At 54.2% G+C, this 55,694-nt stretch overlaps 2 protein-coding genes across 2 annotated transcripts; both read left to right on the forward strand.

Annotated features, from left to right (window-relative positions):
• Positions 1 to 12,515: 12,515 nt before the first annotated feature.
• PGF (placental growth factor) lies at positions 12,516 to 25,510 on the forward strand. Its single transcript, XM_054566999.1, has 7 exons — positions 12,516 to 12,900; positions 14,114 to 14,156; positions 18,411 to 18,607; positions 19,418 to 19,494; positions 21,510 to 21,539; positions 21,641 to 21,703; positions 25,149 to 25,510. The coding sequence occupies exons 1-7, from the start codon at positions 12,826 to 12,828 to the stop codon at positions 25,174 to 25,176; spliced, it is 513 nt and encodes a 170-aa protein (XP_054422974.1). The 5' UTR covers positions 12,516 to 12,825; the 3' UTR covers positions 25,177 to 25,510.
• Positions 25,511 to 40,672: 15,162 nt separating this feature from the next.
• On the forward strand, positions 40,673 to 54,374 carry RPS6KL1 (ribosomal protein S6 kinase like 1). The gene is made up of 10 exons (XM_054567000.1): positions 40,673 to 40,960; positions 42,163 to 42,287; positions 43,220 to 43,312; positions 49,145 to 49,192; positions 49,570 to 49,702; positions 50,477 to 51,085; positions 51,527 to 51,667; positions 51,787 to 51,869; positions 53,263 to 53,358; positions 53,653 to 54,374. The coding sequence occupies exons 1-10, from the start codon at positions 40,696 to 40,698 to the stop codon at positions 53,761 to 53,763; spliced, it is 1,704 nt and encodes a 567-aa protein (XP_054422975.1). The 5' UTR covers positions 40,673 to 40,695; the 3' UTR covers positions 53,764 to 54,374.
• The last annotated feature ends 1,320 nt before the right edge of the window (positions 54,375 to 55,694 follow it).

The raw sequence follows: 55,694 nt of genomic DNA on the forward strand, positions 1-55,694 counted from the left end.
CCCCCCACCGGCCCCCCACTGCCCTGTGCTGTGTCCTCCACCCATTCAGCCCCCCTCCGGGGGCCACTTTTCTGCAACCCATGGGAAGTGGGTACCCCATTTGTTTGCCACATTTCATACAAATTCTGTCTTTGCCCCCTTAGCCTACCAGAGACGAGAGGTGAAGAAACCCACAGCTAGGGCATCAAAGAGCAGGACAGACGGAGCACACAGCATTGAGACCATCCCTAGAGACCTGGTGGGGGGAAGCAGACACGAAAGAAAATGACGAGAAAGAGACACAGAGACACAGGACAGGAGACTCCCACTGAGCAGGACCGCAGAAGGGACAGCTAAGAAGCTCCTGCGGGGACAGTGGCCAGCACTGAGAGATCTCATGAGGGCAGTGGGCTGGCCTCTTCTACTTTCTCCACTGTCACTCTCAGGCAGGCCTGGGGCTCTGGAAGGGCCGCCTGCTGGGCGGTGGGCGTGGGGGGAGGGGGAGCGAAGGCTGTGAGCTTCGGAGTCAGACTCCACCCCTCACAGGCTGTGTGACCCGAGCATGTCTTCATCTTCCTGTGACTCAGTTTCCTCAGCGAAAATGGGTCTACTGCTGTACCCACTCTTCTTGGGACTTGAATCAGTTAACATTTGCACAGTGTTCAGCAGAGTTCCTGGAACCTCGTGAGCAATCCCTGGGCGAGACTATCATTACTCTGATTTTTGAGCTTTGATTTCCTTGTTTGTCAGAGGGAGATAATCGTCCCTACATCCCAGTGGCTGCGGGGAGTAAGCGGCACATTCAGTAGATGTCAAAGCAGAGTCTCACTCCAAGTTTGCCTGCCCCTGGGGCCAGAACCCATGCCCTGTCCCAGCCCCACACCTCACCCTGCTGCTGGCCAAGGCCCCGGGGCAGGCCTCGTGCCCAGTCAGGCAACAGGTGGCAGGGCCGGCAAAGCGCAGGTGCAGCCGTGCAGGGGATGTGGGGTGGTCTCACTGTTTCCTCCCCAGGCACGGCTTCCCCCAGCTGCTGGCTGGCCAGGCTGTGCCTGAGAGGAAGGCTGGGTGGAGGGAGGCAGCAAACACAGCCACGTGCAGCCTTGCAGCCGGGGCTGAGTAAGCACCGCTTCCTGCTGCCACCGTCAGCAGCCTCAGCAACAGTGACCAGTGGGTGGCTCACAATGTTTGCTGGGGCTGGAGCTCTGGAACTGGGCAGGGTCACTTCCCTGAATTGTCCTCGCCATCAGCTCCCCCCAGCACACCTGGCCGGCCTGCCTGGTTGGGGGGCCCCCCCGCCAGGCCTGAGAACACCATCCTGGGTGGTCGCCAGCACCCAGCCCCCACCAGGCCAGGAGGCAGGGGCTTGGCGGGGCACTTGCTTCAGTGTCTGGACACAGCATGAGGCTGGGGCCCGTAAGAAAAACAGGCCGAGTCTGAGTTGGACCCAAGCCAACAGCGCCCTCAGGCAGGCGGCAGCCCGCGTGTCCAGGCTGTGCTGGGCTCTAACACCGGAGCCGGGCTTGGGCCGCCCACTCAGCAGCCCTCACTGGCAACACCTCTGTCTCGATGGGCTTGGGGTAGAAAAGATCCCAGTAGACATACAACCAGAAGAAAGGCAAATGGCCAGTGCTAATACCGAGAAATGTGCAACTCGATTGCGTAGTGGCCAAGGAAATGTACCGAGAGCCACCCCTGAGATGTGATTTTCATAACTCTAACAGCAACGATGTTACACATGGGAACACCAAGGAAGGCCTGGGTGCGGGGCCTCAGCAACTCTCGGGCATTTCAGGGCGGAGTGGAAGCAGAAGCAGCCTCTCTGGATGGCAACCTGACAATGACATCAGAAGCCCCTGGCCCAGGAATTGTACTTACAGAAACTGAAGGGGCAAGAGCAACAAATCTGTATAAAGGTGCTCATTGCAGCCTTGTTAATAATGGGGAAAACATTAGATATAACCTAAATGTCCAATGATAGGAGGATTTGAGAAGAAACAGTTAGCCACTCAGTGTTAAGTATTCCCTGGAAGTACAGCCATTAAGAATGGTGCCAAACAGCAACACTCTCAAATGCTAAGGTGCATAAGAATTACCTGGGGGTCTTGTTAAAGTGAAGGTTTTGATTCAGTAAGTCTAGTGAGACCTGAAATTCTGAATGGTCTAACAAGCTCCCGGGTGAGGTGGATGCTACCAGTCCCCAGACCACAATTTCAGCAGCAAGGCTGTAGTTTTCCCTACTGATAGGAAAAGGCATTATTGCCCTAGCTGCTGTGGCTCAGTGGACTGAGCGCCAGCCTGTGAATTGAAAGGTCATCGGTTTGATTCCCAGGCAGAGCACATGCCTGGGTTTGGGGCCAGGTCCCCAGTTGAGGGTGTGCAAGAGGCAACTAACTGATGTTTCTCTTACACATCAATTGTTTCTCTCCCACTCTTTCTCTCTTCCTTCCCCTCTCTCTGAAAATAAGTAAATAATTTTTTTTAAAAAGATGTTACCAAAATATGATTAAATGAAGAAAAACATGCTACAAAACAATAGGATGTCATTTTTATACAAAAAAGATATACACGCATAGAAAAGCAAGTAGAAGGACATACAACAAAATATTAACAGGTTTTTTTCCCTAGGAAATAAAATGGGTGATATGTAAAATTTTTTATTTTTCAATTACACTTTACATTCAATACTATTTTGTATTAGTTTCAGGTGTCCAGCATAGTGGTTAGACAATCAGATACTTTACAAAGTGTTGCCCTTGATATTTCCAGTACCTACCTGGCACCGTACATAGTCATTACAATATTATTGATTATATTTGTTATGCCTTACTTTACATCCCTGTGACTGTTTTCTAACTACCGAAATCGGGTGCTTTTTAATCTTACTTTTAATGTTAATTTGTATTTTCTACACTAGATGGGTATTGTTTAGTCACAACAAGGAGGCTGGGTTCATCTCGCTGGGCCACAGCCCAGCCATAAGAAGCGGGTCTCACTGGAAGGGCACGTGTTGCTGAGACCAGTTCTGAAATGTGGGCCCCTTGGCACAAGAGCCAGCCCTGAGCAGAAAGGCCTGGCCACAAGGGCCTGGCAACAGCGTTCTTTGGACCCGGACCCTGAAGAGGCTGCAAAATGGAAGAGGACCCTCCAGGCAGTGGGCTAGCAAATGAGCTGTCCACAGGAGGCAGGCACAGGCCAGAAACTGGGCCCTTGAACCTGAAGGCAGACATCTCAGACTCTGGACAGTGACCCATTCCCGTTCCCTTGGTGTTTGTGTCTTTGTCCTTCTTTCCCCTGAGCATCCACTGGGACCAGCAGGGTGGGAGCATGGGAATGAGGAAGAGAGAGACCCCCAAAGGAAGGTGCATCTGGTTCCAAGGCCAGAGCCTGGGCTCCCAGGTGGCTCCTCCAGAAGCTCTTCTTCCAGGACCAACCTCCAAGCGTCTGGGCTTACATGGATGGGAGACAGGTTTCCTGTACGAAGTGGATGCTCCATTCTCCTACATGAGGATGTGGGGTCTCTAGAGAGGACCAGCAAGCATTCGCTCAGTATTTTATGGAGTAACCAGCCCAACGAGCTTGGGTAGGCCCTTCGACCTTCTTCGCCTGAGCTCTCTCAGCCGTAATAGAGGGGAGTTACCTGGGGATCTTGTGGGCAGTCAGTGAAGATTCTGGGGGAAATTATAGGCTCCTCAAAGAAAGAAATGGAAGTGATTCAGGATACATGATGTCATCCAGAGTATTTGATTCATAATTTGGGAGAATTGGACTTTCCCAAAGCTTTCCTGACAAAAACTTAAGAAGAGCTGAAAGGTTAGAGAGTGAAACTGCAGATGTCAGTTTCCAGACCCAACTGCATTGCACCTCCAATCCCACCCCAGCCCCTATATGCAGAGGAGAGGCAAGTCCTGCCCCTGGGCATCTCCTGGACCATAGCCTTGAGGCCCCTGTTCCCCGAATGAGGAGAGCTGGAGGCAGAGTAGGATCTTCGGAGAAGCAGCCAAGTGTCCTTTGACTCATAGGAGAGCCTGAGGCCCAAGGGGCCAGCTGGAGGTCTGCTGTCTGTCTGCCGAAGACTCCACTAGACTTTCTGTCTCCTCCACCCCTGGGAATCCAACCACAAGAGGAGCTAATCTGGCTCCCCTCTGCACCCCTCGCCCCCAGCCCAGCTTCCTTCCTGTGCTCTCTAGGGGAAGATGAGAGCTGGGAAGGGAGGGGTGCGGCTGGGGAGGCCGGTCCAGCTCGGCTGGGCCACTACATCTGTATCCTTAACAGTGGCCTCTTCGGGCTGGCTTCAAGCTGAGAGGGGATGGGAGAGCCTCAATTCTCCCCCGGAAACAGTGATATGGCTCAATCCCTACGATAAGCCATGGAAGAATGGAGCCCTTTTTAAAATGAATGAATGAATGAATGAATGAATGAATGAACAAATAAAACTCTTATAGAACTGTGGAACTCCTTTTCTCACTTTTACAAGGTAAAATATGGAACAGCCCATATGTTAACAGTAAACTCCAAAATAGCAGTGACTTACACAAGTTAGAAGCTGATATCCTCCACACATAAAATAATTCTGGATGAAGACAGGCCAGGGCTGGTTTGGCAATCCTGTAAACTTTTCAGCGATCTGGTTTCCTTACAACTCATCCTCATGGTCCAAGATGACTGCAAGAGCTCCTACTGTCATATTGGAGTTCCAGGCAAAAGCTTGGCAGAGAGAGAAGTCAAACATGCTCTTCCCTTTAAGGAGATTTCCCAGAAGTCTCTACTTATACCCAGAATTCTAAAAAACCCTAAGGGGCAAGACTGGCCAAAACTTAGTCATAGGCCATAGCCAGCTCCAAAGAAGGTTGAAAATGAACTCTTTTATCTGGGTGACATTGGGTCCAATTCCATCTCCTCCTCCAGCCACTGTCCTGGTTAGGGCACTCTCAGCTCTACAGTAACAACAGATCTGGTCTTGCTGACTCTAGGCCAAACCCTCCAGCTGCCCTGGGTTGTTTCTCCAAAATGCACATCTGGCCATGTTACTCCCCTGCCCAAGAACTTGCAATGGCTCCCCGGAGCCCTTGGAATAAACTGTGAACTCGCAGCATGGTCTTCAAAGCACCGCAGCCCGACCTTCCAGCTTCATCTCCAGGCACAGCCCCTTCCCCCACCCTGCATACCGGCCAGCCCTTCCAGAACACTCAATGGCCCTCAAAGAGTCCGTACCTCACCGAACCACTCCCCTTGACTACAATGCTCTTTCTGCCCTTCAATTCCTGATAGACTTTAATTCATCCTGTGAGACGCTGCACAAGCCTTACCGTCCCCATGTGAAGCCTTTCGTGCCCCTTCTGTGGATGTCCTTGGAAGTCTCTGGAATGCTCTGTCCTTCCCACACCTGAAGGCTCTCGAGAGCATAGGCCATCTAAGGAGGAGGGCCACTCACCTGCCTGCGATCAGGAGCCTGCAGTAGAGGCTCTGAAGGGCTTTGTTCTGCACAGACTGAGTATCGTATTAGCTAAGGTAACAGTAAGCCTTGCCCATGGGACTAGAAGCTTCTCAAGGGCAGTCATCATCTTGGTGTCGCCAGCAGTGAGCCCAGGGGCTGGCACCGAGCGAAGGACCCACAGCAGATGCAGCTCTTTCCTCTCCTTAGCTCTGAGTCCTGCCAATTCATCAGGCTTGGCCGCCTCCCCCTGAAGGACAGGAGAGCTTGGCCGCGAGCTAACACTCCAAGGGATGACATTAAAACGGACCAGATACAGGCCCTCACAGGGATCCTCACCCAGATTCACGCTGTTTCAGTTTTGAGATGTTTAGTCTGCACTGTCTCCACTGACCTTTCAACCCATAACAGAGACGACACCATTCCTGACGAGAAGAGAAGCCCCTCGCCACCCCTGCAATCTGGAGGAGCACCTTCGCGCCACTGCCAGCTCTGCGACCCCGAGTGGGGGCCATTGGCCCAGGCTGGCTGCCTCCCCACACTCGGCAGCCTCTGGGCACAGTGTGCTGAGGGGGATGGGGGGACGAATCTTTTGGTTACTGCATCCTCCACCGGCCCACCAGTCCCCCTCCAGGTGCTCAGGGAGCTCCTTCAGGGGCTGCCCAGAGAGCAAAGAGTAGAAGACATTTGTCACACTGGCACCTTGAAGACCTGGCCGGGGCGTTAAGGACTTCTTCTCCAGGAAGCCTCATGCCCTGGTTCTAGGGCCCATCTCCTTTCCCCTTCCACAGAATTTTCCCACTCTTGGGGGGGTGTATTCTCTGGGGAAAGAGATGGTCAGGATTCCCAGGCCAGGGAGATCCAACATTTATTTTGATCACACACACACACACAACACACTCCAGCATCTTCCCCACCTTCTGTGCTCCTGTAGTGATCTGCGCCTTGACTGTGTTTCTTCAGATGCTAATTCATAGTTGACTGTGACTGTCTCTGAACTGGAGCATTTCTGTCTCCTTGTGTGACTGGGACTGGCACAGAGACGGGGCCCCGTGGATGCAGGTACCCTATTCTCTCCCACTGTCTTTCCATGTGCCCACTCTATGGAGAAAGAGGTCTCCAAGGTTGGCTCCGCCCCTCGGAGGGCAGAGGAATAACCTAGAAGCCTTGCCTCCTCTGGGCCGGCTTTCCTGCCTCCCGCGGTGGCCACAGTCGTGGTGACCACGGCAGGATCCGCTTGAAGCTTGGGAGGAGTAATGGAGCCCCCTCTTTCCCTTCTCCCAGGAAGTGATCATAAGAGCTGGAGTTATTAAGCTTTTACAGTGGACCAGGCACTGTGCTATGAGATCAGTTTCTGCTTCCTTATTTAATCCACACCAACAATTGCAAAAGCTGAAAAGACTTGCCCAAGGTCACGCAGTTATAAAAGGCAGCTCGTAACCCCTCCCCGACAGGGCCTCCCTGCACAGCCTCCATTTGTCCTTGTCCACCCCTCTCCCTTCTGCTGCTTGCTGGCTGAGGGAACTTGCACGTGTCACTTCATGTCTCTGAACCTCCGTTTCCTCACCTGAAACGTGAGGCCGCGATACTTCCCTTGAAGGAGGTGGGGAGATTCCCGTGTATCATGTGTGCCAAACACCGAGCCAAGCACATAGGAAGTGAACCATGGGCAGGAGCTACCACCGCCATCATCCCTCAGGCCTCCCCCGCAGAGCGGGGGAGAAGGGTGACCTGCCACCCCCAACCACCCAGCTGTCACAGAGGAGGCACAGCCCCAAGCTGAGCTGTCGGCAGGCTCTCCAGTTCTCAGAAAGCTCCGTTCCACATCACAGGCGATTAGTTACAAATAGCTTCCTCTCCTCGTGTATCACTTACACAACAAAGAGAAAGGGGCGATTGTTCCCAAGAAGGAAGGTCTCCCCTGCCCCTCTCACCAGGGCAGCGGGAGAGACGCAATGGAGGGGATGGTCTGGGAGGAGAAGCGGGGCATAGTTACAGGAAATGAGGACGGGGAGGGCCCCGCAGCTGGGAAAGGACCCGCTGAGTGTCCACACCCAGAGGGCAGCCCTGAGCTGGGAGGGCCAGGAGGGAAGGCGGTTACGGCCCCAGGCTCGTGAGCCTGATTCCTCGACAGCAGTGTGCCAAGTAGCCCCGAGCTGGGGAGGGCTGGTAGTGAGAGCACAGCTGGTGTCCAGCCTCTGGATTCCTCTAGAGGTTTGGACACCACTGGAATCTGAACAAATGTCCTCCCTCAAAGCAGCCACTGCTAGCCGCCCTCAGCCCCTCTGGTTTCAGTACAGCCGAGGCCGGAGAATGGAAGAGCCTGGAAGGAAGCTCAGTATCAGGGAGGCTGCTGGACATGAGGCACTAGCTGCGGCCCCAGAGCCTCCCTTCGCCCTTGAAGGTCCTTGACTTTGCTGTCAGCACTAAGCTAGATCCCTCCATTAAAGCAAAGGGACAAGAATGCACAGAGCACCCCTTTGTCATTCCTCTTAGCACAGCTGAGACCAGCTGGCATTTTCACAAAGGGATTTACTAAATACTAAGGGAGAACAAAAGGGAAATAAGGACAGAAAATACAAAAAAACGCAGCCCAGGCTGCCAAGTTCCCAAAGGCCTGAGACAAGGCTGCAGCGCCTTGCCTGGCTTCCCTTGTTCGTAGCCCTCATGGTGGGCACCATCTTGTTTCCTGCCCCTGGGAACAGCTTCGTCACCCATGGCCTCAGCTCTTATCTCCCTTCCAACTCGACCACACCCCAGGCCTCCCGTCGGGTTCCGGTCTCCAGCCCAAGGCAGGAGCCTTGTCCCCTGGGGACTGGCAGGGCTGTGGTGACCAGCCCAGGGCATGATTACACAGTAACAGGAGGCTGTCTTCCCACACTCCTGCTCCACCAGAGAGGCCCACCCAAGCTGTCCTGAGCATGGGGCCTGGAAGGCCTGCTTCTGAAGGTAGAAGGACATTCGGGTGAGGACCAGGAAGACTTGGGACAGTTTTCCTGTGGGGAGAGGAGCAAGGGCTCTGAGGATTAGCCCAACTCAACAAACACTAATGAAACCCCTACTGTGTGCCAGGCACACTGCACAAGGTGCTGGGGGTCCCAGGCTGAACCAGTGTCTGTCCTCTCAGAGCTTACAGTCCATGGGAAGATACACAAGCAGCTGGTAGTGGGCCTGGTGCCATGATGAAGAGGTAGTTCGAGGTGCTGTGGGAACCTGCACGAGGAGCGCCTCACCCAGGGTGGCGGGCAGGTGGTCCCTGGGGCGTGCCTGGAGGGAGGGCATGGAGACAGGAGAGGAGCTCAGGGTGCAGCTCTGTGGGGCCCAGGAAGCAGAAGGCAGAGGAGACCCACCAAGCACCGTCTCACCGGTGACCGTGGGTGTAGCAGGTGGCATGTCCATGTAGCAGCATGTCCAGCCTGTAGAGTAGGGAGGCCCTCCACCCTCTCTGTCCACTGCTGCTCTCCCCGCCAGCCTGGTCCGGGGCTCAGGGACGGGGTCAAAGAGAATGGGCGAATGCAGGGCCACCTGAGACACAGCCCTAGCACCAGATGTCAAATTGTCATCAAGAGAGAAGGCAAAGTCATAGTTAGGAAATAGTTCAGAGGTTCCAGACATGAAGAGGCTAGGCCAAAATGGGAAAATGAGTCAAAATCAAAATGCAGGAAACAGGGATGGATTCAGGCACGTGCTTCAGGTTGAGACCATGACTAATGCAAGGTGTGGGGAGCCCTGTGTTCCAGGGCAGCCTCGGGAGGCTGGGACTGGCCTGGCGGCCTAGTGAGCGGGACCAGAACTCATGGCTGCTCAGGATGACAACAGTCATGGACCAGGTTTTTTCTACAGCCTAGACCCTCGTGTTTACCTGCATTTGCTCCTTGCGACATGGTCAGCTCCATGCTTGGGCTGAGGGCTTCTCCCTCCCTCCTGTCAACCTTTCGGAGTTTGTCAGACACCCAGTCTGTTCCAGCAAGGGGAGGACCCAGAACAGTTTTAAGTCATTGGCCCTTCTTTCACGGGATTTGCAATCTGGATGGTTGAGAGAGCTTACACTTACTGGAAGGGGCTTTGGAAAAAGACTAGGTTGATACCCACCTCTGTCTGTCCTTAGGAACTAAGTGACTATGGGCAAATTACTTATCCTCCCTGGGCCTCCATTTTTCCCATCTTCAAAATGGGAATAAGGAAAACCTACCTCATAGGTTTGCTGTGAGAATTCGAGGAGCTGAAGTGTGTAAAGCACCAGGCACACTGCTTCACACATAGTAAACATTCAATAAATATTAGTTCTCTCCCCAAAACAACAACAAATTGTGATGATAAACAGTTAAATGTTGAGTTGTGAACACTGACCTGGCAGTGGGTCTGCTTAGCACCTGAATCTACGCAGAAGCTTCCATGACCACTGAGGACTGATCGCCTGGATGGTTGTGGAGAGAATTTGTGTGTGGGAGGAGGTGTGTGTGTGCGCGCGCTCACATACACGTGCAAATCGCCCCATCGTCTTGCTTCTCTGCAGTTGGCAGAAGCAAGAGATTTTTTATTTTCTGTTTCATTCCATGATGACAAATACTCTTCTCTGTAACTACAGGGTTCTTATATCTCTAATATGAATCAACAGTTTATTAGAAATCATGCCTCACAACTACCATTTCCTGTGCCCCAGGCGCATTAACAGTCCTCCCCTATGAGGTAAATGCTTATTCTCCTCACTTCAGGTGGAGGCAGCGGGGGGGCCCTGAGACGTGGAGGAAGCCTTTTGAAGTTCCAGGCCTGGTAAGGACTGAAGGCCCACTTCAGGGGGCGGAGCCACCAGCACACTTACCCTCGACTGAAGGTGAGCAAGAGGAAGCGTCTATCGAACCAATTTACATTCGGGGGGTCTTATTGGTTTTTAAGATCTACCCTGCCTAATTCATTTCAAAACCCAGGAAGCCATGTTTAGAAGGGTATGGTTTCCAGTTTAGTGACAAAAACAGTGAAGCGTACGTGCAGGGATGGCAGACACCGCCCAGACACTGAGCCTACTCCAGAATGTAGAAGAAAGAGCTGCAGCACCCCTAGCCACCTGTACCCCGACCTCCCACGAACATAAACTTCGAGGGAACTCCATACTACATGCCCAGCAACTTGGGCAGTGCCTGGAGCACAGTAGGGCTGAGGCAATACATACATGTTGATTGAAAACATGAATGCATCAATATAAGCACACAATATATACAGCCTTATACACACACAGTTATAGGCAAATATGCCCTATAAGTAAGTGTTCCAAACACTCAGTTATAGACAAGCATATACAACAAATACCTCAATATATACATTCATGCATACATGATACATGCCATGCCCCCGTTCACAAACCCAAATCCAGAATGAAGACATGCATGAACACACGTATGTATGCAGATGGTATGGGCCAACACATATGATCCAGATATGCATAGACATGCATTTACTCACCTCCATACATACTCATAGTGATTCCCAGACACCTCCCACCATGACCCTAAGCCCAGGAAGGAGTCTGTCTACCCCACGAGCCCTGGAGTGTGGGAGCTTGACAGTAAGTTCCTTATAGCCCCCCGCTTCGCTGACTGGTAACTGGCCCCTGGCTCCCGGACCTCTGGCCTTGGGGTTGGCCAGGCAGGGAGGCAGCATCGCCAGCAGCCCCTCGTGGGTGGGCAGGCAGGCAGCGACACAGAGGTCACTGGGGTGAGAGCTGGGGCTGCCCTGGCTTCCCTGCTTCTGGCTGGAATGTGCACTGCAGGGGCTGCCTCCCAGGTCTCCCTCCTCTCCCACAGCCTCCCACCAGCCCCAGGCCTAGGCCAACCCATGACCCCAAATCCTGCCAGGCTCTTGCGGTCAGGGAGCCGTGCACCGCGGGCGGCAGCGGCGGGGAATGCTTGAGGGCCATGGGAGGGCACACACAAATGCAGACAGAGATGTGCAATCTCACACAGAAGTTGATGCAAACATTCACACACAGAGCAAGACACAGGATGACATGCAAGTTCACAATCCTAGTGAAATGCACGTTCAGACACACTTCCAAACACACCTAGACACAGCGGACACATATACACACATACTCACACAAACAGCCAGAGATACTGAGAGATCAGAGCCACACGTGAGTGACATTTGCACATGCAGTAGACACAGGCAGACACCGAGACGACACAGAAACTCACAGCACAGGTGTGTCTTGACAGTCACACTCAAATGCCCACACAAACACACAAAAACGCTGTCGGCAGATCTGTGCTGAGTTGGAGCATTTCTTCCTCACCCTGGGACCGGGAGGAAATGTTGCACTAGGCCGCTCTCCAATTTGCATGTGGTGGGCTCACAGGCAGGGCCTGAGAAAACTGCTTCCCACAAGAGGAATGGGCTGACCTGCTGTCTGAGCGCTTGGCTAGGAGGAGGGTGGAGGGGCAGAGGGCCAGTTCTGGAGTCAGGTGGCTGGGGTTTTGTCTCTATCAGTTACACACACACACACTTTTTCGAGTGTGTAGGTGCATACAACATATCCTGCAGGGGCACTCTTGGAACCTCAGTTTCTTCATCCTTAAAATAGGGTTAATAATCCTTTCACCTCTGAGGATTGCGGGGATGGCAATAAGGTGGCTCTGTGAAGGGCCAGACCAAATTGCCGCCCTCCTAGTGGTCTGGGGCCGCAGTTTCTGCAGAGGCCGCTGAAGTCTGGAGCCTTGTTGGCACACGTCGGGCAGCTGGATTCCCTCCCACCCCAGGTAGCCAGCCTAGAAGCGTGGAAGCGGAGCTGTGAGCCCCATTCCCCTGGTGGCACTGGGTCCTAGAGCCCCAGACACCAGGCTGCGGGATGGTCTCCGGCGGAGCGCGAGGGTTACGCGGCCTGAACGCCCCGTCCACGCACCGCGGGACGAGCGCACTCGGATTCGCGCTCAGCCCCTCGGCGCCCGCGCCTCCTTCGCCGCCAGCCAGACCCGGCTCAGCTCGGCAGCTCCCTGGACGCCTCGTCGCGGTGGGCGGGACGGGCCTGGAGCCCCGCCCCATTCGCGGCCCTTGAAACCCAGTCGCCGACTAGCTCCAGTCCCAGAAGGGAGCTCCTGTCTGAGCAGGAAGCTGCATCTTCAGTGGCCAGCCGGGAGGAGACCTGCGGTCGCGCCGAGAGCCCGACGGACCTTCCCCGGGGGCGCGCCTGCCGCGCACTGCCTCGCCCCGCCGGGCGCTTCGCATCAGGTTTCCCAGCCACAGACTTACCTAAGGGCTCCTGAATTTCCAGGGCTTCCAGAGGATGCTCGAGCCACCAGAGGGGACCTCGGGGCAGTAGTAGGGGGACATCCAGCTCCCCGCTCAGCGCCTCTCCTCCTGTGCCAGGGGCTCCCCCAGGGGGATGAGCAGGGTGATTTTCCTAGCTTGGGACATTTGAGAAGATGCTTGCCATGAGGCTGCTGACTTGCTTCCTGCAGCTCCTGGCTGGGCTGGCGCTGCCTGCTGTGCCCTCCCAGGTAAGACCCCCCACATCCCCGCCTGGCTCCCCTGGTATTCCCATCCCCCACACTCAAAGCAGAGGGCCCTGATATCACAGGCCCACTTCCGGAAGCGGCACCTCCAAGGATGTCCATACATTTCCCAGGAGTCAGGCTGGACGACACTGTCTGGGAAGAGACCTCAGGCTGGGCTGTCCCAGACTTTAGCTCTGGGGTCTGTCTTGGTGGGGGCAGGGAAGCCACAGAAAAGGGAGGGAGGTTTCCTGTCTGGCCCCTGGAGCCACAGTGGCTTTGCTAAAAGCATCTCTCCACTAATCCCAGGCCAGTCCCTGGCCTTGTGCTCAGGGTCGAGGCCTGTGACTAGGCAGGCGCCCCCAGGACCTCTGACCTGGTCTGGCGGAGGGGCAGCTGGCAGAAGAGGCCGTTGGTGGGGAGGCTGGGTCCTGCCCCTGTCAGGGCCCCCGGCTGAACCCAGTGCTCCCAGCGGGCTGGGGACAAGACGAGACGTGCTGCTGTTGCCGCCCTTCCGTGGTGGGCAGCCGGAGGCCTCCAGTGCGGGGCCTGGGGAAGTGATCAGGGCCCTTTTCCCAGGAGCGGGGGGAGTCTGGCCAGGGGCCAGCCTGGGCAGTGCAATCCTGACAAAGCCAAGGAGCTGCCTTTCCACTATGCGGTCCCACTGCCCTGGGAGTCCCCGCCCCAGCTCAGGAGTGGGTGGGCTAGACAGACCCTTGAGGCAGAAGATCCCCACCAGCAGCCACCTGCTTGCCTGCTGCAGGGCTGGCCAGAGGTGTAATGTTACCCCCAGCACCAGCTCATGGCGCCACCCGCTCCAGCCCCTCCGCTCCCACCAGCTGATCACTGCTCCCAGGCTCTGGCACCCAGCCAAAGGAGGCTGCACAGGACCCAGCAGGGCTGGCCTGGAGGCTGGGTAGGCGGAAGACCCCAAAGGATTGCAAGATCTTTGGGACCCAGAAAGCAAAATGTCTCCAAAAACCTCCAGACTCCCACCCTTTCCAAATGAGGAAACTGAGGCCAGAGGGAGGGCTGAGACTCACTCAGGGTCCAGTTAGGTTTTAGTTGGACCTGGAAAGAGTGCTGAGACAGGGAAGAGAGTGGGTGCGGTGGGTGCGGAGAGGTATAGAGGGGCCTCTATGTTCTTGCCAATAAGCTCAGCCCCAGAGCAGAGAGGCCCGCGGTGGTCCCCCTCACCTCTGCGCTCTTCTGTCCACAGCAGTCGGCCTTGCCTGCTAGAGACAACTCATCAGAGACGGAAGGTAAGCAAGCCGGGTTGGTGTGTCTGCTCACCGAGTCCCCTCCTGCCACACCTCTTCCGAGAATGGGAAGGGACTGGCATGAAGGGCGGGTGCAGGATGGTGTTAAGTTGGGGAGAGTCCGCAAGCTGGCTGATGCCCTGGCTGGCAAAGTTGTCAGGGCTTGAGAAATCCCCCCCGCTCTGGTGACCCAGAGGCCTAGAGAGGTGTATTTCCAGGTGCCCTGGTCACCCAGAGAGCAGGGCTGGGCCAGTGTATCCAGGGTTGGTCTAGCTGGTTCAGAGCCCCTTCCCAGCATGACGTCAGGGGGCAGATGAGGTCTTGGAGGGCAGTGTGGGCAGTGAGTGCCAGGGGCTTGATTGGTGGTCTGGGAGCTTGGTGCAGTGGGCACGCAATCAAGAGAATCAGGAGGGAAGAAAGGACCTTCCCAGCAGCCAGCGCTTCCTAGCAGCCAGGCCTTTCCATTGATTACAAACAGACAGAACATGAGTCGTGCCCTCCCTGGCCTCTCCTCTCCCCACCCTGGGTTGCATCAAGAGGGAATCTTCAAAGGGCTAGATGGCTGCCAAAGAGACATACATGTGGAAAGGAGGATGCTCATGCCAGGCCCCCTGCCTCGCTCCTCCCTTTCGGCTTCTCCGAGACGTGCAGTGGGGCCACACACCATTTCTGAGGCCTCCCACGGCGCTGCGGAAGAGGGAGCATGTAGAGACATGCACACGCACATACGTGATAGCCAGTGCGAGCTGGGAACACCCTCTCTCCTGGGTCTGGCCAGGCTGTCATGCCTGAATCCCAGGCTCTTTAAGTGCTGACAAGATGTGGGAGGTGGCAGCCCTTGACTTGGTTGATAACTCTCCCCGTCCCCTTGCTGTGCCCCCTGGGACTGGCACAATATTATGCTCTCTGAGATCTGGGGAGGGACCCATCACCATCTCCACCCCCTGTCCTTTTTGGTGCTTTTAGTATATTTCAGGAAACAGCTACCGAAAAAGTGTGAGCCTCAGTTTCTTCATCTGTAAATGAGAACAGTAGACTACATGATATCTAAGGGTTTGTTTTTTTTTTTTTTCTAAGAGTGTAGGATTATCTGACCCCGTGGAGGGGACACAGGAGTTTATATCTTCCAAGAACCAGGGTGAGGAGGCTGGGAAGTGTCAGTTCATCAGGGCAGCCAACCTGTCATCCGATCATTAGGGGAGCCTGTATCGTGGTCAGGGGAAGTCCCATGAGTTTTGGACCCCAGTTACCAGCACCTGAAAATACCATCCCCTCCTGCTAACACTGGCCAAGAGACAGTGCGGTCCGTGCGTTGCAGCCGTGGGTTACTCTCATGCTAGCAGTGCTGGGCATTTACTATAATTCTGCATTGATCACAGGCCGTGAACAAGGAAGGCATTTGTATTCTCTAGATTTTCTAGGTGAAGAACCCAAGGCTCACAGAGGCCCTCGGAGTTGCGTAAAGCCTTGGACACTCCTCAGTATCCACGGCTCACAGCTGAGCAGGCATGAGCAGAGTGTCCCTTGCGGCAGGCTGGCTGCATGCCCCACCAGTGACTATGGAGAGGACACCTGCTGGGCTTGGGCTGGTGGCCAGCCGTTCTGCCCAGCCCCGCGGCCTCCCGGCAACCTCCCCAGGAGCTCGCTCTCGGGATTAAACATTTCCCTTCTTGGGTCTCCTTCGTCCTGGGTGGTAGGCAGCGGGAGCCAGATAGGAGGCTTGCCCACAGGGCCATCGAGAGCTGAGACCCCGCTCATGCCCTGGGAGCCGCCTTCGCGCACGGCCTGACCCTGGCCTGGCACTTGACTGGGCCGCAGCCTCCATTCCTCTCACCCCCGCTGCAGCCTCAGGAGCAGGTCTGGGGCCAGAGGAAGTACTTTCAGAAGGAGCTGAGCAGAGCTCTTTCCTGAGGGCCTCAGCCCACATCTGGGAGTGGTCACCGCTTGCTCAACTGACCCCTTACCCACCCAGCCGGCGCCTTTTGTTCCTCCCACACACCCAGGCAGCTGCCTCCAGGGATGAATCGCCCTTTTTCCCCGGTGGCTGCCAGGTAAACCAGGCCCAGCTCATCTTCTTCTCAGCCTTTCCCCAGCACGGCTTGGCCATGTGGCGGACTTCGGGGCCCTGCAGGCGGGGCCCTGTTGTTGCAGTCTGTGTGGTGGGGAGTGGGGGTGAGGAAAGGAAATCCCTTCTTTTGCCGCCAAGGCTCAGCTGGCTCTGCTTAACCTGGCTGTGGCCCCAACAGCCCAGCTGGATGGGAGTCTGTTTGCAGACTGGTAGGGGGCTGGGGTACCCCCTTCTCAGCTGCTGTCCCCCTCCCTAATGGCTGGTCCCAGGAGAGGATTCTGAGCCTTCTATAGCACTTTGTCAGCTGGCTATCCTCTGCTTTTATTTATGTTTTCCAAGGTGGAGATTAAATGTTCAGAGTTACATAGTGCTCGTGAAGATTTTAGACTAAACACACATTCACAGAGTTACGATAGGGAGGTGCCCCACTGACCCTCTACAGGCTGTTTGCCTGCGGCTTCCAGGCTGCTTACAGGGAGAGGGACTTACTTCCCACTTAAGGGTTCAAGGAAAGTGTCCCAGTAGCCTGGAGAGGTAAGATCGGAGGAGGCGTCATCCCTGGGCCCAGCCCTAGGGTCCCCTCAGCAGACAAAGCAGAATGGAGCAGCAGACACCCAGATAAGCGTGGTTTATTGCCGCTCTGGCCTCCTCGGCCAGCTCTACATGGACACGCTGCCTCTTGGGTATTTTCCGCCAGCTTGCAGCCTTTCCTTGGGGCCTCTGCTAGGGCTGAAGTTTATTTTTCCTCCGCGATTACCCTGAGACTCATGTCCTCATAGGCCCAGTGGAATGGACTTCGGCCCCTTCTGCCTCCTAGAAAGGGCTGTGGAAGGAGGTGAGGGGCTGCCGGGTGAACTGCTGCGCTAGGGCAGAGACCTCAGGGCCCCCAGGTGACCCAGCTACTACGTCCTCTCTCACCAGCTGAGGACAACCACCGTGTGTAAAGCAGGACGACCCAGGGACAGAGATGTTGCTCTGCCCGCAGTCTCAAGGCTGGGCTGGGCTGTGAAGGCTGGAATCACAGACCGCCTGTCAGAGCTGGGAGAGACCTTAGCAACCGTCCATTCCCAATCTGCTTCTTTTCCCCAGCCAAGGAAGCTGATAGGCCCAGAAAGGTTGAGTGACCTCCCCAAGGTCACACAGCTGGTATGGGGCCAGGAATAGAAGCCAGGTCTCCTAGTTCTGGCTACTCACTCCCTGTGACCCTCTTGGGACCAGGCCCCAGGTCTTCCCCTGAAGGAGCAGCATCTTTAAGGGATTCCAGATAGGCCCCCAAAAGCCCTTGCACATGCCCAACAGGACATCATGGGGGTCGGGGATGTCCCTGATAATCTTCAGTGAACTGTCATCCAATCAATCAGTAATTATTTAGCCTGCGTTTACTGGGTGCTTGGGTCCCTGTCCTCAGTTGTAAAGGAGACAAGGACCTCCAGTGACTGAGATAAGGCAAGTGGGTGGGGCCTAATTATGCTCAAAGGAGGAACATCTGTTCACCCTAGAAAAGTTGGGGAAGGCTTTGAAAAGAGGAGGCAGGGAGGTGGGCTTGGAGGAACGGCGGCAGGCTTTACTGGCTTAGAAATGAGCACAGCGCAATGGTGGGAATCACGGTGCCGCGGCCCAGTTTGGTCCGGGGGCCGGTCCCGGTACAGTGAGGAGTGGGGCCAGGCCGTTGCTGGCTGCAGTCTTGGCTGCCCGCAGAGGAGGCGATCCGGAGTGGGGCAGGAAATAAGGACTGGGGCGGAGGCTAACCCCCACTGTGGGGCTCTGCAAGGCAATCTCGCAGAACTCAACTGTTTTCTACAAATTCCCCAAGATGGAGGAAGCCCCAGGTCAGGCCTGAGAAAGACCCAGCAGGCCTGGGGAGTGGCCGGGGCACGCTCCTCGGAGCCTCGAGGGCGCCAAGGCAGGCGTGGCAGCCGGAGCCGAGAGCATTGAGAGCACTGCGGAGAGCTCAGGCCACGGGAACCCCGTTCCACCGGGATTTCTGTCCAGCAGATGAGCTAAGGGCCCAGCGGCCTTCCCAGATGGATCACATCACTTCAGAGCAGAGGGAGCGGACATAGGCTGAGGGCTTCCTGGAGGAGGTGCGGGTTAACCCCAAAGGCTCCGCAAAGCCGAAGGAGCAGGGACTGGGGCTTCCTGGAGTGGCCCTATCCTGATCTGACCCAGCCAACTGCGCCCTCTTGCAGTGGTGCCCTTCCAGGAAGTGTGGGGCCGCAGCTACTGCCGGTCGATGGAGAAGCTGGTGAACATCATGTCGCTGTACCCCAATGAAGTGCAGTACATGTTCAACCCATCCTGTGTCGCCCTGCTGCGCTGCACCGGCTGCTGTGGTGACGAGTCCCTGCACTGTGTGCCGGTGGAGACGGCCAATGTCACCATGCAGGTAGGGAGGGTCTCCTCATGTCCCGCCTCCCCCATTGTCCACACCCTACTCAGGGGGTCACAGAACCTAGCCACAGGAGGACCTGGAGAGGGCAGGAGGGCAGGCCAAGGTCACAGACTGCAGCTGCCCCCCAGGCCTGTGCTCTCACCACCCGGCACAGTGACCCTCCTCTCTGAGCCCACGTCCCAACCTTGAGCCCATGCAACTCCTCCCTTATCCTCTGTCCCAGGCTCTAGCTTAGCCCTAGTCCAGGACCCAGATACCTGGTTGAGGATGGAAAAGATGTGAATCTACTTGGACTCAAGAAGTCCCTGTCTATACCGGCAGCCTTTGGTGCCCTGAGCCTTGCTCACAAGCCCAGTGCTCTGCGGAGCCCTCACTGCGTGGTGCCGAGTGCTGTGCTAGGCTGTGCTGGCACTTCAAAAATGCTACCTCAACGTTCAGCCCTTCAAGGCAAGTGCTATTCCCAAAGTACAGATGGGGAAGTTGAGGTTCAGACGTGGTATTTCCCTTGCTCAGCAGGTGGAAGATCCAAAATCTCAACATATGTCTTTCTGACTCCAGAGTACAGCCCCCTCCCTGTACTGTTATGCTGGTGACCATGCATATGGAGGGTCAGGGGCCTCAGATTCACAGGCAGGTGGGAGGGCCGTTTGCCCCACAGTGAAAACAGAATAAGGGCGTGCAGTACAAAGGGTGGGGGAAAACATGGAGTCTGGTCCCCCCTCCAAGGAGGGGGTAGAAAGAATGTTGGAGACCCATGGCCACCCCCACCCCCTATCCAGGCAGCCGACCTTTCTCTCCCCGCAGATCCTGAAGATCGGCTCTAAGAAGCAACCCTCCTACGTGGAGATGACGTTCTCTCAGCACAAGCGCTGCGAGTGCAGGTAGGTCCTCAGGGAGTGGCGGGGACAGGCCCATGCCCTTGGCAGCCTTGGCCACGGGCCACCCATCCCTGCTGCAGGCTTCACTTCCTTCTGGGCTGAGGGAGGGCCGGGAAGTCAGGGACCAGAGGCAGCTGTGTTGTGCTGTCCCCACCGACCGCCCCCCCCACAGTTGTTGCCTGAGGAGGTGGTCCCAGTAGCTGGAGTGACAGCTGCTGAGAAGCCCCAGGGGCAAAGGAAGCCAGGTCCCTCTCAGACTTGCAGGGGCTCAGAGCAGACCATCCCCCTCCCTGAGATGGGAGGCAGCTGCCACGGTGGAAGGGGACAACGGCGCACAGGAGCACAGGGTAGGAGAAGCCGTGGCAGGAGGAAAGGGGCAGGAGGAAGGAGGCGCTGGGGTTTCTGTAAAACCGCACCCCTCCCCCACCAAGCAGAGCCTGTGACCACTCCGCTCCCAGGGCTCCCTGAACATTGGTTACCAGGCGAGGCAGGCCTGGCGCTGCCAACCAGGCCTAGGGAAGAGGGAACAGAGCTGGGGAGCTGTCCTGGTGCCCCGGGGCCAGGGATGGAAGCACCAGACAAGAGCCCTATTCTGAGGCGAGAAGAAGGGGGACCACCTCCGTTTATTGTGTCCCTACTGTGGGCCTAGCCCCACACTGGACACTTAAATGTGTTTTCATATTCAATGGTCAAATGTTCTCCTTCTCATTCAAGTGAGAATTAATTGAGCACCTACTGTATGCCAGGCCCTGTCCTGGATTCTTAGAATAGAGTGGTGAGCAAAGCAGACAAGCTCTCATAACCACCCTGGAGGGGTAGGTGCTGTCATGAGCCCCATGTTGTAGATGAGGACACTGAGGCTTAGTGTGGTAACATGAGTTGCTGCAGCTTATGCGTGAACCCCAGTCTGTCCAACCCCCGAGCCTACCCTTTTCCACACTACCTCTCGTGGCCATTCTCCAAAAGACCCAGGACTGCCCTGGGCTTGGCCCTGCTTACTGTCCAGGGCTCTGGCCGCCTTCTTGGCCCCGAGCCCAGGCTCCAGGCCCTCTTTATCATATCGCTCCTGGGGCCCTGCCTCAATCACACTTCGCCCATTGCTCCAGGCAGGTTTAGCCACACAACAGTAGCTCCGTCATGAACCCTCCCAGGCACAGTGCTGCATGGTGACCTTTCGCATCCCACGTCACCTTTGCCCTCACAGCCACTGTTGGGGCAGGCAGATGAGGCGACTGAGGCTCCATGAATGTCTCGGACTTGCCCAAGATGGCAGAGACATGACCAGGCATTCCCAGAGGCCCTGGTACCCTGCCCTGGCTCCCAAGGGAGACACAGCCTAGGGCAACATTCCCTGGCCACGCTGCCCCATACCCCCACCCCTGTTCCCAGAGAAGACCCAGGCCCTGTCCCCTTCCAACAGGCTGACCAACAGGGACAACCTTTCTTCTCGCTGGGAGGCCAACAGCCACGGCTGTGGGGGCAGAGCCAGGACAGGCCTGCAACTCTGGGGCTGCGCTTACCTCCCCTCACTCTACCCCTCACCCATCCCTCCTGCTGTCGCCTGCAGCATCACTCGTCCCCGGGGGAAGGGGGGGTGGCAGTTGTGTCCTGACAGGCAGCCTGAGCTGGCCTCATTCACTGTCCTTGAGGAAACTCTGAGTGTGCCCTGGAACGGAGGGCAGGAACAAGAGAAGAAGTAAACAGAGAAGGCAGGAAAGAACAGGCTCACAAATCCCCAGATTTGATGCCAAGAGTGCATGAGAAGTGCAGAAGGTTATGGAAAGGGGCCCCAGGGGGAAATTCGTATCTCTCTTAGTGGAGTCACCAGAGCCTGGAGTTGGAAGCCGAAGCCGAGAGCCCGAAGCCATCTCTCCCTTACTAGCTCCATGCTACCCCCTAGTGGCTTCAGCACCAACTGCAGGACCAGGACTCCCAATGTCTGAGGGGAGGGGTAGGGATGGAGGGAGCCCCTGCTTACCACCCTCCTGATTCAGCCCTGCCCCTCTCTGTTTCCCCAGGCCTGTGTGGGACGTGATAAAGCCAGAAAGGTAAGTGGCTGGGGCTTCAGGCTGTTCTCGGGTCTGCCAGCCTCTATCCTAGCATGGGAAACGCCCAGCCACTCTGTCCTGATGCTTTTGGCTTATTGCAGGAGGAGACACAAGGGCAGTGGGAAGAGGAAGAAAGAGAAGCAGAGACCCACAGTCTGCCACCTGTGAGTGTGCCGGGGGGCCCAGGGATGACCAGGAGGCTGGGCCAGAGGGGCTCCCACCAGCAGGAGTTAGTGGTCAGGAAGGGGGAAAGCAAGGCCCCGAGCAGTGTGAGGGGCCAGAACAGGGAGCTGCGTTCCTAGAGATTCTAGGGCCCAGGAAGCCTCAGGGGCCTTGGTTCTTGTCCTGACTTAGCCTGAGTCTCCGTGCGGCCTTGAGCAAGCCAAGCTACCTCTCTAAGCTTAGTTTTTCTTTTCTGCGTAAAATGAAGGATCAGGGCCCACCAAGCATTTAGTCATTCTAGAAATATTTACCAAGCACTTACTGTCTGCCAGGTACAGCAGTGAACAAAGCAATAAAACTCTTGCTCTGAAGTGCTTCCCTTCTAGTGATGCAAAGTCCAGCAGCTGAAACTGTATCCTGGGCCATTCCCTAGAGCCCTTGGGGAAGGAGCAAACGCCCACTCGCTCTCAGTCCCCGGACTCTCGCGTCTCTGTCCTTCCCGGGGGGTCTTGGGGCCCACTTGCTTCCTATTTCCCTCTCAATGTTATCTGTCTTTCTTGGCTTCACACCTGGAAGCCCACAGTTGGAGTCTGGGCCAGAGTGTGGCTGGGAGAGAAGGATCAGAGCAGGGAAAATGCAAATCTGTGAGAGTAAAGAGTAAAAATGAAATATTTCATATCTACAGTAATCAGTCACAGACACCAGCAAATCATTTCATGCTGTGGGACTGGAGCTGACCCATGTCTTACTCCACGGGTCCGCCCCTCCATGAGCAGAGACATCCACCCCACCCGGTGAAGATAGGGATTCTGGAGAAGTTGGTCTCCTAAAGGCATGTGGCCTTCATTCCTCCCCTGGGCCCAAGCAGCAACGTGGGGTGGGAGCTGGCAGTGTAGTCAGCGCACGGTCCCCCGCCAGGCAGGTCCAGATGGAGTGTGTTCTGTTGCTCCTTCATCCAGGGCAGCAGTCTTCAAACATCTCGCTCAGGGGCCTTCTGAAACAATTTAAAAAAATCCATGTGCTCCCTTGCTCATTTTTTTAAAAATTTTTAATCCTCACCCGAAGATATGTTTATTGATTTTAGAGAGAGAGAGAGCACAACATTGATGTGAAAGAGAAACATTGGTCGGTTACTTCCTGTATGTGTCCCTACTGGGGACCAAACCCAGAATCTAGGTATGTGCCCTGACTGGGAATCGAACCTGTGACCCTTTTGTGTACGGGCAACGCTCCAAACAACTGAGCCACCCGGCCAGGTCGTTGCTCATTTTTAAGTTAGCATTGAACTTTGCCAACAGAATTATAAATAGTTGCAAAGATATAATTTCTAGCATGTTATAAATATTAATGTTTTAATATAAAGCCACTAAATTCTTCAGATATATCCTATAGAATAAGACATGTTAATTTAATACCATTATCCACTTTTAAAAGAAATGGGAATAACAGAAACAAAAAATATAAATGTTTGCATTGCTTCTTTTTTCCTTGAACTTATACTTCCATTTGACTTCCCCCACAGAATTGCAGTCTAATGTAGTTATTTTTAATGTTCAGGTCTTTTATATATCACCTTGTCATATGTATCTGCTATGATAATGTACAGAAGTTTGAATTATTGTAAATTTCCTATAAACATAAACTAAATTTCCTGCTGGAATGGGCTATCACCATAATTATTAGCAGTACCAATTGATCAAAACAGCACAAATGCATCATATTTTAATCAATGTTAAACATAAAAATGCAATCAATCTCATTAGGGATGCGTCTCAATGAGATGGATGTGGCTGCCTCTTTCAGTTGATGAACCTGTTAATGAGTGTTACCTCGGCCAGACTGAGACAGGATTTAGCGTTAATCCCATTCCTGTTCACCATTTCACACAGATGAAAAGGTTGAGAAGGCATGCCCACACCAAGAAGTGAACCCCCTTGCTAGATGTCAGACACTTGAACTCGTCGATCGAAGAGCCATCCAAACCTGCAGAGAATTTTTAAAAGTTTATTTGAGCCAAACTGACAATTGCCAGGAAGCAACATCTCAATGGATGGAGAAAATGCTCCCGAGAGTGGGAGCTTTGCAACTTATTTTATACACTAGAATCAAAGCAGGAGATGTAAGGGCATCTAAGGAAGGTGAAATCCCTTGGTGGTAGATTAGGGAGGCAAGAGGAAGCAAAGGAGGGAAATCTCTGAGGCTGAGTAATAAGCCAAACAGAGACACATGCCCGTTTTGCAGCGGTGGACACAGGACCGCTGACATTCCCAGCTCACTGAAGTGGGAGGCGGGGAGCAAGACAGCAGGGAGGGGCTGTGGTCTCTGATTTGAGGCTGTGCTCCGAGAGGTCTGGAAAAGGTGATGAGGCTGACATTTCAAAGGTATGTTATCTTAGATGCAAGAAGTCAGTTAAATAGGCTCACTTACAGCGAAGGCTGACCTTTGTCAAAGAATTTACTGCCCTAGGATATGACTACCTGCCGTGACCCGTTTTTAGGTAGGAATTTTTATGTTCAGACCATCACATGTGGTTACTTTTGGTCTCTGAGTTTGGAGGGTGAGCCTGCAAGGCTGGCCTCCCCTGTGCTTTTCAGGTTTAGTGTGTGGCCCCTTTTTCATCCACAAATTCCTTCCACATTATTTGCCAAAACCTCAAGGTGCCCTGCTAACAAAAGTTACTTCTCATCACACGTTAGCTAACAGTTCAGTTGAGTTGTTCTTTAATTGTGTTGAAAGCAATGACTTGGAACCCACCTGATTTGCAAAAGTCTTGGGTACCCAGTCATTTACCATATTTCCTTTCTCAACGCCTGCACCCATCTCTCAAGTTCTTCATTGTTTGGTGTCCCCTGGATACTTTTGCCTTGGGGCAAAGTATTGTCACAGCATCCAAAATGGGTAGGATGCTCCCAGGTAGCAAGGCAATCGTGAGCTCTCAAGATGGTTGGGAAGCAGACCTCTCAGGCAGGCAGTTTTCAGGTGGAAAACTGAAAACAGATTCCTTTAAGGCCATCAGGACTCACCTATGCCTTGGACAATTTTGAGGTGCCCTTGTTTGAAGACTGCTGTCCCAGAGTGGTCAGAAGTATTAGAGTATGGAGCCAGACTGAGTGCATGTCACCCACTAGCTGTGTGACCTTGAGCAGGTTTCTTAGCCTCTGAGTCTCAGTTTCCTCATTTGCAAAAGGATAATAACCAAGCCTTCCTCATGAGATGTGAAGGGTAAATGAGAGAGTGCTTAGCGCAAGGCTGGGGGCCTGGGTACCTGCTTGGTGACGGGCAGCTAACGGCTTCTTTTTGGCCTTGGTGCAAGCAGAGATCCCGGCATGCTGCAGTCTCCCCGTGCTCCCTGTCCAAACTTCCCTCTGGGTTTGTCCCCCTTCCCATAGGAGGGACCCCCCACCCCACGGTGTGCTGATGCTGCTTTCTGTGTTTGGTCTCTGGCAGGTGCGGTAATACCACTCCCCTGAGGTAACCGGCCCTCGGAGGAGAGAGACCCCACGCCCGGCTCCTGTATTTATTATCATCACATTCTCAGTTACCTCCCTGCAGGCACCTGCCCTCTATTTATTAGCCAATTGTATCCCTGCTGAATGACTCGATCCCTCCAAGACGAGGGACAGGACCCTCAGGAATTCATTGCCTTAAACAGAACGTGAGAGAAAGAAGGCAGCCATGGATCACGTGTGCGCCAGCCTGGGAAGAAGCGGGACATGCAGCATGTCAGGGGCAAGTCAGGCCCCAGAGGCCCTGGGGGGTCTCCAAGGGGCCGGAGAGGGAAGGAGAGAGAGGGGACCCACCGCCTGTCCCTCGCCCTTGTGCTCTGCACCGACGGAGGAGCAGCCCTTGCTTTGGAAGTTCCCGGCGAGGGCAGGGTGGAGGGGCTTGCTCCGGCGGCCGTGGCTGAGTGGGAGGCACACAGGGGTGGAGGCGCCTGGTGGCTTCCTCCGCTTCCTGGCTGGGGCTCTACTCCCTGGAGAGCGGACCTTTCAGCTCTGGAGAACAGTGCTCTCCTGGGGCCTTTGTCACTCCCAGTCCCCTGCAGTTTCTCCTCACGTCCGGCCATTGCCTGTGCTGGGACATTGTTCTTTATGGCCAAGGAAGGCTTCCCATTCTGCCCCGTGTCGGGGACACAGGCAAAGAGTGGGCCCCAGGCTGGACACGGAGAGAGCTGCCCTGCATGGTTGTCTGACTGCCAAGCCAGATTCTCTTGAATAAAGTTATTCTAGTCTGGAAACAGCTTCTCTAGGGGAGTGTGTCTGCTGGAGCAGTGGGCGACAGCCGAAAATGGAAGCAGGACAGAAAAAGGGACCGTGGGCCCCAAGGCTGCCCCCTGGGTGGCTCCGGCCTCTCCTGCAGCTTCTAGGGGTGTCTCCCTCCCAGCTGCTTTAGGCAAAAAACCTGAGGTCTGCTCTCCCCATAAGAGGGATTCCCAAGATGTAGTCTTGGCCCCAAAGTTGGGGACCCTGGCCCCAGTCTCCTCTGAACACCCTCAAACTCAAGAGCAGAGTCCCCTTCCCCTCCCCCAGGGCCACCCCACACCCAGTGCAGTGCCTGGTCTGCTGGACTCCAAGTGAATGGGGGCTCCTGGGCTCATCAGGCCCCGGCCCCCCAGGGACTGAACTGCCCACCCCCAGGCTGTGCAGGCTGCCGAGGGCAGGGGGTCTGCCGATGCTGCCCGATTTCCCCTTTCCCTTACTTCCCGCCTTCCTCTGCCTTCCTCCTGAAGGCCTCAACATGAAACAAGAGAAAATGCTTTAAAATGTTTTTCCAGCGCGCACCATATGCTACCAGACTCCCCCATCTACCTCTGACCTGAAAGGCATGTCGTTTCAGTGTTGCATGCGTCGTGGGAAGGGAGCTCCCCCTTCCCTCTCGCTGCAGGCTGCTCAGGGCAGGCCCGCAGGGTCCCAGGGGCAGGCCCGCCTCGAGTTTTGGACGGAAGCCTTGAGTTTTGGACAGTCCAGCGGGGTGGGTGGGGCGGCCCAGCCCTTGGCGGTCTCTTCACTGAGGCCTGGGCGCCCCGGAGGACGCTCCCAGGAGCAGTGGGAGTGAGTAGGACAGGAACTGACCGGTCCATGGGACCAGGTTGGCCATCCTTTCACATCGGTTAGGTCCTAAGCGGCCTTGCCACTCACTCGCTCTGTATCTGTGGAGCACCACCTGCACGCCGGACATGTCCCAGGCCCCCAGGCCCCAGGGTGGAACGAGACACGCGAGGATCTGCTCCCACGGGTCCTGTGTTTGAGTGGAGAGGCCGACCATAATCACGTGTTACAGGACACTGGGTGGACTCTCTCTTGCTCAAACTGGTGACCAGAACTAAGGAGAAAAGGTTCTGAGTACACCACGTTCTAACACAAAGGAACAGTTTCAGGCTGGACACACATGCCTACAGGATGTATTAAGGGACAGAGGGCTGAGGTAATTCTGTGAGGCCCAAACATCGCCCAGCACCCCCTTAAGCGCCCTCCATAAGCCCAAGACCAGGAGGTTGAAGAGAAGGGGGAGGGAGCTGAGGCTGCGGAGACCTTGGTTGCTGGTCCTGCCCCCGCTCCTCCCTGGAGCTGAATTTGCCCACGTGCTGGCTGAATGAGGAGGGAAGGGAGTGGATACCTGAAGAGTGACAGGGGACAGAGAGAGGGGACACCTTGGAGCAATCAGTAGGCATTTCCCACAGCTCAGGGGATCATGGTGAGAAGTGGGTGGCCGTGAGTATCCTTGGCCACATTGTCCCCAAAGGGAAGCAGCAGGTGAGGAGACCCCACAGGCTACAGGCTGAGGGAGGAGGGTTGGGGCGATGGCTGAGTGGAGCATACCAGATACGGAGCTGGGAAGGAAACACATCAAGGAACAGTGCTGTGGGGTAGCCCTGCGGTTACCAGCAAGAAAGCTGGCGCCCAGATGCCTGTCATGCTAGGCACAGTCGTAGCCAGGGAAGGAGGGGCCCCAGATAAGGGACTTTCCCTCAGGTTGTCCCTCCCAGCCCCGTGTGAAAGGAAGAGAGGGAAGTGGGGAGGCGTATAGGGCCAGACCCAGTTCCTCTCCGCTCCCTCGAGCCAAGTCCGGACCTTGCCTTGGGAAGAAAGAGGCGTTAGACTTAAATTGGATGGACCAGTCTAGATGAGGCTGAACCTTTAATAAGTTAAAGTGACAGGAACCAGGAACATTAGAAGTTCTGCCCAAAATGCTATTAAGAGACAAGAAAAGGAGAATCAACACAGTTCATCTAGAAGCAATGATGAGAGGAAAAAAAACAAGGTTTGTTTGTACTTTCACTGTTTGCTCAATAAACAAGTTACACATGTAAACAAAGAAATTAATAAGGAAATGTCATTGCCAAAATGTGGCTCTGACACATTAGATATGGTCTTGAATTCTTTGACATTCCTCCCCTGTGAGGGAAGGTCTCTAATCCCTCCCTTAGAATCTGAGTTAACCGGTCTCTGCTTTGATCAATAGATTACAGCAGAAGGGACCCTAAAATAGTACCATGTGCTTTCAAGAGAACTGGAAGCTTCTGCCTTGTCCTTTTGGAACCCTGAGCTCCCTTGCAAGAGATTCAGTGATCATGAGGTCCCTCTGTCAGTGGAAAGCCCCAGCTAGCTTTCAAACTACGTAGAGGTGTGGGGGGGGAGAGAAATGCTCAGCCAGCCACCAGCTGTTCCAGACTCCCAGCCTTTACAGTCATCTCAGCAGAAGCCCCAGACCCCATGGAGCAGGAACATGCTGTGCCCTGTTTGATTTGCTAACCTGTGGAATCATGAGATACAATAATAACAAACTGGGGCGGCTGGGGGGACAGTGTGTTATGCAGGAATAGGGGCAGAATAGGAAATAAGATGATGAGACAGTGTTTGGAGAAAGGTACTGTAGATCAGGGAGGCCTCTCTGCGGAGGTGACATTTATGGTAAAGTTTGAAGGACAGGAAGGAGTTCACTCCAAAACAGAGGACAACAGTACAGAGCACTCCAAACAGAGGACAGACAGCACCTATGCACAAGCCCTCCAGATCCCAGCTTGGCTGGAGCCTGATGGGCAAGGGAGGAAGGGGCACAAGGTGTGATGTCCGAGGTAGGCGGGGGGTTAGGAGTTTGAATTTTGTTAGAATGCAGAGGGAAACCACTGGAGGGCGTCAAGCAGGAGAATGAGGTGACTATTACGTATATTTCTGAAAGATCACTCTGCCTTCTAGGTGGGGAACGGACCCGTGAAGCACAGAGCTAGAGGACCAGATACCACGTACAAGGCTGTAGCACATCCAAGCCACCAATCATAATGGCTTGTTTAGATGGAAAGAAGTAAAGAGTTCGGTCTTAATTCCCCATGTGGGCTGGTTACTTTGATCATTCATTCATTCATGAGCATTGTTGAGTCTACTAGGAGCTGGCATGTGCAAGGGAGCAAAGTACTTTAGTATGTGAAAGTCTTCTTAGTTTCCCACTTACTGAAGAAAATCGCATCCTACAAGAATAAGGAAACCAGGAGAAAGTCTTAGCTGAAAAGGCTGAGTTGATCTACCTAAGAACTAAGAGAGAGAAGGAAAGCTGAAAAGGGAAAGAAAAGACCCCAAGGCTATATCTAGAGAAAGAGTTTGGGTTTTGTTTCTTTCCAATTTTATTTTTAGAGCGGGGAAGGGAGGGAGAAAGAGACAGAAAGAAACATCAATGTGTGGTTGCCTCTCGAGTGCCCCCCACAGGGGGCCTGGCCCGCAACCCAGGTATGTGCCCTGACTGGGAATCGAACCACAACCCTTTGGTTTACCCTCTGGCACTCAATCCACTGAGCCACACCAGCCAGGGCAAGAGCTAGGGGTTTTGTTGATTTAAAAGCGTCTGATGATTTAAGACAATTTGGGGAGTAAAGGAAGGGTTTGAAAAGTGCTGCTACACTTCTGTCATGTTGAAGCTCCCAATGTTCTTTGAGAGAAGCTCATTCAGTGCGGCAGAGACCCAGCCCAGCGGAATGCCTGGATTAGTTAGGGTCACACAGAGAGGGAGGAGAAACCATTGTTTCCGATGTTGCAAAGTTAGTCAAAGGAATCAGATATGCACAGGTGATTATAAAAGAAGGGAAAAGGCCACATAGCTTAAACAAATGCAGATAAGGTGCTACTGAAGAAACGTGAGGTATTTGAGATGACTTACACCTGCGGAAAAGCAGGGCTGACTTGGCATTTCAGCTGTGACTCAAGGAATAGGCAACACTGAGTGTGGGGAGATGACTAGGGAAGGAGATCTAGGTCTGTGCAACCTATTAACAAAGACCCAGAGATGGAAAACCAATAGCTGTATAGGGGTTTTCAAAGGTTCAGTTTTGATGCTTCAGGTATGTGAAGCAGATGAGTGATAGATAAAGCTGGAAAGTAGGCTGGGCCCTGGATGCCGTCCTAGGTAGTTAGGGCTTTGCTAGGCTGTGGGAGACGCTGAATTTTTTAAGCAGGGAAATATTTTAATAGGAGAGTGACATGATCTTGGAATTCAAGGCTGAAAATAAATTTACAAAGAATCCATTTCTACTTCCTTATTTTACAAGTGAAGGTAAGGCCCAGGCTTGTCTAAAACCATGAAAGCTAAGTAAGCCAGAACTTTAAAATTTACCAGTATGTCCCTGGCCAGAGAGCTCAGTTGGTTAGAGCATCATCCTGATACATCAAGATTGTGGGTTCAATCCCTGGTCTGAGAAGATACAAGAATCAACCAATGAATGCATAAAACAAGAGGAACTGTTATCAGCGTTCTTGTGGAATCTTGAGGAAAAGAATTTCCTGAGACCTGCATGGGAGGATGGGGCTCCTTAGAGAACTTAATTGATGATGTAAAATTAGGGGGGGTTCCCTTTCTGACTTCCTAATGTCCCATCTCTGTCCATCTCGCCATGGAAAAAGTTTGATTTGGTCCTCAGTGGGGCCCACACAAAGGCCAATGTCCAGGTTTCTACTCCACATTAAAGTCCAGCGCAGCCCAGCATCCGGCGAGCGTGGCGTGTGTTCCCAGCTGCAGCCCGTGGCTGCGCTGCGGTGCTCAGACTCCCTCCTGGAGCCTGCGTGTGGAGCCCCCATGGCCATGGGCCACGATGTGGCTGCTAAGGCCACATGACTATGGGGAGAGATGCGCGAGTACACGGTGCAAGCGCAGGTCATGAGCTAGAGGGAGAATGAGCTTCCACGTTCCCCTGAGATTAGATGAGCTTGGGCTGGGACGAACCAGGTGCTTTTTCAAAGGAACCAATCCCCTTCCCAAGTTTTCGTAGGCTTTTGGTAGGGTCTCCTCCTGGTTAGACTGACAGGCCTCTATGGTCCACAACCTCCCTTGTGTCCCCAACAATCAGATACCAGAGCGGGGAAGGGAGCCGTGCTAATCCCTTTGGCGGAGCACAATGCTGCGGTCCCCTGGGTGTGAAGCTGGTGCTTCCTGCTGACGCAAGCAGCCCTATGCTCCCCAGTGTGTTAAGCTCAGTGTCTAAGATCCTCTGCTCTCCTTTTCTAGCTAAATACTAACGATAACAAAACAACAAATCAATGTTTCTCCCTCTCTCTCAAAAATCAATAAAATTTTTTAAACTGCTTTAGCTGTTTAAAATAATAACAATAGTAATAGTAATAATAATAAAATTTACCGGAAATGACTGAAATGGAACTGAACCCAGACTTGCCTCCAAATCTACTCGCCACACCGGCCCCTCCCGCCCCCAGGATGAGCAGCAGAGCAGAGGAGGGGGGGACCTCGACCGCCCCAGGCCTGCGAGGCGGCCGGACACTGGCGAGGCGGGCGGACAGAATAGACCCCTCCACAAACTCTGCGGGGAAATCCAGGCCCCAGACGGGGCGGTGACAGAGCCTTCGTGTGAAAAGGTGGCTGGCTGTCAGCACCGGAGCCCAGCAGCGGTGTCCTTAGGTAAGGTGAACCCTTCCCGTTCCTGCCCGAAGCCGGGAGCGATCCCCTCCCCAGACACTGGCTGCGACCGAGGCCCACGAGGGCCTGGCCCCTGCTAGCACTCCGCGGGCCCCATCCCGGAGGCCTTGGGGCTCCACGCCAAAAATGATGGCATGCTTTCTAGTCCCTGAGGTGACTTCATTGCCATGGAAACGACCAAGCGGGACAGTCAGTCGGGGAGGAGGTGGAGGGCTTCCTTGCAGAGTTGGGCCCCTCCCTGTTTCTCTCACTGAGGGGGCGTAACCTGGGTGAGGGAGAGAAGGTCCCGCTGTCAGGCTGACCTCTCACCGAGCCACTCAGGGGACGCGGCCCTTGTCCTCAGGTGGACTCAGAGCAGGAGAGACCCCCACTGCATGCTCCACGTCTTCCCCTTTCCCTTCTCTCTGCCCTGAGGCCCCTGCCCCCCACCCCACCCTCCCACCAGCAGTCAGCGGGGACCACCCAGGAGTTCCCCCACAGCGCTGTAACGGGAGCCTCAGGGCATGTGCACCCTCGCAGTGCCGGCTCTTTACAGGCAGATGACCGACCACCTGCCACCCACCCCCACCCCCACCCCGCAGGGTGCTGAGGTTTGGACTGTAATGGTGATATCTTTCTCTCCTTGAGCTCTTTATCCTGGTAGGGCTCTCTGCCACAGTCCTCTTCTGAAGCCCATGAAGCCCTCTTTCTTGCCAGACAAGTTAAAAGAAAGTACTAAGAGGGTGAGAAATTCACCCAAGGAATTTCAGCCCCAGGGGCTCAGGGCGCTGGCAGCCAGCACAGCCGGCCAGCTAGAAGCTGAGGCCTCCAGAGCCCATTCCCTTGCAGGCCCAGGGCCAGGCTGTGGGGTCACTGAGGCCACCATGCAGGAGAGAGCGCCCCGTCAGGACCTAAGGCCTTCCTGGATCTGACCTCACAAATCAACTGGAAACGCAACTTCTCGCCAGACACCGGTGACAGGACAGGGACCCGGCCCTGAGAGGGTCGGCCAAAGGCCAGCCAGCAGTGGGTGGATTCTTGACTGTATGCAGGGAAGATGTCACAACACCCGTCCAGGTGGCGATGAGGGTATGTCTGCTGAAGCTGGGGACAGTGAGACAAGGAAGGGCCTAGGGCAGAAGAAGCGGCAGGAGAGCCTCGGCTGGGCTGCCTTAACTCACTGGGAAGTCAGAGAAAAGGGCGCCTTGAGGACAGGTTCAGGGGGTTAGCCCGGGACAAGCTGCTGCTGCCCAGCTGCTCAGCTGCTCTGGTTGCAAGTCCTGCAGGGACCTTTAGAGTTTAGGAGGCGCAGGCCCATCGGGGAAGGAGAAGGGGAAACGGGCTGCTGCCCAGAGGGAAAGACCATGTGCTGGGTCCTTTGTCCTTCTCAGGGCGGGAATCTTAGGAGAGGTCTCAAGGCGGGTTTCAGGAGAATATTCATCAGTCCTCCAGCTGTGCCATTTCAACCTCATGGTCTCTACTGATTGGTCAGTGCCAGGCAGGGGGTCGGTCCTTAGTCACTGCAGCTGATCCCGGTGTCACCCACTTGGTTTTGCTGCTTTTGTGGGCCTGAAGGTGAAATACAGCCGAGGCCTAGGTGTCATCTCTAGGGAGGTAGCCTTTGGTACCTGGCTGTAAATTTCTCAGCCAGTTTGTTCAGCTATTTGTCTCAGCTTCCCTATTCCGCTTGTCCTGGCTTACTGGCCTGTGTCAGAGGGAGTAAGAAGACTCTTCTCTCACAACCAGGCCCTGAGTCTGGGTCCAGGAGACTCTGCGTGTCCTCGGGATCCCTCTTTAGAAATCAGCCCTGGCCAAGCAAGAAGAGCTGCCCCAGCAATGTCTCCTCGTGGGCTGCTTCACCGAGAACCTTCATCTTGCTGTATATATAGACTTGCCTGCCATCCCCACCCCTTTCCCTGAGAAGAAAATGTTCCCATCCTCTCAGGAAAAGACTCATTGTTATGTGGCTATAATGACAAGTAACTCTTAGAATCAGTTAGAAACCTGGTTTACAGGACCACTTTTTTCAGTAACCCTGCTCTTGAAACCACATGCTCAGTCAGTAATTACTTACTTTCCGAAAATTACCAGTCAGCCACAGCCTTACTCAATTGACCGTGCTTCTAGGTCAACCAGCTGCTAAATACCCTGACAATTGGCTCATCTCTGAACTCCATGCTTCCCCCAAGCCTATAAGAGACTCTCTCTGCTTTGCTCCAAGGCTGTGCCTCTCAAGTACAGCTCTCCCTTGTTGAAGCAAGCAGTAAGCTCAGTTTCTTGTTGCAGATATTGAATGTTTACATCTTTTTTTTTTATTTCTTCCTCCCCCAAATCTTCCTTATAGTCTATAATGAAAATCCAGAGAAGGAGCAATACACTTTTTTCAGTTTTGGTATAAAGTTGACCTACACGGGGACCAGAAGCCCCTTCCTTCCTATTCCTCTGCCCTCCCCCACCATCCCAGCTCCATCCTGGACCCATACAAAGCATCCACAAGACAAATAAATCTCTCTTTTGAGAAGGCGAATGACTTCTCTTGGCATCATTTCTATGATGTTGCGTTGTGTCAAAAGACTCCTTCCTCCTACCGTCAGGCACAAAGTCAGGAAGAATGGAGGAGCTGAAGGAGACAAGCTGACGCATACTCTTCCCTTCTGATACCACAATGATATCATAATGTGCTTGTTTTTTTTTGTAAGTTGCCTTTTAAACGTATTACGTTGTAGATATTTCCTCCATGATGTTAGATATCCTCCTACAATACAATTTTTTAAAGTCCTGAAATGCATAGCATCATGTGGCTATCCCATTATCTGATTACTCGATTGGATATTTAGGCTTTCTTTTTTTTTGTTATTGTTATAATAAACAATGCTACGAGGAACACCCTTGTGGATATGTCTTTGCATGTAAAAGTCTCCCCATCATAAAACTAACAACAGTGGCAAAAAATCAAACAGTCCCTCAATTGCACGCGCTTCCCCCAGGTGCCTGCCTATCTTGTTCTTGGGCATTTGAGAGTTGTCCACACTTTCTGTCTCTTCCTTGGCATTTCCACTCACCATAAAAACACAGCCCTGCAAAAGTGATTCCAGAGGTTTCTATGGTGTCTGTCAGAATTTTGTTGTTCTTAGAATTCAACTCCCAGTCCTTTCCTCCACCTGGAAGCTTCCATGAAGCCTGACCATTGCCCACCTCTCCAGTCTTATCTCATGCCTATTTCTCTAAGGTCTAACCCTTGTCGGTTTTTAGTTACTGAAATTTGCGCTGCCCCTTCGGGACCATTGCTCATGCTGTTTCCTCTGCCAGGAAACCTCTCCCCACCTCCCACACCCAACCTCTCAACCTTGTTGACTAACAAACATGCATCATCCACAACTCAGCTCAAAGGCACTTCCTCAGGAAAGAATCCCAAACATCCCTCCCCATCAAACGGATCTAGTGCACCATTAGAAGCCTATGAAGCACTGTCTACTTCCTTACTGTACTAATCGCTATATTCTGAAAAAAAAAAGTATCTAATTACATGTATGTAATTTAACATATAATTTTTAAAAATTAATTTTAACATGACAAATATATACAACTTTACTCTGTTCTTTAAAAACATAGAACATTAAAGGGAATTGTGGGGCTTTATTTGACCACTGCTCTGCTCCCTGCCCCAAGTCCGGGTCCCTGCCTCCACTCCCTGGATAAGTTTGCTGTTAGGAGCAGAATGCAATCAGCCTAGTGGTCCAGAGCTTGGGTTTTGGAGCCAGACTGTCAAGGTTTGATTCCTGCTACTCCTACTTTGCTTAAAAGCAAATCGCTTAACTTTTCTCAGTCTTAGTATTATTGAGGATTAATAATAGTAACTGGCACTGGCTGGTGTGGCTCAGTGGGTTGGGCGTTGTCCTACAAACTGAAAGGTCACTGGTTCCATTCCTGGTCAGGGCACATGCCTGGGTTACAGGCCAGGTCCCCAGTTGGGGATGTACAAGAGATAACCAAATGATGCTTCTCTTCCACATCGATGTTCATCTCTCTCTTCCTCCTTTCTCTCTCTCTAAAAATAAATTTAAAAAATAATAATAGTAGTAATTAATAGTGTAGTTGTAAGATTTCCAAAAAAGAAAACTTTACATCAGACGTTCCGTGTTAAGCGGTTAGGAGCCATGCCTAGGCTTTCCTAGGCAGCCAAAAAGCTATTTTTTCAGCTTGTGAGAGCTTGCAAAATTGAGTCTTCTCAGCCTGCATAATTTCGTAAGCCTGTTTCTTTTATTTTCTTTAAAGATTTTATTTATTTATTTTTAGAGAGAGGGGAAGGGATGGAGAGAGAGAGGGAGAGAAATGCTGATGTGTGAGAGAAACCTCAATCGGTTGCTTCTCGCACACACCCTGACCAGGGACTGGTCCACGACCCACAGAGGTGCCCTGGCTGGGAATTTGAACTGGCAGCCTTTCATTCTGCAGGACAATGCCCAAGCAACAGAGCCACACTGGGCAGGGAGAGCCTATTTTTTATATAAGAAATCTATCTGTCTGTCTATTCAGCTATGTTATTGGTTCTGTTTCCCTGCAGAATCCTAATATGATATAATATATAGATAATATACAGTATTGTTTTATGTATTTAAAAAATATAAATGGCATCATATTGTAGGTAGCATTTGGGAACTGGCTGTGTTTACTCAACAATATGTTTTTGAGATCCTGCATGTTCATACACATAGGTTTAGTTCTGGTTCATTCTTTTAAAATGTTAAATAATAATAATTTGCTATATGAATATACCACATTTTATTAATTCATTTCCACATTGATATTCCATAGATATTAAATTTGACATCCTTTCCAATTTTTGATATTATCAGCAATACTGCCATGAATATTTTTATATATTCAAGGTATGCTGGAATAATAAACAAGTGATTTTCTGGATTAAATATCAAGAAGTAAAATTGATAGATCATAAATTATTAGTATTTTCACTTTAAAAGATCTTGAAAAATCACCCTCCAAAATGTACTGATTTACCTATCCATCCCCTTCAGGAATATTAAAAAAGCATCTGAAGATCATGATGATATTCTTTACTCAGCATATTGTTGAGTAAAAACAGTTTCCAAATGCTACCTGTAACACGATGCCATTTATACTTTTTAAACGGTGATATTCCTCTAAAAATTTGTGTTGTTCTCTCTTTTTTAACTTATAATTGTAAAGTTGAATTTATTTTTGTATATGGTATGAAGTAGGCATTAATTTTTTTCCCATAAGTTATGTCCATTTTTCTCAACATCTCTCATGAAGAATTCATCCATTGGTTTGAAATGCCTTCTTCATCCTAAGTCAAATCCCCCTACATGCACAAGTTTGCTTCTGGACTTTTTTTCTATTCTTATCATCTATTTATGTGCACCGATGCCACCTGTTTTAAAAATTGCAGCTTTCTAATACTTCTTTTGATCTGGTAAGGCAAGCTTCTGACCCGCCCCACTCATTCTTTCTCAAAGGGCTATAGTCGCACATTCACATATACTGTTAAAATCATGAGATAGTACGTATCTATATGTCTATGTGTTTATTACTGGCTTTTTCCATTAGAATGAAAGCTCCATGAAGGTTTTTTTTGTTTGTGTTATTCATCAGCATATCCTCAAAACCTCAAAAAGGGTCAGACCCCTAATAGGCCCTCCAAAAGTTTTGTTAAGTACATAAATAAACATGAATTTTAGAAGCATTCTTTTCTAAGTTCTATGAAGAGTCTTTTTGGTAGTATTTCGATTGGCATTGCATTGAAGTTTTAAATTAATTTGGGGAGAATTGACATCTTTACAATGGTAATCATCCCATGGTTGAACACAATACAGCTCTCCATTAATTTGGGTCTTTTTTGTGTCTTTCAATACAATTTTATTATTTTATTCACAAAGGTCATGTATTTCTAATTATTTTATTCCTAAATATGTCATATTATTTGTTACTGTGGTGAGTGGGATTTTTTAATTTATTACATTTTCAAATTCTTATTGCTGATATATAGGAAAGTTCTTTTTCTTTTAAGATTTTATTATTTTTAAACAGAAGAGAAGGAATGGAGGAAGAGAGGGAGGGAAACATCCATGTGTAAGAGAAACATCAATTGGTTGCCTCTTACAGGCCCCCAACCGAGGGACTCGGCTTGCAACCCAGGCATGTGCCTGACATGGAATCAAACCAGCGACCTTTCAGTTTGTGGGATATTGCTCAACCCACCGAGTCACACAAATCAGGGCTATAGAAAAGTTCTTGATGTGTACATATTGATCTAGTGTACAGACACTGCTAAACTCACCTATTACCGTTTTGTGTTTTCTAGGTAGACAATCACATCATCACAAATAATGGCAGTTTGGCCTCTTCCCTTCCGATTTTTAAACCTTTTGTTTGCTTTTAATTTCTTATTGCATTAATTGTAACCGCTAGTATATTGTTGAAGAGTATATTGATTCATTTCTGGGGTGTATCTTTCAAGATAGGTCAAGGTATGTTGCAGTAACAGACAACCCCAAAACCTAGTGGCTTAACACAATGAAAGTTTGTTTCTTACTTACACTTCATGTCCAAGACAAGCCATGGAGTAGGGACAAGTCCTTTATTGTTGTTTCTCAGTCCTTTATTGTTGTGACTCACACAGATGTAAGCTCCATGCCTCCGTGGACATGGGCTTCTATGAAAACAATGGCAGAAGGAAGGGGCTAGTGAATTATGGGCTGGTTTTTGGAGCTTCTATCTTGAATTAATTCATGTTCTGCCCACTAGAATTTCAAAGCAAGTTCCATGGCCAAGCCTAACTTCAAAAGCTGGTAGAGAAGTGTGATCCTACCATATGCCAGAAGGACACCAGGACCATGGGAACGCTTCTAATGCTCCACCATTCCGTATGAAGTAAGGTACATTACGTATACTTCGAGTTTCTACTACATAACCCTTTATCAAGTTAAGAAGTAAATTCATGAGTTTGTTTAGGTGTTGTTCTTTATTTTTAATTCTCACCTAGGGATATGTTTGTTGATTTGAGAGACATCCATCTGTTGCTGCCCTGATGGAACCCCCGCTGGGGATGGAACCTGCAACATTGTGATGTATAGGGCAATGCTCCAACCCTGAGCCACCAGGCCAGCGCTGGGTTTGTTTAGATTTTGCTAAGTAAAGAGTTTGTCGGTATCGTGTATGAGTGTTACACTTTATCAAATGATTTTATGTCCTGTGATGCGCAGATATTATTTTTCTCCCTTAATTGGTTGTAGCACTTACACGCGCTTTTCTACCCACAACATTCTCCTCGGACTGCCCTCTCCAAATACTTTTCTTGGTTAGTGTCTTCTCATTATTCAGAGCTCATTCATTCATTCAGCAAATATTTATTGAACAATATTGTGCACCAGAGGCTCTTCTCGGACTTGGGACACTCCCGCGATCAAAGTAGATAAGCGCCCAGACCCCCGCCGCTCCCAGTCCGGGCCCCTTCCCCAGGGCTCTGCGCCGCAGCCGCTGCGACTTTAAGGGCCGGCAGAAGCCGAGCTGGGCGCTGATTGGTGGTTTATTCTAACAGAGGATGAGCTCATCTGCAGCCAATGGCCGGCTGCACCGGGCCAGAAGCCTGCACCTGGCTGGAGGGCGCAGAGCCGAGGGCCTCGGCCGCACGGTGCCCCGCGGAGGGGAAGAGTGAGAGGTGGCACCTTGGCCTCGCCGACCGACGGCGCTCTGGTTCGGGCAGGTACGGTGTTTGCCCTGCTCCTCACCATCCCCGCCCCAGGCGACGATGCTCCCTCCCCTCTGTCCCCTAGCCCACCTCCTCGGCCTGCCCCCCGCGGGGCGGTGCCCGTAGCATTCCGGGACTGACGGGCTGGACGCGCCGCTTTCCGTGTCCAGGTGCGGCCATGCAGCTCTGTCTGAAGCACCCGGCCCTGAAGTCAGGGCCTGACTTGAGCAGCCCAGCCCATCAGCCTTGCTACCCCCAAGACAAGCCTCGGGGCTGCATGTCCCCCGGTGGTGTGGCTGGACTAAATTCCTCCCTCCACCTCCAGCCCCATCCTGGCCAGGGGACAGCTCCCCGCTGACCCCGGGATGTTGGTTTCCCTTCCCGCCCCACTCCCATCCTGTTCTCTCTTCCCGTCCTCTGCAGGGGCAGATGTGGCCCGGGGGTGGAAGTTCGGCCCTGCCACTTCCCCGTGGGGCTTGAGAGAGCGAAGGTGCCCGTGCAGTGAGGGGGCACGGGCCGATCTGCTGGCTTCTCTCTGAGCCCTTTCGCCTGCAGCAGCCACTTCTGGGTCCCTTTGGCCACCTGAGTCACACACAGCTCTAGGTCTTTGGAGGCCACGTGGCTGCCTGGCCTCAGAGACCGAGCCCCAAGGACAGAACCACCCTCTGCCGAGCTGCGGTGCACCTACCCTCCTTCCTCCAACTCCATGCAGAATCTGTCACTCGGTCCTTTCATTTGTCCACAGGCTTGAAGGGCCTGGCCTTGTGCCCAGCTCTCTGCTGGGCTCTGTGGGAGTCCTTGCTCCTGACTACACTGACCTCAGCGCTGAGGGAAACAAGGCAGGGGCGAGCCATCCATCCAGTTTGGAACCAAATCGTGAAGGATTGAGTGAAGTTCCTGCAGGAGGTGCAGGGCGGGGAGAATAGGCAGGATGGAGGGAGCAGTGTGAGGAGCGGCCCTGGAGCCCAGGGCTCCTGCCTCGGCCCCAGAGTGTGTGGCCACCGCATGTTCACGGTGTGCTAGATGCTGATTTGCTCTGTGCCTCATGAAGGCATCTCTGGATTGCGAATATCTGCAGCTCTCTCCGGTGCTCAACACATAGTAAGTACTCAAGAAATACTCGTTGAATTGAATTTGAATAGAAGGGAAGAGCCCCAAGCATGTTGTTATTCTATTACCACCACTTAGGAAAGAGCTGTCTTCGTGAAAGAACTTCATCCATGTTAGCTCTGATCCTCCAGCCCTTGGAGGTGAGGGTTAGTCTCTGAATATTGAGTGGAGGAAACCAGGGTGCAAATGGGGTATTGTTCCCAGGTGGGTCCTCGCTAATGCATCTGTTCATTCCCAGGTCGCAACTGCAGGGCAGCAGCCATGAGCCTGGTGGCCTGCGAGTGCCCGCCTGGCCCGGGACAGGAGCTGGAGCCCTGCTCACGAGCACAGTCCCAGGCCCGCGTGTACCTGGAGCAGATTCGCAACCGGGTGGCTCCGGGAGCACCTGATGTGACCAAGCACGACTACCTGGTGGATGCAGCCACACAGATCCGGCTGGCCCTGGAACGGGATGTCAGCGAGGACTACGAGGCAGCCTTCAACCACTACCAGAATGGCGTGGACGTTCTGCTACGAGGCATGCACGGTAAGGTCTGGGCTGGGCTGGGCTGAGCAGGGACAGGGCCATTGAGGAGGGGCCACCTTGGAGCTCGTCCCTTCCTCTGTCCATCAGTGCTGGGTGAAGGGCCTACAGAGCCTCCATGAGAGACAATACTAATAGCTAGTGTTTCCTGAGCTGTTCCTATACGCCAGGCACTGGCTTAAGGGCTCTACCTGTATTAACTCATTTGAGCCTCACAGTAATAGAAGATAGTATATGTGTTGTTTCATATTGTCCCAAGTATGTGAGAACTGTTTTTATTCCTATTTTCCAGATAAGGAAACTGAGGCACAGGGCAGTTACATAGCTTGCTTAAGTCTCCCAAGCTATCAAGTGGCAAAGCTGGGCTCCAGAGGCGGTGTGCTAAACCCACTCCACTGGCCTGGCCCCGGGGCTGGCCTGGGGCTCTGTCCTCCGGAGGTTTGCCTTTAATGGGGAGGAGACTGATGAGTTAATGATGGACAGTTACAGCCTAGGTATGACGAGCAATGAGGAGGAAGTGAAGGGAGGGAAACTGAGTCCAGGCCACGCCGGCCTAGGGGATTTTCTGGAAGTCCAACCTCTAATCTGAACACTGAAGAACAAGGCACACTGTCCAGCTGAAAGGACGGGCAGTGCTCCAGGGAGAGCAGCAAAGGCCTGGAGGGGAGAGGAGAGGCCCATTCAGGGGAAAGGAAGGCATTTGCTGCCCTGGGGAGAGGCTAGCCCTGAGGTGGCCAGGCTTGGGGGAGGAGTCGAGTCCGGCTCATGCTTCCTGCCCTCAATGCCTGAGCCTGACAGACCCCTCAGGCCTGTCTCAAGAGTTCCTTTGTCTTCCAGTCCTGGTGCCCACTCTGAGCATCAGAGATCAGCTTCTGTCTCCTCCTCTGAAATTGGACATGGAAGTCCCTACTCTGTCCCTTCCCAGGGCGTGATGACTACCAGCGAGGTGGTGCGTCCCACCTGCAAAGTGCTGTTGGCGAGCAGACCGCAGCTCCCAGCCTCCCCTGTCATCTTCCTCCCTCCCAGCCCACTGGTCTTCACCCAGAGGAGGGGCTCGGGAGCAGATGTGGGGTCAGAATCTGCTCGCTGCCTCGGAAATAGGCACTCTGTCCTGCGGAGGGCAGAGGGCAGGCAGTGGCGGCTGGAACCCCAGCCCTGCAAGGCCAGAGTGGGGGTGGGGCCTGGTGACCCCCTTCCCTCCACAGTTGACCCCAACAAGGAGCGACGTGAGGCTGTAAAGCTGAAAATTACCAAGTACCTGCGGCGGGCAGAGGAGATCTTCAACTGCCACCTGCAGAGGACCCTGGGCAGCGGAGCCAGCCCTGGCGCGGTGAGGTGGCCCCTCCCAGAGGGCTCTGGGGGGAGGGAGCTGAGCCCCCCACCCACCTCAACAGGCCAGCGGGCTAAGTCCTCACATTCTGGGCTGTGGGGCAGGGCCAGCAGGGGCCAGGGCTGACCCTCCTCCTTTTGGCTTCCTCTCTCTCCCACAACCTCCATAGTTCATTCATTTTCAAACACTTAGTGAATCATCTGCAGTCCAGTCTCACCCACTCACAGAGTACACACTCATATCTCCCCACGCACAGCTCATACACAAGCTCGCATGTGTGCAAACTCCAGGGCCCCCAGATCTGTGTTTGAACAGGCCTCAGTGAGTATTTGGAGCAGACACAAATACCCCGTGTGCACATACACACGTGTGTCCATTATGTGCACAAATGCTCTCCCCATAGGGCTTTCCCTAACCCAGAGGGCACTCGGAGGGGTTTGAAAATACATGTGTGCTTCTCACACCCACAGGCCGCACAGACATGCACGCGCACCCCTCCTGGGCTCACCGCGTATTGTAAAGCGGGTGCCTGGGCCCCATCCCTTGGTCTTCAAGGCATGTTCCCTGGAATCCACGTGTTCCCAGGTTATTTCCCCTCCTCTGGGAACATCTGCCTCTTATAGAAGGAACCTTCGCGAGGTGGTTTCTGAAGCCTTAGGAGCTCCCTGAGCCTTGGCGAAGGGCCAGGTCGGGGCTAAGTAAAAGAGGGTAGTGTGGCCGGCGTGGACCAGTGTGCCCCACCCCCCCACCCCCGCCCCGGGCAGGACTAGCTTCTCCGCTCAGCCTGTCCCTGTGAGATGAGGTTGGACTGCGCCCCATTCCTGCCTGCTCCCCAGCTGCCCCTGCCCCTGCCCCTGCCCCTGCCCAGTGAGAAGCAGTGGCTGAGGAGGGCTGGGCACTGAGGCTGCGTGGCTTGTCCCCCACCTCCGCAGGGTTTCAGCAGCCTGAGGCTCCGGCCCATCCGCACTCTGAGCTCTGCCCTGGAGCAGCTGAGGGGCTGCAGGGTGATCGGGGTCATCGAGAAGGTGAGTAAGCAGAGCCCACAGTGTGGGAGGAGATGGAGGGTGCGGTTGGGGGTGACGTGTGCGCAGAGAGAGCAGCTACCTGCAGTCCTTCGGGGGGGGGGCAGGGGAGGGGTCGGGGGTCCAGGGGAAGAGAGCAGCTGTGTCCAGGGGCTCCCCATCCCTCCCTGCCCCAGCACGCACGTCGGGTCCTGGAAAGGAAACCAGAAATGCAAGAGGCAGGCAGCCCCTGTCCACAGCCCTCCAGCTCAGACCCAGAAAAGTGCTCCCTCAGAGATTCAAGACAGATGCTACAGGAGAGGCTGTGCCCAGGGCGTCCTGCCGGCGCATGCTTCCCGGCTCGCTCCCACTTCCCACAGGCCCCTGCCCGCACTCCCTCTGCTCCGAGGGCTGCAGCCAAGAGTCTCCCGGCCAAGCATAGCCAGGAAGTCCCGATGGCGGGACGATGCTCATCTCCAGAGCCCTGCAGAGTGTCCGAACTGGCCCGTGTCTGTCCAGGCCCTTCGCAGCTGTGCCCTTTCTCTCCCGGCCCCACCCTCCTCCTGACCCCATCTGGGGCCCTTTCCCTTCGCTCAGGGCAGGCAGGAGGATAGGAAGTGACATCCCAGCCCGTATCTGGGACACTCGGAGTGGAGGAATCGGAAGGACAAACAGTTGGGTCAAATGAGACTGGAGCTGTCGATATAAGAAACGTCTAAACCTGTATGAATTTTTATGAGTTTATTTGAGCCACACTGACAGTTGCCAGGAAGCAAAATCTCAAAGCATTGAGAAAATGCTCTGAAAAGTGATAGTTTTACCACCTATTTTATATGCCAAAATTAAGAGAGAGGACATAAAGGTGTCACGTGAAATTCACTGGTGATGGATTAGGGAGGCAGGAGAAAGCAAAGCGGGGAAATCTCTGGGATTGGATACAAAGTAAAACAGGGACACATACTTGTTTTAAGTCAGAGGGTACAGAGTGATTCAGCAACACGGACAACACAGGGAGATGGTATCCAGGGACCAAGAGAGCAAGGAGGGCTTCCGTGGTCTCATGCTCTGGTCCAAGGCTGTGCGCTGAGGGGTCTGGAAAAGATTACTCTGGCATTTCAAAGGTATGTTATCTTTGATGCAAGAAGACAGTAAATAGGCTCGCTCACGGTAAAGACTGACCTTTGTCAAAGGAGCTACTGGCCTAGGATATGACTGCCTGCCGTGGCCTGCTTTTAGTTAGGAATTTTTACGTTCAGGCCCTCCTGTGTGGCTACTGTAGGTCTCTGAGTTTGAAGGCCCCACAAGACCGGCTTCCCCTGTCAGGTTTACTCTGCGGCCCCTTTTGGGTCTACAGAGCCCATATTCCGTTGTCCTCTGCCCTAACCAAGGGCTACCAGCGTATTCCCTAAAGCAGTTCTCTCTCAAGCGGGCTGTTTATTAGAACCACCTGGGGAGCTTCCTAACAATACAGATGCCTGGGCCCCACTCCAGGCCTTCTGAGCCAGGAATCTGTAACTCAAACACCGATGTGGGGAATTTGATGGGGCTGGAGGCCACAGGCAAAAGGAGGCCAGCGCGCGCTTCCCCGGGCGCCGGAGGAGGAAGTGCTGACTGGGCAGAGCACAGCAAGGCCAAGGGCGGGTCCTCTCGCCCCTCTGAGTGCCCCTTCCCTCACCTGTCAGTGGGGCGAGAGTCCTCCCCCCGCGGGGGATGTGGGAACTAAAATGAAATAATTTGGGGGGAAAGGCTTGGCACACACTAAAACGTTTGATGGCTCTAAATGCTGGTAACAAACGCCCATCGGGAGGCTCGCAGGCTTCCCATCCCCCAGCCTTGCTCCAGCTGCTGCTCCCGGGTTCCTGGAATGGGCCCCAGTCTGTCAGCAAGGCCCGGCCAGCTTCCATGTGCGCGGCCAGCCCTGCCTTCTCACTGACTAGGCCATGTGGCTGGGACAGGCTGGGGAGGTGACTGCCACCACCGTTTCCCCACATGGGATCCCACTGAAGGGGGAGGGTGTTGTGGCGAGAGGCGTTCCAGGTGAAATGTTTGGGAAATATTGAGTTAAAGTAACATTACTTGGTTGGTGTTGTTTTTTTAAATTATAGGAATTTTTGGAGCTTTTAGGATGCAGAAGTACACCTTGAATTTCCAAGAGGGGGCCTATGACAGAAGTCCCCTAGTTTGTACAGTCCCAGGACATGCATATGCAAAGCGTTTTCAGAATCCAGTATTCTGAGTCCTGTGCAAATGGAAAGCAGCCATTCTGTCTTGAAACCTGCCTATCCTTTTTCACCCTTTCTTGGGCATTCAATTTACCTACTCCACCTCCCTCCTGAGATCCTGCTTCCTTTTTCTGCGTCATTCCCAACCAATGAACACCACTTTCCCCAAATTAGGAGAGGTGTTAGGGATACTGGGCCCAGGTCCCAGCAGCTAGGCCTAGATGTGCGGTCACAGTGTCCCATTCCACAGCTCTGCCCAGGCAGATCCGGGCGGGAGGCCAGTGCCAGCCAGAGGTAGCGCAGATCAGGGAGGGACAGAGGCTGGCTCAGGAACGCCTGAGATGCGCCATTGTCAGGGGTAACTGGACCGGGAGAGGGTCTCTAGAGGCCGAAGAGGTACTGGCAGGCATAGGGGGTGGCAGGTAGCGGGTCAGGGACTAGGTGGGCAGCTGGCCAGATACCCAGGGGTCTGCTCTCAGGGAGCGTGGGGGCCTGGAGGCCTTGTCTGGGAACCAGACTCTGAGGCAAGGATGGGGAAGAAAAGGGTCCTCCAAGTCACTTCTTGGTTTTTTTGGCTCAGACACAAGTGTTGTTGCTTTGTTGTTTTTAATTACCAACATTCAAAAGTTGGCAGGTTTCACACAGAAGTCCAGATATCCTGGTCCTTCCGAAAAATCGAGAGGGCTGGAAATGCTGGCCAGCATTCCCTTGAAGCAGCAGGGAGCTGAGGCAGGGCTGCCTGCTTAACCGGGGCACCAGCCCTCTAGTTTGCTCCTGTGCCCGCCCTGCCCGCCTGGCTCACGGGCCCAGCCCTTGTGGACCTTGGATTTTGCAAACCAGAAACTTTGGGGCTTGTTTGCTCTGTGAGAGATACCTCGTAGGATTTTGATACTTTGGGCATTTTTAAAGAAAGGTTTAATGTGTTTCACCAAAGCTTTAATTATCCTCACCTCCCAAGAGCTCAGTGGGTCCTTTAAAAAAATTTTTTTTTCTTTTTTAAAAAGCTGAGAGCCGACACCCAGAACTGTCTTCTGCCATCCTAAGAGCAGTACTCACCTAACTTTCGTAAGGCACATTCTTGTTTGCAAAGCTGTTGCATTAAACCTCTTCAGTGATCCCAAGGAGAAAAGCATTACACTGTGTAGTCCAATATGGTAGTTGCTAGCCACATATGACTATTTTACTGAAAATTAATTAAAATTAAGCATTATGTTTCTCAGCTGCACCAGCCACATTTCAAGGGCTTGACAGCCACACATAGCTACTGGCTTCCATATTGGACGGCGCAGATATATTTTTCCTTCATGGTTTCAAAAAGTGCTGTTGGGCAGTGCTGAATTTTAATAATTGTCTTACAGCAAATGAAAGCGAGGTTCATAGAGATCACGTGGCTAGCTCGTGCTCTGTCCCCCATAGCAACGAGCAAAAAAGGAAGGGGATTTTTTTTGTTTGCTTGGGAAAATGCCTGCCCTTTTCAGATATCTTGAAAGAGGAAGAAATGTAAAACAGAAAAAAATAAATTCCCCTCCCTCCTACCTAACTCCAAGATAATTACTGCTAATGTTTTGGTTTAATTCTTTCTAGATAGATAAGTTTTAACCTACCTGCAAAGGTTAACCCACTTGTTTCAATGTACTGGTTATTAACTGATACTTCTCACTTCCCCAATCTTCCCTGCCAGTTTTGGACTCTCAATAACAGGGCCTTGCCCAGGGTGAAGTGATAGGGGATCCCATTTGGCAAGGGACAGTGGGGAATTATGCGGGTGTCAGGACTCGTGGGAAACTCGGTTCTCCTAAAGGACCCCAGAGTTTTCTTTTCCAAGCATCGTCCGGATTTGGGGAAGGAGCTGGGGCCTGGCTGGCTTGTCTCTGGCTGTTGGAGGAGAGACCCCTGGTGGCCGGAAGGAACCCCTCACTCCTGCTGCAGGAAGGGCCGCCCCCTCCCTCCCCTCCCCACCTGGTCCTCTGCCTTCAGTGCGCTGACGATGGGCCACTGAGGCCCAGAGGGGAAGGCACGCACTGGATCAGTCTGCCTGCATTCAAACCCCGGCTGTACCGCTTTTTAGGAGTGGGACCGACCATAGGCAACATAAGTTCTCTGAACTTCAATTTCTTCATCGGTGAAGTGGGTCCCCAATAATACTCACCTAGTAGGTGGGACTAAAATCTACAATAATAATCTATATAAAGCATTTAGCACAGATCAAGGGCCCTCTAGCCAGTGTGAGTTTTTGTCATCATCACCGCCACCATCATCACTACAGATTAGCGAGGGCACGCGCTGTGTCAGGGACGGGCCGCTGCTCTCCTTGCACTGTCTGCTTTAACAGAGTCCTCCTGATGACCTCCCGGCAGGGGACCTCCATCGCAGACCGCATGTCTTGGCAAATGTGATAACTGGCACTCGAGGCCTTTACATTCACAAAGGGCTCTCCCATTTATGGCCTCAGCAAACTGGTGATGGGGGTGGGGCATTGGTCATTACTCTTTGGTAGATGAGAAAAATCACTTCACTCGCCCAAGGTCCAACCCCCCTCCCGACCCTGGGCTGCAGGCTTCATCGATTTTTCTCCTGAAAAATCAAGAGGTCTGGAAATGCTGGCTCATACTCCCTTGAAGCAGCAGGGAGTAGAAGGGGTGCTGCCTGCTTTAGTGGTTTGCTCCTGTCCCCGCCCTGCCCACGTGGTAGGCCTGGCCTAGGTCCCTACCCACCACCACAGGGATTGTTTGCAGGGCAGGCATTTGCCAAGTGGTGCTCCCCGCCCCACCGCCCTCACCCCGCACACCCCACATCTGGGCCGAGTTTTCCACTTTCCTGCCTTGATGTGCTCAGCGTGCCCTCTCCTGCGGCTGGAGCCTTCCTCAAGATGAGTCAAGGGCCCAGCTTCATAAAGGCTCCCCCGCTCCCCCCGCGATTGGCAGACCCCTGCCTCTGACCAAAACCAGCAGCAGAGAGAGCGGCTGCTCTCCAAGGACAGCCTCCTGGGAAGGGCTGCTCAAAAGAAGGAGGGGTGGCAGGGGAGAGACCTGTGGCAGCCCTCCGAGCCCGGCACTCTGGGTATGGCCAGCCCGGGGCTGGCTTGGGGCCACACTCTCCCAGCCTCGGCGTCCTCACCTGTAAAATGAAAGATCAGAGCAGGGAACAAGCTCTGAGGTCGTTTCCATGTGTGACACCCTGAGACCCAGTAGGGCAGACCACTCACCGTGTGTGTGTGTGTGTGTGTGTGTGTGTGTGTGTGTGACGTTCCTGTGCTGTGCGGTGCTTTGGAAATAGAGCTCGACGGCGGTTCCGGCCCTCCTGGAGCTCCCAGTGCAGTGCGGGGACAGGCAATTAGTCACAGTGGGATAAGGTTCCCCTAAGGAGAGCCTAGACAGCCCTGGAGACAAATGAAGGACCCCAGCCCAACCTGAGGGCTGGGAAGGCTTCCTGGAGGAGGTGGCCCATGAGCTTAGACCTGCAGGTTTAAGAGGGGTGGACGAGCAGAACAGGGTCGATGTCAGTTTCAGGGCCTGCCCTTCCTGCCCTGCCCCTGGGGTGAGTTGGCCTCCGTGGAGGAAACGGGCTGGGGCTAGGGCCCCGGAGCCCCGGAAAGCAGCGTGTGCCTTGACCAGTGCCTCCTGGACCTTGACAGGTGCAGCTGGTCCAGGACCCAGCGACCGGAGGGACCTTCGTAGTGAAGGCAGGTGCCGCCCAGCCCTCTGCCATTCTGCGTTCCCCTTGGGACTTTCTCAGAGCCCTGGGGAACTCCTACCCTTTGGGGAACCCCCTACCCAGAACCTGTATCTAAAGCCCATGGTCCCTCCAAACCCAAAAGCCACTTGTTTTGCCCCTGAGCATGTGCCCGGCCTCCCAGACACACCCACGCTTACCCTGCCTCCTCGGCCTGGGATGTGGAGGACCTGGGTGCCGTGGTGGAGACAGAGGTGAGGGCCAGGGCGGCGACTGGGGGGAGGCAGTGGCTCCTCAGGGGGGGCTCCCACCGCTCATACGGTTGCCCCTGAAGCTGGGGCTCTGTCTTCCCTTAATGGAGCCACCTCTGCCCTGCCCCCTCCTCAGAGCCTGTCCCGGTGTCACCTGGCAAGCCGGGAGCGGCTGACCATCATCCCACACGGCGTCCCCTACATGACCAAGCTGCTGCGGTACTTCGTGAGCGAGGACTCCATCTTCCTGCACCTGGAGCATGTGCAAGGTGAGGGGGCCTTTGGGCTGTTGTCCTCTTTCGCCCCTTAAAATGCCAACACCTAGGGAGGGGGGTGACTTGCACCAGATGTGGAGGACAGAGCAGGGGACCCAGCCGTGCTGGAGGGTGATGGCAGGGTAGGCTGTTGCGGGCCTCCATGTGGTGCCGAGGGGGCAGGGGGCGTCCCCGGGAGGCTGCTCGCGCCCTGGGCTGGTGAGAGGGCCTTTATGCAGAGGTCCCCTTTGTCACCATTTCCTCCAGTCTTGGCTCTTTTCATTTTCCCAGTCTGTGCCCATCCCTCAGAGTGGCCCTGTGGGATGGAGGCTGTGAAACTAAGGACAGGATATTTATTGATCACCTATTATGGTGAGGAGTTTTTTTTGACGAAGTACATCCTTGGTCATGACTCATACTCATCACAGGTCCAGGCCTGGCCTTCTTTTCTTTTACTTAAATTTCGTTATACTGTTCTCCCTTAACATTTTTTAAAAAACATCGATAAAATATATTGCACACTGGTAAAACCATACCCAAACCAAGGGCGTTAATGATACTTTCCATCTCCTTGGGGGGTAAGTGCCTGTTTTGTGCCAGGTCGGGAGGCTGGGCCCTCTCTGAGTGAGTGAGAGGAAAGGAGAAGCATCCTTGATTAAGGCCCAGGGAGGAGGGAGCGGAGGTGAGGGCCCGGAAGGCAGAGGGGCTGCCGCAGTGGGACCGGGGCCTGGTGTCCACGCTCTTCTTCTCCCCTGTCCCCATGCCTGCCTCACCCTCTGCACGGCCCAGGAGGCACGCTCTGGTCCCACCTGCTCTCCCAGGCACGCCCCCACAAGCCTGGGCTCAGGTCCGACTCCGGCCTGGAGAGGATGAAGGCTCAGCTCAACCCCCACCTCGGCCTCCGGACCCCAACGTTGCTGCCCCCGGGCCACAGCCGTCTGCAGGACGGAGTCCCCCTGGGGCCTCCCTGGACTTGTGAGAGCCTTCCCCCAGGCAGGGAGGCCCCATCCATCACAGCCCGGAGAGGGGCTGAAGGGGAACCCTCAGCCAGGACTAGCACCTCCTGCTCCTTGGACCTTCTGAAGGCCCCCAGCGGCCGCCTGCACTCCCAGTCCCGGCGAGGACCTGGCCAGAACTCAGACATGGGGTCCCCTTGGGGGCTCCCTTGGGTTCGTGAGGGGGCTGGCCGGGTGCTGGGGGGCTGTGGCCGCGGGAGAGGCCAGAGTCGCCCCTCAGTGGACAAGGCCAGCCTGGGGCCCGGCAGGGGCGCCTGGAGTGTGAGGGAAGAGCAGGTCAAGCAGTGGGCGGCTGAGATGCTGGTGGCACTGGAGGCGCTGCACGAGCAGGGGGTGCTGTGCCGGGACCTCAATCCCCGGAACCTGCTCCTGGACCAGGCAGGTAGGTACCCAGGCCTGGGCGGAGGGGAGCAGGCTGCCCTCTCCTATCCCACCCCTCAGGTGGGGGCCCCAAAGCCGCAAGACAGGGAGGGAGAGCTCCCCAAAGTCAAGGGCATGGCAGAGGTTATCTGCTCCTTCCCCTCCTCCCCCCAGCCTTTCACACAGGACTCTGCCCAGACACCCAGTCTGAGTGGGATACAAGCCCACTTGTCCCCATGAGTCCAGGGCAGCAGCTCCTCCAAATACCCAGGTGTCTTTGGGCCGCAGGGCTCCGTGCCCCTAGTGAGGCTGTGCTTAGGGAGGCCCGTGGCCCCTGCCTTGTGCCAGCGGGGGGGGCGGGGGGGCGGTCCTGGAGTCCCCTCCCCAATGCCAGCTGCTCAACAATGACCAGCCGCAATTTTTGTCCCCGCTCAATCCCCCGCTGTGCACACTGGATGAGAAGGTCACATCCGGCTCACGTACTTTGGCCAGTGGTCTGAGGTGGAGCCCCAGTGCTGCAGGGAGGCTTTGGACAACCTCTACAGTGCCCCAGGCAAGGAGGGCGGGCCGGCCAGGGCCCTAGGCCTCGGGGCCTCTGTGTGGGGTGAGCTGGGCGTGGGGCTGAGGATGGCAGAGGGGATGGGCTGCGTCTGGGTGCAGTGAGTAGAGGGGAGACCTGTCCTCTCGGCTACGGTTGGGACATTTGTGTTCTTGCTCCCCCAGAGGTGGGTGGGATTTCGGAGCTAACTGACGCCTGTGACTGGTGGAGCTTCGGGTCCCTGCTGTATGAATTGTTGACTGGAACGGTGAGTAGCCGGGCAGGGCATGGGGCCCTGGTGGGTGTCACTGAGTGCAGGGTGGCCTGGGCTTGTCAGTCCAACCACCAGCCAACAACCAGTTGGTGTCAGGGCTGAGGCTGCCTGGTTCTCTAAAACCTGGCCATGGGGCTACATGTCCTGCCGGCACGGCTGCCCCCTCCCCAGCTGACCCCCACAGGCCACTAGAGACACAGGGAGCCACTGCCACCCAGGCCGTGAACGCACTGGGTGTCCCCGCCGTACTAGCAGCTATAGCTAGCGAGACAGTCAGCGTCAGCGTAAGTGGATGAGAGCCGAGTTGAGAGGATCAGGGAAGGTTTCTGGGGGCGGAACTGGACACAGCCCTTCTTCCCCGAAAGGCGGCTGGATCATCCCCTCGGCCTTCTCTCCCCGCTGCTCGCTTCCCATTCCCACAGCCTTCTGGGCTGTAACCCCCAGACTCTGGCTGGAGAGCAGGAGAGAGGGCTTCCCTGGTCCAGGCCAGCAGCTGTCCTGTCCAGCCTGGATCAGCCAAGAGCTGAGTTTCCCCAGCGGACACCCTTGCTGAGGATGGCGGCCCCTGCGCTCTGTCCGGCCGCGATGAGCTCAGCGCTGCACCTGGCACTGGTTAGGTCAGACAGCGAGGGGAAGGCCATGCTGCATTTCAGCAGGAAATGGCCGGAGGGGGCACAGTGTGACCTGAAGGCCAGGTCTCACCAGTCCTCCATGGCTCCCTCCTGCTTTTGTCCGCTAGCCCAGGGCCTTGGAGAGCCCTGGCTGCCGAGGGCTCTCTCCTCTCAGTCCCCCACCACCTCGCTAGCCTGGGGCTTCTGACCTTTCTCCTGGCGGCTTCTTGCGGCTCATCCTGACCTCCAGGCAGACCTCCCTGTTTCCCGAAGCTGCACCCTTCTGGAGTGCAGAGAGGTCCTGCCCACAGCCCTGGTCTGGCCCTGGCGGTAGCGTGACATGGCCTGCTGCCAAATGAGTAGCCCATGGAGGTTTTTTTTTTTCCTATAAGGAGACAAGTTCCAATACTCTTCCTGAAGTGCCTGCCCCTGCTTGCGATCCCAGAGCAATGCTGCCGGCAAGCTTGGAGCCAGAGGGACCTGGGTTCAAACCCTGATAGCGGCATCAGTCCCTTTACCTCTCTCAGCAGGCTTCTTGTCTTTACAATGCAGATGCTTGTATTTACTCTGAGGGTTGTTGTGCGAGCCCAGAGAAGGGCTGGCAGGCCCCTAGCTCGGTCCGGCATACCGGAGAGCCAAAGCAGCAGGCAGCGGCGGGCCTCGGCATCATCGCCCCGGGGAATGTGACACCAGAAAAGTAAAATCCTGGCTGCCACTGGAGTGTGCAGGCTGTCCTGGAGTTGCCTCCTCAGGGGTCCCTCCCTGTGTCTTCCCAGGCCCTGTCCCAGAGCCACCCCTCAGGAATCCAGCCCCACACCCAGCTCCAGCTGCCGGAGTGGCTCAGTCGCGCAGCAGCCTCCCTGCTGACTGAGGTGAGTCCAGCAGCCGTGGCCTGAGGGTGGGCACCGGGAGGGCAGAGGCCTGCGTGTGCACAAGTGTGCTGCTACTAGATGGCGGATGGAGGTACAGGAGGTTACAGACTTCTCTGTGTTGGTCGCCAAACACTGACATTCCCTAGGATAACACTGGGGTTTCTGTGGCGGGGCTGGCGGGCGTGGACAACCCCCCCTCCCCCAGGTGCGGTGCAGAGTCCCCCGAGGGCAGCCCGTGCCTCAGCGGTGGGGCTGGGAAGGCCGGCCAGGCGCTGACTGGGCCTTTCTCCGCAGCTGCTGCAGTTTGATCCCAGCCGGCGCCTGGGCACTGGGGGCAGCGGCGTCAACAGACTCAAGTCCCACCCCTTTTTCAGTACCATCCAGTGGAGCAAACTGGTGGGGTAAGAGGGAGCGGAGCGGGCGACGGAGGCGGCCGGACTGGTCTGGATCCCCTCTCTTCGCCTGCCACCCAGAGCTGGCCCCTCTAACCAGCAGCCCTCGGCAAAGCCTGCAGGCCCGCTGCCTTTCCTGCTCTGCCCCCTCCCTTGGGCCTCCTAAGTAGTCATTGCCACGGCCCAGGAGGGGCCTGGGGCCTCCCAGCCAGCTCTTGGAGAAACCCCTTCTAGCCATTGCTGAGGGGGAGGGACAGGACAGATCTCTCACCCTGCTGGGCAGCATGGACCCCTCCACCCATCCACCCTCCGGCCCTCAGTCAACAGCAACCTGTTGGGTGCACACTCTGAACCTCGAATGCAGACCTACCCCCGTTAAAGGGTGGTGCCTTCTGTCACATTAGCTCTGGACCACTGACCACCTGCTGAGCCGACCTCAAGGTTTTGCGAATCGCTACCGGCCACGTTGTGCCCCACTGGGACATCTCTGGAGACGAACCTCAGGGTACTGGTCCACTGGCTTCGTGGACTCAAACCAGGGCTGCCCTGGCTGGTATCTCAGCCGTGTAACTGCTGGGCCTCTTCTCCCAGAGGCCCCTCCTGCAGGGGTGGGGCGGCGGGGAAGCAGCGCAGAGGTCTGCGGGGGCATGAGGTAGGGCACCGGGCGACCCTCCCCCTCTGGGCCATGCCGCCATCTTGTAATTTCAGACTCTGAAGAGCGAAAAGGGGGAGGGAGGGAAGTAAGGATAAGGAGGAACGCACGCCTTTGCCACTTACAGCAATGTGGAAACAGAACGAAGGGCTCCCTTCCCCAGCTAGCCCACCAGGGTGCAGGGGAAGGGGAGCCCGCCCCCTGGGTCTGAGAGGGGACCACAGTTCGCCCTCCAGGCTGAAGCTGCTAAGACAACTTGAACCCATTAGGAGCCCTTCCTGGGGCATTCCTCCGTTTACCATTTTGCATCTTAGTCTTGAGAGTCCGTTCAGTTCACTGCCTGCTGTGACCTCATCCCCTTTTGAAACGAATCACAAAACCCACGGAATGATTGCCCAAGCTTTTAGCCAGAAGCAAAGTGTTTCTGGGGTAAACAAATAAAACTGGGGTAAGTAGTTACCGCCAAAAACAATCCTCTCCTCAGGTTTGGGGGCCGTCTTTTTCCTCTCAGAACTCACCTGGTCGCTGGGGTATGGCACCTAAGAAACTTGCTGCAGACCTCTGCCAACTCCTTGCCGCCAGTGTGTCCGCACCACCACTAGGTGGCGCCTGACACTAATCTGCTGTTTGACTGCGGAGGTCCAACTCTAACCCAGGTGGTAGGGACCCGTGTTGCGAGGGAGGGTGGAGTGGCTCTCGGGCAGAGGACATGAGGAAGCGCAGCCTGGCACGGCCCTGCTTCGTCCAGGGCTTGCCCTTACCCCTCACCCCCAATAAACCTTGATGTTGTTACCTGCGGTGTTCTTGCCTCACGAATACAACGAGAGCCACCGTGTCGGGAGGGGGAGATTGGAAGGCTCCCCCAGAGAAGCTCCATGATAGTCGACAGTGGGCCTGGCATCCCTGAGGAAGTAGGAAGCACTGCGGGGATAGCATGGACGCACGTGCTACCCTACGCCCCGCAGAGCAGCTTTGAGCCCCGGGCGGAGTGCTGGCATGCAGGGGTCCCCAGGCTTCATGGGAAATTAAAGGAAGACAAGTCCTGGAAGAGGGTGGTAATGCCTGGGAAGAATAGTGTACTACCCTCAGGGACCCTTGAGAAAGAGGGTGGCTGCTCTCCAGAGAATGACGACTGCTCTCCAGAGAGGATAATGACGGCCTGGTCAGGGCCTGGTGCAGCCTGTTTGAAGGTTCATGTTCCTTTTGCTACACTCCAAGTCGGGCAGACCGTCGGCTCCACAGCTGCATGGAGTACGAGTTGCTTCTGAACTTCTGGGTCTCATCCACGCAAC

This window comes from Pteronotus mesoamericanus, unplaced genomic scaffold (assembly GCF_021234165.1).
Source record: "Pteronotus mesoamericanus isolate MK-2021 breed Mesoamerican mustached bat unplaced genomic scaffold, CSHL_Meso_final contig_182, whole genome shotgun sequence".
NCBI classification, from domain to species: domain Eukaryota; kingdom Metazoa; phylum Chordata; class Mammalia; order Chiroptera; family Mormoopidae; genus Pteronotus; species Pteronotus mesoamericanus.

Bases quoted from the DNA above. Each gene is read 5' to 3' on its own strand.
- RPS6KL1 (XM_054567000.1), top strand. From the start codon at position 40,696: ATGAGCCTGGTGGCCTGCGAGTGCCCGCCTGGCCCGGGACAGGAGCTG. The intron at 40,961-42,162 runs GTAAGGTCTGGG...TTCCCTCCACAG, and splicing joins TCTGCTACGAGGCATGCACG to TTGACCCCAACAAGGAGCGA. The intron at 51,870-53,262 runs GTGAGTAGCCGG...GTGTCTTCCCAG, and splicing joins ATGAATTGTTGACTGGAACG to GCCCTGTCCCAGAGCCACCC.
- PGF (XM_054566999.1), top strand. From the start codon at position 12,826: ATGCTTGCCATGAGGCTGCTGACTTGCTTCCTGCAGCTCCTGGCTGGG. The intron at 12,901-14,113 runs GTAAGACCCCCC...TTCTGTCCACAG, and splicing joins TGCCTGCTGTGCCCTCCCAG to CAGTCGGCCTTGCCTGCTAG. The intron at 19,495-21,509 runs GTAGGTCCTCAG...CTGTTTCCCCAG, and splicing joins CACAAGCGCTGCGAGTGCAG to GCCTGTGTGGGACGTGATAA.